Source organism: Capricornis sumatraensis, chromosome 11 (genome assembly GCF_032405125.1).
Source record: "Capricornis sumatraensis isolate serow.1 chromosome 11, serow.2, whole genome shotgun sequence".
NCBI classification, from domain to species: Eukaryota; Metazoa; Chordata; class Mammalia; order Artiodactyla; family Bovidae; genus Capricornis; species Capricornis sumatraensis.
In genome coordinates this window covers 68874592-68946680 of record NC_091079.1, presented here as the reverse complement: position 1 = coordinate 68946680, position 72089 = coordinate 68874592, and positions in this window count along the sequence as shown.

Here is a 72089-nt window from a genome sequence, read left to right as displayed (position 1 = left end):
GGAGATCAGTCCAGGGTGTTTTTGGAAGGAATCATGCTAAAGCTGAAACTCTAGTATTTGGCCACCTCATGCGAAGAGTTGACTCATTGGAAAAAACTCTGATGCTGGGAGGGATTGGGAGCAGAAGGAGAAGGGGATGACAGAGGATGAGATGGCTGGATGGCATCACCGACTCGATGGACATGAGTTAGGGTGAACTCTGGGAGTTGGTGATGGACAGGGAGGCCTGGCATGCTGCGATTCATGGGATTGCAAAGAATCAGACATGATTGAGCGACTGAAATGAACTGAACTGAACTGAACCATGGGGATAATATACCTTTGGCCAAAATGGCCTCCCAGACTGATAAACACCAGATTCCATACCAAGATTTCCTGTTGCCAGAAAGAATGTAATAATCCTCTGTGTAGTCAAGCGCCTTTGTAATCTTCTACACCCATTGGTGTAGGCTACAATGTATAACCAGCTGACCCTTCTAATTATGAATCATGGCTGTAAACTGGTTGTATCTCCCTTTAGCACTTTCCAGGCTATGTTTAAAGAATTTGGGGATGTGGGCTTAAAAGTACACTTAAGGTATATAAGGTTTTCACAAAAGTCAGTCAGGGTACTTGGCTAAGAGGAGACTCTGCCTTGGGGCTGCCAGTGTAATAAACTGCACTCCACCATCTGTGTTGTCCTTCTCTGTAAGTTTGTTTTCCAGTACGTGTGGCTACAACACTAAGAAAGGGACCTTATATTTCAGTTATTGTCCATTCATCGTCATACTCATCCATCCCCTGCAACAATCATTATTGAGTACTTATTATACTGCAGATATTTTAGATGTAACAAAAATGTTCACAGCTTTAAGAAACTGACTATAGTTGCTGATAGAGTTGGTTAACAAATAATAAGAGTATATGAATAAGAGTAATTGTATATATATATATGGAATATTAAAATCAGTAAGAAAAAGGATATTTAATTTTTAAGAAGAATAAAAAGGAAGAGATTGAAGGTAAGAACATCAATTATGAGACAAAATTACAAAAATCTAGTCCTGAACTAAAAAGTACCTGAAAATGATGTTCACAGAAAGAAAATGATTATTTAAGGATTTTTTAAAAAGACTATTTGGAAAAGCTTCTGTGCTTTCTCCACTGAGTGATTGACAGTTGTGGTTGCCTGGAAACGGAGAACATTTAATGAGTATCTATTGTTTGGTAATCAGACCTGATTGTATCCCAGACAGATTAGAGATGATGTTGAGCTTTCAGGAATAGAAACACATAATATGCAGAGGTACCAGAGACCCACAATTCATATTTCCTTCCTAAGGTTTGGAAAGTAAAGTCTCTGAAAGAGAATTATTAATAGAACCATATTGGAGTGATGAGTAATAAGGAAATTTGGCCATTGAATAGTATTAACTTTCTATTCTTATCAAAATCATTTCTGATAATAATTACATCTGAAAGAGATGATTTGAAGAAGCTTAGGGTTTTAATTTTTGCATATGCTTCCTCCAGGGAACATTAAAATAGGAATGCAAGTAATTAATTAATACTGATTCTTTACAAGAATAATAAATAAAAACGTGAAGGACTTGATATACATGTAGTCTGAACATGTTTAGTGTTTATTTACTAAGTTAAATAATATTTTTTGTAGATCGTGCATTCTCTACTAGATTCGGAATCCTCTTATTCCTTTTTCACTTTGTCATTTCAATATAGAAGAAATATCATTACTTATAACCACATAGTATATTTTATATTATAATTTTATTTACATGATTTTTATTAGTAAAATTTAATAACAACAAAAAAATTTTCTTGGAAAAATATACAGGAAATCTAGTTAAGATCTAATTTTTTCCCCTAAGCTTCACCAACTGAGGTAAAAATATAAAGTTAGGCTGAGTCTAGACTGTTAAGACCATGATTTTCTTGTAAAAGAGTTAACACTTTATTCTACATGCCATATGTCCATTTCCCATCTATGCCACCATATTCATGTGAGGAGAATGGTTTCAAAATCTGAATATCCTATAAATGTAATTCACCACAGATATTTTCATAAAATATGTTGAAAGTGTTAGTCACTCAGACATGTCCAACTCTTTGCCACCCCATGGACTGTAGCCCACCAGGCTCTTCTGTCCATGGAATGAATCCTCCAGGCAAGAATAGTGGAGTGGGCAGCCATTCCCTTCTCCAGAGGATCTTCTCCACCCAGGAACTGAACCTGGATCCAGGTATCCTGCATTGCAGGTGGATTCTTTACCATCTGAGCCACCAGGGAAGCCTATATTTTCATATGAGATATTGAGTAACAGTAAAACTTCTCTATCAAAACTGCCCCATCCCCATCCCCTGAATCATGTTTATCAAAGCACTCTCTGTAACAAATTATTCAATATGTATTTGATGAGTACTGATTTTGTGCAGTTCATAGCCAAAGTCTTCTAAAACAATGAAGGTTGATTTATATTTCTTAAAGTTCAGATGTGTACCCTCAGTCAGAGAGAAGATATAATGTTATAAAACCTTAGAGTGGTTACCTCTTTGTCAAATTAGACATTGTAACAACTTTTATGCTGGATAATAAATCATAAGATTGCTTCCAGTCAAATTCAGGATTTTTCAGAAATATTGCTCTAGGAACTTGAATAGAATATAGCAGAAAATTCCAGACATCTGTATTATAAGGCCTGTGAAATTCTGTCCTGAAAATAGAAACACACACAAATATGCTTAAATTGTATCAAATCCATATGAGTTCTAAAGTATGTTTTATTGTCAAAGTTATAGATTTTTCTTATTCACAAAAGATTTTCACGTTCATGGAAGATGAGGAAACAAAAATTGAAATAAATAAAGGACAAAAATGAGTGGAAAGACCACAAGTTGCACTTCAATTCTTATTCTGTACTTCTTCTCTATCACTGGATGCTCTTTAACCTGGTTTTATTCACCACTCCAGTATTCTTGGGCTTCCCTTGTGGCTCAGAATCCACCCGCAACGTGGGAGACCTGGGTTCAATCCCTGGGTTGGGAAGATACCTTGGTGAAGGAAAAGGTTACCCACTTCAGTATTCTGGCCTAGAAAATACCATGGACTGCATTCCATGGGGTTGCAAAGAGTAGGACATGACTGAGCAACTTTCACTTTCACACTTTCAAGTATTGATTTCATAGCTGTATAGTACAGACTATCCTGAGGTATCTTGAAGAAATTTCTATATTTTGGGGTACTTAAACTATTTCTAAGTCTTCACCTCCTAAATAATGTTGGAATGTGTATCTTGGTACATAAAGATGTTGGATATTGGGGCTTATTTCACAAAAGGAGAACTATGATATGTAAAACTGCATACCTATGTTTGGAGTTAATACTTTGATATTTATCATTTTCTGTTTTATTCTTTGTTTGTTTATCATATTGTTAATTTAGTGATTTTCTTATCAATCGACCATATTACAAAATGAAGCATCATAATGTTTAGCTTAGAAAAAACTATACATTTAAAAAGTTATTTTTTTAATTTCATAATCCATATTTTCAATCATCTTTGTGAAATGGTGCTTAGTCTATGTTTCTTCCGCTATTACTGGTGGTAGTATCAGAAAAAAAATAATTTCTATTTTTTCAGTAGTTCTGGTGTGATATTTCTTCAACAGCTTCAATATTAGCTCTATGATAATTAGATAAATTCCTAAACATTTTTGTCTGAGTTTCCTCACTTATAAAATGAAGTGAGATAAGTATCTGTCTAAATTATTGAAGTTAATAAATAAAATAATGCATGTCAATTCATGTAACACTGACACATTACACACTGAATAAATATTTCCTTCACACTCTTCAAAGGAAACCTGTACCAGCATCAAAGACTAGTCCAATTGTGTATTTCTTCTCAGATATTGCTTGACTCTCTTTTGCCCTCTCGTGGTCATCTGTAGAATCAATTCAACCTTATTTCAAGAAGAGCCTCGTAGGCTTGGGGTACATGGAGTCGCAAAGAGTGAAGAGCGATTTCACTTTTTTTTTTTTTTTTAAATTTCAAGATTGAACCATTCTATGTTCAAAACAATGGTCCCAACTCCAATAAAAGAATTATGGACAAAATAATTTCAAGTGCTCTGAAAAGATCATAAAAGATTTAATCAAAGATAGGTTCTTCTAAGTTTATCCTAAGTTGTATGTTGCGTTGACCAGTTACTTGCCATGTTAAACAGAAGGAAAATAGTAATAAAGATAATAACAGACAATCAAACTTTGTTAAACATTTACCATTTATCAAGGTCTGTGCTAAATGTTCCACATACATTCTCACATTTATCCTAGCAAGAAGCTGTGTGGTAAACATGATAAATATATGACAGATAAAGAACTTGAGTTTTAGGGTGGTTAAGTGTCTTATTCAAGATCTGTTCCAGCTGTTTAACTACAAAACACTTACCCTTAACTACTATACAGTCTTCCCTAGCTAAAAAAAAAAAAAAATGTGTAATGAATAAAATTTCTCAGGGATCAGTGAATTACATCAAGAGACCAAATACTATCATTCCTTTGTCCCATGTTTCCCTCTAATTGTTGCTGCAGTTTTTTTTAAAATTATATATTATCTAGCTCTTTAAAAAAGTATCTTAAGAAACATTGCCACTCCTTCACTTCTCATTCATAATTCAGTCTACTTCAGTTTGGTTCCAAACCAGCCCACTGAATAATGCATTTTTTAGGGTTACAACTGACTTATGTCAGGTACCATGAAAAAAAAAAAAAAATCCATGTAGATTTCCAGTGATCCTTACTGAGTTGGTTAAGAACATTAAACCCAAAACCACCCCCTCCTTCACAAGAGTATTCTTCTAACTTCCATTATCTTATTGCATCAAATTTCTTTCCCTTCCTCCTTCCTCTTCTCTCTCTTCCTCATTTTTCTTCTTTTCCTCTTGGTCTCCATCTTTATCTCAGTAAAGATTTAGGGGGTTTCTTTTGTAGATTCAAATCCTCTACTTGAATTGATGAAGGAATTTTTCTGACTCATTTTTGTCTCTCTGTTCATTCCCATAGATTAAAAACTAAAAATACACTTATACATGTTACAAGCAAATTTTGTATCTCATGGGATTTCTAATCTTGTATCCATCTAAGTAATTGGCATTTCCTTTTTAAAGTCTCAGATTCGTCTACAACTAAATGTATCTTAAATATTTATCATGGTTTATCTATATCAGATCACAATATTTCCATCCCTATTATGTCATATTGTGTTTATCTTAAAAATTTCAGATTTGTCTGCCTAGATTTTCAAACTGGAAAACTTGGAGCTGTGCCTTATTTCCACTTCCTTTTCCTTCATCTGCAGCATCCCATCTATAAGAATATTTTTTGTCTCTTATTTCTTCAACTCTTCCTTCAGTAGAACATCCCAGGACACTAACATCAGTTTCCATCGCTGCTGCAATAATCCCTTAATCCTCTTACTTGTTCTATCTTAGCCCAATTCTACACCAGCCATTTAAAAGGATATTTTCAATATCCAAATACTAACATTTTACTTACCTACTCAAAGTGTTTCTGCAGCTTCTGATTTTATGTAGAATAAAATCCAAACCTGGTATGCATGCTTACTAAGTCTCTTCAGACTTGTCCCACTCTTTGGGACCCTATGGACTGTAGCCCACTAAGTTCCTCTGTCCATGGGGTTCTCCAGACAAGAATACTGTAGTGGGTGAAGAATGGGTGGATGGAGAATGTCCTTCTTCAGGGGAATCTTCCAACCCAGATATGCAGTCCATGTCTCTTACATCTCCTGCATTAACAGATGGGTTCTTTACCACTAGCACCACCTGGGAAGCCCTGGTATGGCCCAACAGAATCTGGCTTCTACCCATATGCCCATCTACTCTTGAATAAAACTCTAACCACTCTGGTCTTTCTTTGCTTCTTCACACATCACACTCATATTTCTAACCTTGGTCAGAATCTTGGTTTCCGTATCCTTATATCCTGGCTATGAGAAAAAGACAACACTTTATATCGGTTGCTGTTTTAGAAATTGTACAATAGCTTGTACAATTTTTCCTGTCTCCCAAGACTGTTTGTCCCCCAAAATTGTTTCACGTCCAGTCCTTCCTCTTCTTGCTTTATGTTTTCTCTCCATATTAATTATCACCTTCCAATGTAATCTACAATTTTCTTAGCAATTATGCCTCTTTGGGGGGTCAGTTTCTCTCCACCAGAATGTAAATGCCATGAGGGCGGGGAACTTTGTCTCTTTTGATCATTTGTATGACCACACATCACAGGACCTTGCATGTAGTAGAAACTCCATACATCATTGATGACTGAATGACAAAACAAATGAGCGATTTTAGGAAACCTTTATCATGCCAAGGAAACTAGAGTATAGATTCTTGGCATACTCATTCAAAAGCTGTCTACTTTTACAGAAACTCTTTTATTTTCTCAGTTTGAAAATTCATTTAAATTATCTGGCATCAGTAATAATATGCCTTGTTTTATTTGGCAAGACACCTGTGACAGTTATGTTTATTATTTAATTTTACCATGCTTTCTAGGCATGTTGAAAATAGAAGTTATAAAGAAAGCTCTGCTGTAACTCTAGGTTAAAGAGATCATCTGTACTGTCAACAATTAGTTTTCCTACTTGCCACACCATTATGTAAGCACATTCTAAAGATCAGAATGGAAGACATGCTCTTATAAAATAATATTTGCTAAAGCACAGGTTTCTGTTTACAATTGTGACTCTATCCTCAAATATTCAGGCATTATACTCATCCCATTTTACTCTTTTGGAAATACTAAAAATTAACCTACAAGATTTTAATTTTATCAAAGTGCTTCTTAAAACCCAGGCAGCTGCAGGAAGAGACTCAAGATTCTAATGTCTGCCAATAGGGTGATGTCATCTTCATATCCGAGGTTACTGATATTTCTCCTGGCAATCTAGATTCCAGCTTGTGCCTTATCTAGTCTGACTTTTCGCATGATGTGCTCTGCATACAAGTTAAATAAGTAGAGTGACAATATACAACCTTGATGTACTCCTTTCCCAAGTTTGAACCAGTCTATTGTTCCATGTCTGGTTCCAACTGTTGCTTCTTGACCTGTGGACAGGTTTCTCAGGAAACAGGTAAGGTGGTCTGGTATTCCCATCTCTTTTGTTATGATTTTGTTAAGGTTTCTTTTGTTATGTTAATAAGATGAGGTTTGGATTCCACTTACAAATGAGGATTGGTTGCCTAGCAAACCAACCATGTGATTAGAGGGTTAGAAATTTAAGTCTACCTCAAGGTAGAGGAGAGGGATTGAAAGTTGAATTGATGTTCAATGATTTCATCAATCATGGCTGCATAAAGAAGCCTCCCTAAAAATTAAAAAAAAAAAAATGATGAGCTTCAGAGAGTTGTGTTGGTGAACACAATGAGGTGCTGGGAGAGGGTCATGTTTGTAGAAGGATGGAAGCTCCAGGTCCCTTCTCCATGTCTTGTCCTATGCTTCTCTCTTGTCTGGCTCTTCCTGAGTCACACCCTTATATAATAAATTGGTAATATAGTAAGTAAAGTATTCCTCTGAGTTCTGATACACAAAGAAATTCATTAAGCCTGAGGATGGGATTCCTTGAGAATCTCTGTTCATAGCCTGTCAGTCAGAAACACATAATGACTTAGGCTTGTGACTGGTGTCTGAAGTGTGTATGTCTATGGGGGTCTTTGTGTGTTGCAGCAGGGAGGTCTTACAAGACCAGACCTTAACCTATGAAATCTCGTACTGGCTCAAGTAGATGGAAAGTGTCAGAATTGAGCTGAAGTGCAGGGCATCCTGCTGTCATCCTGAGAACTGCTTGTTTTGGTGTGGATGACCCCTGCACACACACACACATAGTTTGGGGTTGGTAACACCAAGAATGATGAATTTTTAAGTGTTTTATATGCATGAAAAGAGTGTTTACTGCATATGTGGGCAATAAAGTGGTGTGTAAGGGGGATTCTATTGTTAATGTTGTCAAATCTTTCATATATTTACTGATATTTTATCTATATTTTGTGTACACATGTTCTATCATATGTGATAGAGTATGCTTAAATCAATATGAATGAAGGCTTCCTTTCTTTTTTTTTCTCTTTCCTAATTTGTTTCTTTCTTTATATATTTTGAAACCATGCTATAAAGTGCCAAGTGGTTAGATTAGATGGATTGAATATTTCAACTTTATAAACTACCATTTGTTTATAGTTTAAATTTTCCCTGCATATAATGATCATTTCAGTTCAGTTCAGTCACTCAGTCATGTCCAACTCTTTGTGACCCCATGAACTGCAGCACACTAGGCCACCCTGTGCATCACCAACTCCCAGAGTGCACCCAAACCCATGTCCATTGAGTCGGTGATGCCATCCAACCATCTCATCCTCTGTCCTCCCCTTATCCTCCTGCCCTCAATCTTTCCCAGCATCAGTCTTTTCAAATGAGTCAGCTTTTTGCCTCAGGTGGCCAAAGTATTGGAGTTTCAGCTTCAACATCCATCCTTCCAATGAACACTCAGTCCGTCTCCTTTAGAATGGACTGGTTGGATCTCCTTGCAGTCCAAGGGACTCTCAAGAGTCTTCTCCAACACCACACTTCAAAAGCATCAATTCTTCAGTACTCAGCTTTCTTTAGAGTCCAACGCTCACATCCATACATGACCACTGGAAAAACCATAGCCTTGACTAGACGGACCTTTGTTGGCAAAATAATGTCTCTGCTTTTGAATATTCTATCTAGGTGGTCATAACATTCCTTCCAAGGAGTAAGCGTCTTTTAATTTCATGGCTGCAATCACCATCTGCAGTGATTTTGGAGCCCCCAAAAAATAAAGTCAGCCACTGTTTCCACTGTTTCCCCATCTATTTTCCATGAAGTGATGGGACCAGATGCTATGATCTTAGTTTTCTGAATGTTGAGCTTTAAGCCAACCTTTTAACTCTTCTCTTTCACTTTCATCACGAGGTTCTTTAGTTCTTCTTCACTTTCTGCCATAAGGGTGATGTCATCTGCATATCTGAGGTTATTGATATTTCTCCTGGCAATCTTGATTCCAGCTTGTGCTTCTTCCAGCCCAGCGTTTCTCATGATGTACTCTGCATATAAGTTAAATAAGCAGCGTGACAATATACAGCCTTGACATACTCCTTTTCCTATTTGGAACCAGTCTGTTGTGCCATGTCCAATTCTAACTGTTGCTTCCTGACCTGCATATAGGTTTCTAAAGAGGCAGGTCAGGTGGTCTGGTATTCCCTTCTCTTTCAGAATTTTCCACAGTTTATTGTGATCCACACAGTCAAAGGTTTTGGTGTTGTCAATAAAGCATAAAATAGACATATTAGCTTTCTTGTCAATAGAGTGTTTATAAACATCAATTTCAATTTTTTTTTAATTTTATTGGAGTGTAGTTGATTTACAGGCCTTAAATGTCATGTTATTTTTTGCTATACAGAAAATTGAATCAGTTACACATATATACACTCTTTTTTAGATTCTGCTCCCATGTTGGTTATTACAGAATATTGAATAGAGTTCCCTGGACTACACAGTAGGAATAGTTATTAGTGATCCATTTGATATACACGCTTGTGTGTGCATGCTAAATTGCTTCAGTTGTGTCCCACTCTTTATGACCCTATGGACTGTAGCCCCCCAGGGTCCTCTGTCTATGGGATTCTCCAGGCAAGAATACTGAAGTGTGTTGCCATGCTCTCCTTCAGGCAATCTTCCCAACCCAGGGACTGAATCTGCTCTCTTAGGTCTCTTGCATTGGTAGGGAGGTCCTTTACCACGAGCATCATCTGGGAAGCCCATCTTATATACAGTAGTGTGTATATGTCAACCCCATTCTTCTAATTTATCCTTCCCCATCAATTACTTTACATTCAAACTTTCTGCCTAGCAACTCTTTAGATATAAGTATTATTCACAGCATACTTTTATTTAGCGGTGAAATTATATTTGAGGTGACCTCACTAGTGGCTCAGAGGTAAAGAATCTGCCTACAATGCAGGAGACGCATGTTTGATTCCTGAGTCAGCAAAGAAATGGCAGTCCACTCCAATTTTCTTGTCTGAGAAATCCCATGAAGAGAGGAGCCTGGTGGGGTACCATCCATGGGGTTGCACAACTCAGTGACTAACAAATACAATACATCATTATATAGAGAGCATTTAGTGGCCTTCCATTTAATATCATCTCTCATTTATGATCCGATTTTAATTTTTTTTACTTGCTCTACATACCCACTTTCCCATGACATTTTTTTTTTCATTTTCCCTGATATGATAGATGTATTTTTTTTGAAACATTAGTGTTTTTAAATTGAGGTATAGTTGATGAGCAATATATGTTTCAGGTGTACAACATAGTGATTCATAATTTTTGAAGGTTATCCTCAATTTATGATTATGAAGATTGACCATATTCCCTGTGTTGTATAATATATACTGGTAGCTTGTCTATTTTATATATAGCTGCTTGTACTTCTTAATTCCCTACCCCTATCTTGCCTCTCATCTCTTCCCTTTCTCCACTTGTAATCACTAATTTTTCTCTGGATTTGTGATACTATTTCTTTTTTGTAGTTGTTATATTAACTAGTTTATTTTTTAGGTTCAACATATAAGTCATATCATTCAGTATCTGTCTTTCACCTTAGCGTGATACTCTCCAAGTTCATCCATATTGTTGCAAATGACCAAATTTAATTCTTCTTAGGGCTAAGTTGTATTTCATTATGTATATTTCTATGTGTGTGTACGTACATATATATACACATATGTTCTTTATCCATCTATTGATGGACACTTAGGTTGTTTCCATATATGGCAATTGTAAATAATGCAGCTACGAACATTTGTGTGCAAGTATTCCCTGGTGGTTCAGACAGTAAAGAATCTACTTGCAATATGGGAGACTCGGGTTCAATCCTTAAGTTGGGAAGATCCCCTGGAGAAGTGAATGGCAACCTGCTCAAGTATTCTTACCTGGAGAATTTCATGGACAGAGGATCCTGGTGAGCTACAGTCAAAGAGCCTGACATGACTGAGTGACTAATACACTCATCCTTTCAAAGGAGTGTGTTTTTTCAGATATATTCCCAGGAGTGGGATTTGTGAATCATAAGGTGGTTCTATTTTTATTTTTTGAGAAATGTTTCCACCCTGCACCAATTTCCATTCCCTCTAACAGTGTACAAGGGTTCCCTTTTCTCCACGTTTTTGCTAGCATTTGCTATCTTTATTCTTTTTTGATGATAGCTTTTAGCAATTTTATGTTTTCCAGCCTTACATTTGTCATTAACACATTTCGAATTTAATTTTATGTATGGTTTTAAAGAATATTCGTTAGTTTACATGTAGCCTTCAGCAGTTTTCTCAGCACCATTTATTAATTTCTTATTGGAGTATAGCTGATTTACAATGTTGCATTGGTTTCAGGTGTGCAACCAAGTGAACCAGGTATACATATATCCACTCTTTAAGATTCTTTCCCATATAGGCGATTGCAGAGCACTGAGTAGAGTTCCCTGTGCTATACAGTCATTTATTAGTTATCTGTATTTTATATAGTAGTCAGTCTCCCAGTTTATCCCCCCTCCCCCACACTTATCCCCTGGTAACCATAAGTTTGTTTCCTATATCTGTGACTCTTGCTTTGTAATAAGTTGATTTGTACAATATTTTTTTTTAGATTCCAGATGTAAGTTATTTATATGATATTTGCTTTTTTGTGTCTTGCTTCTTTCAGCATGGCAGTCTCTAGCTCCTTTCACATTACTGGAAATATCATTATTTTGTTCTTTTTTATGATGAAGTAATATTCCATTGTATATATGTGAAGTGAGTCATTCAGTTGTGTCCCACTCGTTGTGACCCCCATGGACTATACTTTCAGTGGAATTCTCCAGGCCAGAATACTGGAGTTGGTAGCCTTTCCCTTTTCTAGGGGTCTTCCCAACCCAGGGACTGAACCCAGGTCTCCTTCATTGCAGGTGGATTCTTTACCAGCTCAGCCACCAGGGAAGCCCGTTGTATATACGTACCACATTGTCTTTATCCATTCCTCTGTTGATGGACAGTTAGGTTGCATCTATGTCCTGACTATTGTAAGTAGTGCTGTGGTGAACTTGAGAGGTATGTCAGTTTTTGAATTGGGTTTTCTTTGGGTATATGCCTAGCAGTGGGATTGATGTGTCATATGGAAGTACTATTTTTAATTTTTAAACTAAACTTGTTTTCCATTGTGGCTGTAACAATTTACATTGCCACCAACTGTGTAGGAGGTTTCCCTTTTCTCCATACTTTATCTAGCATTTATCTTTCATAGATTTTTTGATGATTGTCATTCTGATCAAAGTGAAGTGATAACTCATTGTAGTTGTGATTTGCAATTCTGTAATAACTGGTGACATAGAGCATCTTTTTGTGTGCTTTATGGCCATCTGTATGTCTTCTTTCTTCTTTAGAGAAATGACAATTTAAATCTTCTGCCCATATTTTTTTTTTAATATTGATCTGCATGAATTGTTGGTGTATTTTGGAGATTAATCCCTCATCAGTGCTTTATTTGCAAATAGTTTTTCTCCCATTCTGAGGACTGTCTTTTTGTTTTATTTATGGTTTCCTTCCAGCATCGTTTATGGAAGAGATTTTTTTTTTTCACTTTATATTCTTCCTTCATCATACAGTAATTGGCCATAAGTGACTCATTGTATTCCTGAGCTGACTGTTCTGGTCCATTGGTCTATGGGTCAGCATTGTACTATATTGATTACTGTAGCTTTATGGTATAGTCCAAATTCAAGGAACCTGACTCCTCCAGTTATGATCATCTTTTCAAGCTTGCTTTGGCTATTTGGATTTTTTAATGTTTCCATATCAATTTTAAAATCATTTTTTCTAATTCTCTGAAAAATGCCCTTTATATTTTGATATGGATGACAGCGAATTTTTAGAAAACTTTGAGTTGTACAATCATTTTAACAATTTTAAATCTTCCAACCATGTACTTTAATTTTGTATTCTTTACAAATTTATAATTATACTGATTTCAGTGATGAAATCTAATAGCTTTCTGGTGGCCTCTTTAGGATTTTCTATATATAGCATCATGTCATCTGCAAACCATCACATGTCTTAAACTTTTTGATTATTTATAGCTTTCTACTTTTCCTGTTCTACATTTAGTAATTTTCTAGAAATTAAAACTTTCATTCTTCATTTAGTAAAGACTAACATTATTTTACAAGCTTGTATTTTTGTCATTCCCGAAAATACCAGAAACTTAAAACATTTTATTTCCATTCACCTCTTATTTGATTTTGCTCCTTTCCAATATTTCAGATTCTCTAGTCCTTAGCCCGCACCATCTGATTCCTTGAGAATGATTCACTCTTTAAGATATATACTGCTATGTTTACTGTATATAACCATATATGTGCAAACTTCTTTGAATCAATTAATGATTCACTACTCTGGTAATAAAAGACTTTAACATTTATAGCTTATATTATGAAAATAGCAAAGAAAAAATGCATCTCTCACATGTGAATATAGTTTTCAGAATTCTATACTCTGTTAGTATAATATATTGAGTGATACGAGAGATCATTTTTAACACCACACTCTACCATAATTTTATTCTTTCAGGAACATTCAGCTCCTATCTTTTAAAAAATATGTCAGTACTATTCCTTCTAGTACTTCCAGCATTCATACTTGATACCTTTATCTTAACAGATCACATCCATGTCAGTATTGAACTGCCACCAGATTAACTCCCACTTACTTTCCAAACTTATTTTCTTCTTTCATTTTGTTCTATATCTGCTATTACTCAAAATAATTAGTTTTTGCATGGTATGTTGCAAAATCTTCCTTATTTTCTTCTTTTTGTTCTTTTTAATAGTTAAGTATATCTAATGAAAATGTTGACATAAGGTACCCTCACCTGAGTTAAACTGTTCAAATAAAGTGCTCCTCATTGCCATAAAGTAATTTACGATAATCATATGATGCTTGGAGTCTCCTACAAACTATTCATTGCTCATCTTTCTAGACTTATATTTTGCCACTCTCTCTTCTGCATTTTGTGTTACAGAAATATTATACCTAATCTCAGCCTTTGTTCAATCACTGATGGGTTAGGAAATAAGGAAGAAAAGGGAGGGGAAATTGTTTCTTAAATTATGTTTAGTATGGTATATTAAAGCAGGTATTTTAAGAAAAGAAATGTATCATAAGAGTTTTGAAATTGAACACCTAAGAAAATATTCCATGCCAATATTCATGTGAAAAACAAAGTAGGACTATTTGAGACAAATGAATATATTCAAATCTCTAGAAATAGTCTTGTGAACTTCAGTAATCAATTATTAAGATCATTAAATAATGTTATTAGTTATTTTAGTGAATATTCATGCTATTTATTTTTTATATAATTCATTTCTAAAGAGGAGATAGCTTTATGAAAAGTTCATGTAAATATCTCTAATTATCTTATGTGAATGTGATATCTGAACATTATTTGAGACATTTGTTGACTTGTCTTTGTAAATTAACAAGAAATTTTTGTCTATGAGAGAATAAACTTCCTCAAAAACATATTACTTTTGTTGTAATGAGATGGCATGGATTTAATTATAAGGAGATTAATTAAGACAATTTTAGAGAGATCAGAGTAATTTTATTTAGCAATTATTCATTGCATTATAGCCCTGAGACACAAATCTTACAAGTTGATTTCACAGATGTGCTTAAAAAAAAAAAAAAAAACTGATTTTTTTGCCTAAAATGTAAGTGACTTCATATCTATAGTGTTATATTCGGTCATTATAAACAAATAGCACAGAAAGTTTTAAGATAAAAAAAGAGAGAAATTGCTTTTATGTCCATTTCTGGAAATAAATGCTCACAATTTTGTTCCACACAACCATGTGTGCATATTCCTTTGAAACTAGAGGGATTTCCACAACATTGGTAGGCTATTTTAAGGCCTTTCTCTGTCCCCTCTGGTAAGATATTTGCTTTTTTCTTCTTGCAAATAAGCATAGATACCAGTGTTTGGCTGCTAGCTTTGGGTGTGTAGAAGCTGGAAAAGAGAATGACTATTTTGTTGGCACAGATTATAGCTGGACAGGTGTACTCATGGTGCCAGAGAGAGTAGTTATAAATCTTTGATTATGATGGCTTCCTCGGTTTTTAATCATAAGAATCTAAGAATTTAAATCTAAGAATCCTTGTCCACAGAAAGAAGCAGAGAAAGATAAAATCAAAAGCTTAGAGAGAGTAACCTCCAGTAGAGATATATAGCAGAATAATCTAATCAAGATGAGAAAATGAGACTATCAGCAAAGGGAAATTTAAGGACCTGTGGGAAATAGATGGGGAAACAGTGGAAACAGTGTCAGACTATTTTTTTTTTTTGGCTCCAAAATCACTGCAGATGGTGATTGCAGCCATGAGATTAAAAGACGCTTACTCCTTGGAAGAAAAGTTATGACCAACCTAGATAGTATATTCAAAAGCAGAGACATTGCTTTCCCGACTAAGGTCTGTCTACTGAAAGCTATGGTTTTTCCTGTGGTCATGTATGGATGTGAGAGTTGGACTGTGAAGAAGGCTGATCACTGAAGAACTGATGCTTTTGAACTGTGGTATTGGAGAAGACTTTTGAGAGTCCCTTGGACTGCTAGGAGATCCAACCAGTCCATTCTGAAGGAGATTAGCCCTGGGATTTCTTTGGAAGGAATGATACTAAAGCTGAAACTCCAGTACTTTGGCCACCTCATGCGAAGGGTTGACTCATTGGAAAAGACTGATGCTGGGAGGGATTGGGGGCAGGAGGAGAAGGGGATGACCGAGTATGAGATGGCAGGATGGCATCACTGACTCGATGGACGTGAGTCTGAGTGAACTCCGGGAGTTGGTGATGGACAGGGAGGCCTGGCATGCTGTGATTCATGGGGTCGCAAAGAGTCGGACATGACTGAGCGACTGAACTGAACTGAAAATAAGAAAAAGATAAAACAATAAACACGCAAGGATCAAGAAAAGCAGTGTCTGAAATATTTAAGACTATTAAAAACAGGAAATTAAAACTCCTCTGAGAAAAGGATGTGTAGTAATTAGTTAGAGGTCTACTGTATTCTTTGAATAGAAGGTCACATCCTCCAGTCCAATATAAGAATGTAGTTTGTGTCCTCTAACCTTCAGGGACTATCAATGAGAACAAAAAGGAAGGGGAAAATGGATGCCAGGAGGGCAAATAAAGCAAACTACTCAAGAATTCCCTGTTTTTGTAAGAAGACTCAAATATTTAATCTAATGAAGCCCTTTACAATTATTGAAATATCTTTCTAAATCAAGTTCAGTTGGTTTAGCAGCAGGAAGTGTCTGACTATACATTTCCTGATGCTGAATGTGAATCTAATTCAACTATAAGTTCAAATGCCTAACTGAAATTTATTTTAGACATTACATAAGTAATGAAATAGAAATATTCAACTCATTTACTCACTTAATCCTTCCTTTGGAATTGTTTATTGTAAATACCAGATGATGTAGGGCTATACAGATCATTTTAAGGATTTTAACTTTACCACTGTGAATTTTGTCTGCTGAAGAGTTTTGGTTTATCTCTGTCCTTGCTGGGAAACTATGGAAATATATTAGTCCACTCAGTAATATGGTTGCAGTAATCCACTCAGTAATACGTTATAGGAATATAGTTAATCTGCCAGAGAGTGTGTATGTGCTGTTGTCTCCATTTTGTCTGCGACCCCATGGACTGTAGCTTGTTAGGCTCCTCTGTCCATGGGATTTTCCAGGCAAGAATACTGGAGTGGTTTGCCATTTCCTCCTCCAGGGGATCTTCCTGACCCAGGGATTAAACCCTTGTTTCCTGCATTGGAGGGTAGATTCTTTACCACTGCACCACCTGGAAAGCTAGTTAATCTGGTAGATGGCGATAAAGATTCTCTCTTTGACCAACTCGGACTCCTCTGAGTTCTTTTTCAACTAGGCTTTGACTTTTGTGTTTATCTCTGTATTGTTCAATTTAAGCAAGAATCCTATGAACTAATTCTAGCCAGAACCCCCAATCCTTAATACTTGATTTTCTACAGTATGCGGTTCCTCATTCTCCTTCCCCCAGGTGATGTAGGTGATATCTGGCCTACCCTCAGCAAAAGTTCTTTTAGGTCAGTTTAGCCAAAATTATCTCTGCTTTTTGTTTTTCCTGCTAATCCCAAATTCCCAATCTATATCTCTGCCTTCCGCTAGGCAGCTACAAGTCTTTTCTCTGTGAGTCTGTTTCATAGGTGAATTCATTTGTGTCATATTTTAGAACCCACATATTTGTGATATCATATGGCATATTTTTCTGACTTCACTCAGAGTATGATAATCTTTAAATCAATCCATCTTGTTGCAAATGGCATGATTTCATTTTCTTATGGCTGAGAAGTATATGCATGTACCACATCTTCTTTATTCATTCATATGTTAATGGACATTTAGGTTGATTCCATGTCTTGGCTATTGTGAGTAGTCTATTATGAACACAGTGGTGCATGTATCTTTTTGGATTGCAATTTTGACTGGATATATGGCCAGGTATGGGATTTCAGGATCACATGGCAACTCTAGTTTTAGATTTTTGAGGAATTTCCATAAATAGTGGCTGTACCCATTTATATTTCTACCAACAGTTTAGGAAGGTTCCATTTCCTCCACACGGCCTCTGGCATTTGTTCTTTATAGGATTTTAAATGATAGATATTCTGACTGGTGTGAGGTGGTACCTCACTGAAGTTTTGATTGGCGTTTCTCTAACAATTAGTTTTGTTGAGCATTGTTGCGTGTATCTCTCGGCCATCTGTTTGTCTTCCTTGGAGGAATGTCTGTTTAGGTCTTCTGCCCGTTTTTGATGGGGTTTTCTGTTGTTGTTGAGTAGTAGGAGCTGTTTGCTATTTTGGAAATTAAGCAGCTGTCAGTTGCATCATTTACAAATATGTTCATCCAGCCTGTAGGTTGCCATTTTGTTTTGTTTATGATTCCCATTGTGGTACAAAAGCTTGTAAGTTTGATTAAGTCCCTTTTATTTATTTTTGTCTTTATTTCTTTGTTTTGGAAGACTGACCCAAGAAAATATTGGCATGATTTATATCAGAGAATGTTTTGCCCATGTTCTCTTCTAGCAGGTTTATAGTGCCATGTCTTATATTTAAGTATTTGAGTTCATTTTTATGTATGGAAGAGGGTGGCTTCTAACTTCACTAATTCACATGCCAGTATCCAACTTTCCAAACACCATTTGCTGAAGAGACTGTCTTTTCCCCATTGTATAATCTTGCTGCCTTTGTCAAAAATTAATTGATTGTAGGTGTATGAGTTTATTTCTTGGTTCTCTTTCTTTTCTATTGATGCATAAGTCTGTTTTTGTGCCAATATCACACTATTGTGATTTCTGTTGCTTTTGTATGAAGTCTGGGAGAGTTATGTCTCCTGCTTTGTTATTATTATTATTATTATTTTCCCTCAGGATTGCTTGCTTTGACAATTTTCAATCTTTTACAGTTCCATATAAATTTTATGATTATTTATTTAAGTTCTAATTTTTAAAAAGTCATGGTAATTTAATAGGGCTGACATTAAATTTGTCGATTACTTGTGGTGATATGGCCATTTTAAGAATATTAATTCTTCCAATCCAAGAACATGAGCTATCTTTCCATTTCTTTGAATCTTCAACAATTATTCTTTTATTCACATTTTACTTGGTTCACTACTTGTTTTACTAGAATGATGAAGAAAACTAGAGTTGTCAGATGCTTTCCTATGATAGAAATAGCTTTCATAAACAGTCACGCAAAAACTTTGATCACTATTTTCCATTTATGTAACATGATTTCCTTATTTAAATATTTAAAATGTATATAAAATGATGCCAATGCATATGTTTGAGCATAGAAAAACAGTTTAAAAATATTTCTAAGAATTCATTGGATATGAAAAGCATTTGGATTTATTCTTACAAATAAAAATGATAAAAACATTATAATATGTAAAATATGAAAATACACAAAAATGTATAAACTCAAAATACTACAGAATCAAACATTTCTTTTTCCTTATAAAAAATTATAAGACAAAGAAATGACCAACTTACTTTCTTCTTCTCAGGGAGCTAAGCCATAAGCAGGAATGTTATATTTTTTGCTACTTTTTGGTAGAGACCATCTCTTTTTAAAGGGTTTTATATTCCCTTGTATATCTCAGAGTAGTATCATCTTTTTGAGCTAATATTTATAAATTTTATCAGCCTTTTCACAGGTCAAGTTCTTGATTATCTTTTTAACCCAATGCAACTTTCATTAAAAATATGTTCCAATATATTCTTTCCTTTTTCACTGTTTTTAAAATTACAGGTACAGATATTCTGAGAGGTAGTGTAATACCTTTTTATTAAAAAAAAAAATCATAGATGTACAAACAGTTCTCCTAACAAAGTTGTGGACTTGACAGAAGATATCTGGAAATCTGTATTTCCATATATTAGAATATTTCTTAAAATAAATCTGACAATGTAAAGTCACTTATTTCTTAACAAAACTTTGTATGTATAGCTAGATTTTCTCTATGCACATTTATTTTCATTATATGAGAACAAATATATATTGAAATTCCTTATCCCCAGTGACACTCACATTTACATTTCTTATCTAGAAATTTAGCCAAAATTTTTCTCAGACAGCAGTGACATTCATAAACTCTTGGACTACCAGATTACCACCTAATTCTCTAATGGGGTTCCTGAGATCTAAAATGATATGGTTAATGTGTTCAATAATGAGATTTATATGAAAATAAGTCTATAGCAAGTAGAATAATTTAACCTTTCAAGATCATTCTAGGATATTAAGTCATACAAACAAATTTCATTAGATAGGATATTATTAGCAAATAGCTTTTAAACATTTCACAGAAATACAATGCTGTCTTTGCTATGGCTAACTAACTCCTTACAGACCTAACCCACCAACAAATGATAACTGGGCAATCTGAAAATTCTGGGTGATATTTTTAAAACAATAATCTGAAAGCTGTATTTTGTTGTGAACAAAAGGTACATTTGGGAGGTGATTAAATACTGTAAAAAGAGAATTTTATGATATAAAAAACACATTTCATTGTATTAACCCTGAAAGCTGGCCATAATTGGTGCATAGGATATAACATTGAAAAATATGCTAATTGAACAGTTTAAAATGTGTGTGTTGGATAAATTAAATATTAGATTATACAACCATATATACATAATCTAATATTATAGAAGATATTATTTGTAAACTGTTAGCTCTGAAATAACTTAAACTTGGTGGAGATAAAGAAAAAATAAAAATGTGAAAAAGAGATTGAGATTGAAGGTGAGCAGAACTATCACATGTCTTATTCTAACTTCCCCTCTTGTGTATAACCTCTCACTTAAGCAGTGAGAAATCTAGCTGCCACCATCTGCCATTCTTTTGATTATTCGCTCAGTTCTAATATAAACTTGTACTGGTTTCAGAGTGTTACTTATAACCCATTGAAAATAACTTTAACAACTACAGTACTTATAAGTACTATAAGGATACTATAACTTTAGTCTTTATTCTCCACTTGTTAAGCTGATTTTTATAGTACTGGAATGGATTGTCATTTCCTTCTCCAAGGGATCTTCCCAACCCAGGGATTGAACCCAGGTCTCCCACATTGTAGACAGACACTTTACCATCTGAGCCACCAGGGAAGTCCTATAACTATAGTCTTTATTCTCCACTTGTTAAGCTGATTTTAAAATATATATTGAAATTGAAAAACACCCAGAAAAGCCATTGTGATTGTATAAAAGAACAACAACATTAGGAGATTCACTGTCTGATTTTAAAACTTAATATAAAAAAAGCTACAATACAGTCAATGTATAACCATAGAAGGATTGACAGATGGATTACTAGAATAAAATACAGTATTCACAATAGACCTACAGAGATTTGTTACAAAGGTGCCAAGAGAATTAAAGAAGAAAAAGAAAATCTCTGCCACAAATGGTTGAAATAACTGAATATCTATACATTAAGGGAAAAAGCAAAGCAGAAACTCTTACCTCAGATCTTATTTAAAAAATTAACACAAACCAGATAATTGCTCAAATATAAAGTGAAAATGTATAAGAAAACTTTTGTAACCTTGAGATAATATTTTTTTATAGAATGTCAAACATCAAAAAAAAACTTGGTATATTAGAATTCAAAAAATATATAACCCTTATATTTTAAAAGATGTTATTAAGAAAAGTTTGACAAATGGAAAGTAATAAAAGGGCAAAACAATTGAATAGACATTTCAAAAGGATAACAAATGACTGATAAGCACATGAAATATTTAATATTGTTAGTTTTGAGGAAATCTAAACATTTAAACTAATCAAGAAATAAACTAGGTAATTCCCTACATTGTGTATGTTGGTATAAAATGTAAATCTATTTCAGGAAAAAATTGACAGCATATATTAATAACAATTATATACTTTTCCTATGAATCAGCATTTCAATTTTTATGTATGCATGAAAAGAAATGAATGAAGTTTTTCACCAAAAAATAGTTTCTAACTGCTTTTATAGAGTATCCAAATACTGGAAACAACCTAAAAATATATGTCAACAGCTGAATAAACCTATCGCAGTTTATTTATACAATGGGTTATTACACAACAATGATGGTAAATCAACTGCTGCACCATGGGAAATAATGATAAGGAAAATAAATCAGGCACAAAGGAACATATACTTGCCACAGAATTTATGTGATGTTTGTGCACATGTGCTCAGTTGTGTCTGACTCTTTGCAACCCCATGGACTATAGCCCTCCAGGTTCCTCTGTCCATGGGATTCTCCAAGCAAGAATATTAGAGCAGGTTACCATTTCCTCCTCCAGAGGTTCTTTCAGACCTAGGGATGGAACTGCATCTGGGCATTGGAAGGCAGATTCTTTACGACTGAGCCACCTGGGAACCCCTATATTAAGCCCTATATTAAGTTCAAGGACAAGTAAAATCGATTCATGTTTTTAAGCTCTTAAAGCAATTTTCTCTTGGATTACTGTTATGGTTCAAACGTTTATATCCTCTCAAAATTCGTAGGTTGAAATCTTAACCCCCGAAGGTGATATTTAGTAGTGAGGTCGTCAGACATAATTTAGCCAGTGAACAACAACAACTTTGGGAGTTGATTTGGTCATGAGGGTGGAACCCTCATGAATGGGATTAGTGCTCGTATAAACGAGAATTTGTAGAGCTCCCTTCTACCATTTGAAGACACAGGAGAAGCCTTTGAATGGGAAGAAGGTCCTCATAATATGCTGGCACACTGCTCTCAGGCTTTTAGGCTCTAGAACTGTAAGGAATAAATCTCTGTTGTTTTTATAAGCCACCCAGGCTTTAGTATTTTGTTCTAGTGCTCCAATGGATGAAGATAGACATTGTTTGGATAGCAACAGGAGGAATTCTTCTGATATCTTGGCAATTACATAACTGTTTGCACATATAAAATTCAATGAACTACACAAAGGGCCAAAAAATTACATTTATTCAGAGTTCCAAAATGAGTGAATAGAAAAATGAAAGTGGTCCATATTATTTATTAATGCTAATAAGTTAGTATTAAGAAAGATATTAGCTAAGAATACTTCTTAATCAGAAATTTTAAATATGTTTATTACAGAAACAGAAACAAATCCCAAGCAAAATAGATGAAAACAAATTTAGAAGCACCATAGGCAGTCTTTAAACAACAGACGTAAAAACTTAAAGTTCTTAAAAGAAACCATATATTTAAAATGAAAGATTATTTATAATATACAATTATATAATCTATGGACTTTTCAGTAATAGCAATGGAATAAAATGATTTAAAAATCAAATCTTTAACATACTGAGAGAAAATAACTATAAACCTGGAATTTTATATATAGCAAAACTATTAACTTGAATCAAGGGTGAAACCCATAAATAGACAAATAAGGGACAGATAATCACTGAGAACATGTTCCAAAAGAAAGCGTTCACTTAAAGCATATAAATGCTGGATTGCAGAGACAGGAAAAGTCTTGAAGGGAAATCTGAAAATGGTGAGCAAGGAAATCATAAATTGTTTGCTGTGACCACCTGCAGAAGGATAAGCACAGGAGGCAGGATGGAATACCACCTAAAATTTGGTTTAGATGTTAACATTCGTAATATTCATGACGAATATTCATGATGGACGCAGACACACACACAAACACACACACTCCCCAAGGGGGTATGAAAAGACTTAGAGCAATATTCCTAAGTGAAATGAAAGTGCAAGTCACTCAGTCATATCCTACTCTTGGCGAACCCATGGACTATACAGTCCATGGAATTCTCCAGGCCAGACACTGGAGTGGGTAGCCTTTCCTTTCTCTAGGGGATCTTCCCAACCCAGGGATTGAGCCTAGGTCTGCCGCATTGCGGCAGATTTTTTACCAGCTGAGCCACAAGGGAAGCCCAAGAATACTAAGCTGGTCTCAGAATTTCTTGAAAGAGCAAGGAGTGGCGATTAAGTTAGCTTCTTGTTATGTTCAGGGTGAGGGATGCCAGTGAAAAGTCCTGCATGCAAGCAGTGCTTGCTTAGCTTCAATCCTGCTCAGCACCAAAGGAGAAAACACTTGAACATTTTGATCACTTTAACCAGATGTGTGGCATAGAGGAAAAAGAAAGGATGGGTGAGGTATAAAAGCTGTCAGCACTTAAATATTACCATATGGACTCAAACTCTTATTGGAGAAGTGAAAGTATACAATTGATATAAAATATCAATATCAAAATATATAAGGTTAAGAAAGAAATAATCAAGCTCAAATATGAACATTCATCACAAATAATGTTGGACTACAGTAAATAGGATAAAAGCGTGTCAAGTCTATTTACCTCTAAAAGGAATCTTTGTTAAATATGTTTAAAAGATGTCTACCGTAACTTTTTAAGAAACAATGCATAACTTTGAAACTAGTTAAAATAGGAAAAGGCAAGCAGAAAAACTTCTTTGAAGTCAAAGAAAATTATGAATTTATTAAATAGTGAAATATATCAGAACAGAAAAAAATAGTTTAACATAAAAATAAATACATTAAATTCAACAAATTTAAATAGACTATAGTATACACCAAGAGGTATTCAAACGAGATAATCAGAAAACTGGATATATGTTAATAAAAGATGAATGAATATGAATGAATGAAAAACATTCACATGAATGAATAAATGACTAAGGAATTTGAAAAAATTGAATTGAGAAAAATTGTAATAGTCAAGTAGAAATGCAAAAATTTAGATCTAGAGTGAAAAAAAAATAACAAGTGCATCTCATTAAACCCAGTGAGAAAAGTTTTAACACAGTATAAAATAATAACAATAATTATATATAGGTAATAACATAGCTTCAAACTACATAAAGCAAACACTGATAATACTGGAAGAAAAAAATTACAATGCGAGTTTAAAAAAAAAAAAAAAAAAACAACCTGTACCTTGATAGCTCAAGATGACAAAAATTCATTAAGCAAATATGAAACTTTAGACAATACCTGTACATATATTGCTACCAACATTTGGAGAATTCCCATTGATTTCTAGCATATTTAGGATGTTCACAAAATTGACCAGAAGACAGCATGCTAGATTCAGCAAATTTTCAACCATCATTATAAAAGCATATTTTTAATCAGAAAGGCAATGCCAAAGAATGCTCAAACTACTGCACAATCGCACTCATCTCACATGCTAGTAAAGTAATACTCAAAATTCTCCAAGCCAGGCTTCAGCAATACATGAACTGTGACCTTCCAGATGTTCAAGCTGGTTTAGAAAAGGCACAAGAAGCAGAATTCAAATTGCCAACATCCACTGGATCATCAAAAAAGAGAGAGTCCCAGAAAAACATCTATTTCTGCTTTATTTACTATGCCAAAGCCTGACTGTGTAGATCACAATAAACTGTGGAAAATTCTGAAAGAGATGGGAATACCAGACCACCTGACATGCCTCTTGAGAAACCTATATGCAGGTCAGGAAGCAACAGTTAGAACTGGACATGGAACAACAGACTGGTTCCAAATAGGAAAAGGAGTACATCAAGGCTGTATATTGTCACCCTGCATATTTAATTTATATGCAGAGTACATCATGAGAAACGCTGGGCTGGAAGAAACACAAGCTGGAATCAAGATTGCTAGGAGAAATATCAATAACCTCAGATATGCAGATGACACCACCCTTAAGGCAGAGTGTGAAGAGGAACTAAAAAGCCTCTTGATGAAAGGGAAAGAGGAGAGTGAAAAAGTTGGCTTAAAGTTCAACATTCAGAAAATGAAGATCATGGCATCTGGTCCCATCACTTCATGGGAAATAGATGGGGAAACAGTGGAAACAGGGTTAGATTTTATTTTGGGGGGATCCAAAATCACTGCAGATGGTGATTGCAGCCATGAAATTAAAAGACGCTTACTCCTTGGAAGGAAAATTATGACCAACCTAGATAGCATATTCATAAGCAGAGACATTACTTTGCCAACAAAGGACCGTCTATTCAAGGCTATGGTTTTTCCAGTGGTCATGTATGGATGTGAGAGTTGGACTGTGAAGAAGGCTGAGTACCAAAGAATTGATGCTTTTGAACTGTGGTGTTGGAGAAGACTCTTGAGAGTCCCTTGGACTGCAAGGAGATCCAACCAGTCCATTCTAAAGGAGATCCGTCCTGGGGGTTCTTCGGAAGGACTGATGCTAAAGCTGAAACTCCAATACTTTGGCGACCTCATGGGAAGAGTTGACTCATTGGAAAAGACTCTGTTGCTGGGAGGGATTGGGGGCAGGAGGAACAGGGGACGACCGAGGATGAGATGGCTGGATGGCATCACAGACTCAATGGATGTGAGTTTGGCTGAACTCTGAGAGCTGGTGATGGACAGGGAGTCCTGGTGTGCTGCAATTCATGGGGTCGCAAAGAGTCAGACACTACCGAGCAACTGAACTGAACTGAGGTAAGAAATAAGTAACAAAGTTAGCAAAATATTATAAAATCGTTAAATTAATATTTTGCTTCTAAATAACTTTGGATGAAAGATGAAATTGCAATAGAAATTACCAACATTTAGAATTGAAGATAACAAAAATTCACCATAACTCAAAACGGTGAAAGAGTAAAACGATTCTTATAGCAAAATTTATTACCCTTAAGACATGTTAGAGAAGAACAGGGTCTGGAAAACACTGAGTTAAACATCCAGTGTAAGGAGTCACTAAAAGATAAGAATCATAAAAATAAATCTGTCATTCAAAAAATTTTTAAAAAATAAGAGGATGAATACCTAAAAAGTAGTATCACTTAACAGTTTTAAGAACACACATTAATGAAATTTGGGGGAAGATAAATAGAATCAACAATGTCCAATATTCTGTTAGTTTCAAAAAATATTTTTTTAAATAATCCCAAAAAAAATAGAAAAAAAAAAACAATATTAAAATAACTATGAAAATGGGAGGAGTTATAATTGCTGCAAAGGTTAAAAAATACAAAATTTAAAAGTTTAATTCTTTAAATAATTCCTTATCATTAATTACAATAAAGGGACTTAAAGGTAAAAATAATTGCTAACAACAAAACTTTCGAATCTGCTCCTATTCCCCATTCACTGTAAAGCCTACTAGAGATGGATATGTCTTAATAACCAAGAATTTTTTATGATCATCCTTTACTTTATCTGTCTCCCAATTAAATACTCTAAAACTGTCATCCACTGATTAGAACTAAACTTTAATGATGATAATGCTCTTCTTCAAATAGTGTTGAATTTTTTGATGGATTAGTAAGTCTTAGAACCTTGGTATTACACATCAAAAAGGTGACTTCCTATAATTTTGTGAGATGATAAAGTGGCAGGAGGAGGATGCTGTCAGGGGAGGCCAAACAAATATTGTATAACTTTTATTATTACTATTTATAAAAATATACTTTTTTCTGAGTGAAGTTTGATGGGGTGCATAGTCACACTGTCTTGGTAGGAAGAGTTTATGTGGCCAATAAAACCTGTTTTGAGTCAGTCAGTTTGGGGTCCTAGAACTAAATGTCATAGATAGGACATGTCTCAAGCAACATACATTTATTTATCATTTTTCTGGAGGTTGAGAAGTTCAAGATCAAGGTGAGTGCAGATCCTATGTCTAGTAAGAACCCACTTCCAGCTTTGTATCAGATCGCCACCTCACTGTATCCTTAAGGCAGGACAGAGCTAGTAAGCTCCCATGTCTTGTCTTGAAGGTCTCTAACCCCATTTTTGGGGAATTCCCAGTGGCTCAGTGGTAAAGAATTTGCCTGCCAATACAGGAGACACAGGTTTAATCTCTGGGTCAGGAAGATCCCCTGAAGTAAGTAATGGCAAAATGCTCCAGTATTCTTGTCTGGAAACTTCCATGGACAGAAGAGCCTGGAGGGCTACAGTCCATAGGGTCAAAAAGAGTCAGACACCATATACAATCCTATTTATGAGAGCTCCACCTTCATGAGCCTATTCACCTATCCACCTTCCAAACGCCCAACCTCACAATACCATCATATTAGGAGTTGAGATTTTAAGGCCTGAAAATTATAGAGATGCAAACATTCAGTCCAAAACAAAATCTGAGAGTGAAATTGACTCTGCTGCTGCTGCTGCTGCTGCTGCTGGTAAGTCGCTTCAGTCCGACTCTGTGCGACCCCATAGATGGCAGCTCATCAGGCTCCCCCATCCCTGGGATTCTCCAGGCAAGAGCACTGGAGTGGGTTGCCATTTCCTTCTGCAATGCATGAAAGTGAAAAGTGGAAGGGAAGTCGCTCAGTCGTGTCTGACTCTTCGAGACCCCATGGACTGCAGCCTACCAGGCTCCTCCGTCCATGGGATTTTCCAGGCAAGAGTATTGGAGTGGGGTGCCATTGCCTTCTCTGAAATTGACTCTACTATTACCTAACTTTTTGGGGGGAGGGTGTTATTAAGAAGAAGGATTCCCTGAGACGGATTAATCAAATGTTCTAAAAAGTAAGGATGGTTTAATATATAGAAATATAGTCATTATCTAATCGTGTACATAGATTTTAATTATCTGTCATACATGTAGTATTTCGTATAGAAAAGTACATAACATTTTTGACAACTCAATTTAGGTTTTATGAAGACAACTATTTTTTTCTTACTGAAAGTTATATTCCTTATCATAAGAGCATCTTACATTAATTATGAAAGAATAGGAGATAAAAAGGCAAAAAGAAAAAAGCCATGTATGTATATAATCCATATCAAAATTTCTATTAACACTTGGTTGTGTTATCCTTCTCTTTTTCCTGTGGGTTCTTGTGTGTGTATGTGTAGGTTCAAGCAAACATCGAATATATTTATAGCCACTTCTTGATTGTAGAAAATGATTAGCAAAGAATAAAACCAGTTTCTTAAGATTTTTCTAAATTAGGTTTAAATGTATTAAGATCATAGTATGATAATATGGGAAACAATTAACTTTTATGGTATTAGAAATGCCTAAAAGGTACATCCAGCCATTCTGCCATTCAAACTGATAAGTATTCTTGCAACTTTTATCTCTACTTTTTTTAAAATATTTTTTCTGCCTTGCAAAAGCAATAACGGTTATAAATAATGTATATACCTACAGACCTGTAGGCAATGGTTTTTTGAAAATGTGTATCTTCATTTCAGTCATAGCATTTTTAAAGTCTTATAGCTTAAATTGCTGAAGTCTGTAGGCTGTAATTATCTTAAAACATGAGTCATGCTTCTGTCTTTGATTAATCCCTCCCTAAGTTGCAGAAAGGCCGTATGAACACTCTGAAGCTAAATTTATGATTTTCTTTCCTCCAAATATTAAGCAGAGTGTGTTATCCCTCCTCTGTGCTTCCATAACACCTCACACAATTCTTCATGTTAGCACTTACCTCACCGTGCTGTAATTATTTGTTTGTATTTGTCTCTCCTGTTAAATAATGATTCCATTAAAGCAGTGCTTATTTCTTATTCAACCCTAAACTCTTAGCATCTAGAAAAATTCTTGGCATGCAGTAGACATCAGAAAATAATTGTTAAAGGTATGAAATCTTCAAACCTCCTATATCACTGCCACCAGCTTTAATGGCATAATTTGTATAACAATGTTGACAGAATGACCTGTTTTCATCAAGTTATCTTTAGAGATTTCACATTTGCTATACACATTCAGTCATCCTAAAGTTTAGCAATCTCCATGTTTACAAACTGTTAAATAATTTAACATGGCATTTGTGTGGTTCCCAAGTAAATAATAAATGTAAAATTGCTAATTGATTTCTGGTTTGGCCTTTGTCAACACTGAAAGAAATAGGACCAGTAATCATTTTGCATGAGATCATCAGGTTGTACATCTTAAACTTACACAATGTTGCTTGTCAGTTATATTCTGATAAAACTGAAAAAAAAAAGATGTTAATAACAACAACAATTAGGACCAGAACATTTCTGTACCATACTCAGAAAGTCACACTAGACTTTCTCTACTGAGATTCAGTAAATCTCTACATTTAAAGACTGTATTGGAATAGAATTGGCCACTACTATTGGCAGAATCTATTTTGTAGAAAAGACAAATACTTTAAAAAAATTTTTTCATGTATCAATTTAATTAGGTGTTTTAAATAGCATAGTCTGCACAAACCATACTAATTAAGAACTAGAATTGTGGTATGCACAGATTTCTGCTAGAATATATACGTATGTTAGTTGTTGGCCACATTTGAGTCTGCATTTTTAACCTTTCTACCGGAGCTACTATATAAGACTGTGAAACATATTCTTTTTGTTACCTATACTGGTGGTAACTTAATTCTGATTAGTGACTCAGGATTATAATATTGTATATTTTTCATCTTAAGGAAAAGACCCTGATGCTGGGCAAGACTGAGGGCAAAAAGTGATGGGAGAGACAAAGGATGAGATAATTGGATGGTATCACTGACTCAATGGACATAAGTCTGAGAAAACTCTGGGAGATAGTGAAGGACAGGGATGCCTGGTTGTGCTGCAGTTCATTGTATCACAAATGGTCAGACCCAAGTTAGCAACTGAACAACACGCCTTAAGGAACCTAGTTAAAATTAACAACAGTATAAAAGTAGCATGTAGTATTTTAAGACTATGTGTAGCAAAAATGTGATTTTTCAAAATCTGGATGGCTTTGCCTTGAGGTATTTTATGATGATGTTGTGTGAGAGAGTGGCCATAGGTAACTGGGGTGCTTTAAATTAGTGGATCTGATTTTGCTATTGAGTTAATGCTGGAAAATGTAGCTGAGTTAAATGTATAGAATGAAATTCTGTCAATCAAACTCAGGTTTAATTTAGAATTACTAACAGAGAATAAGATCTTGTTGATTTGAAGTAATAAAACCTAGGAGGCAATGATAGTACATAATACTTCAAGTTAGATAGGTTTGGAGATTTGACCACTAAAGCTCTAGGAAATAATTTAGTTTTCTACTACACACTAACTCTGTAACTTGGGACATGTGAAAGAAAAAAATCCAGCCTAACAAAATGTATGGGAAAAAGTACAGAACCTGCCGAAGTGAATTCTTCTAACAGCAAACAGGAGTGTAGAGCATTTCAACCAACATAAAGGCTCCCCACAACAACTGGGGGAGTTAAACTCATGAATTGAGCTGCCAATTTGATATTCAGAATCTATATAAATGTTCTGAACTTTATACATTGCCTTTAAAATTCTGTTTCCCCTGTGTGTGTGTTCAGGCATGTCTGACTCTTGGCTGCCCCATGGACTGACTGTAGCCCACAGGGCTTCTTTGTCCCTTTAATTTCCCAGGCAAGAATACTGGAATAGCCATTTCCTACCCCAGGGGGTCTCACCCACCCACATATCTTGCATCAGCAGGCAGATTGCTTACCACTGGCAGCACCAGAGAAGCCCCTGTTTTCCCTATCCTAATTCAAAGTACCAAAATGCATGACACTTCTCAAGCCAGAGATTTAGGAATCAACTTTGACTCTTCTATCCTCTTCACTTCCACATCCAACTACTGTCACTGCTACCTTCAGAATATGTCACAAATGCATCATCTTCTTTGTTTCATATACCTCCAGTCTAGACACATGTGTCATCTCACCTATACACCTCAGAGACCAAGTGGTCTCTGCTTCCATGTGGCTTCCCTCCCAAATTTTCTCCAAAGAGAAATCAGAATAATTTGTAGAAGCTTAAATCTGCTGCTCTCTATCCTCTGCTTAAATTAGATACCTTCCAAATGAACTTTGAATAATGCCCAAGCTCCATATTAGTTCAAAACACCCTGTAACATTTTTTCCTCATCACCAAATCTCCATTTATATTGTTCTATTTTGAAAATTCTTGAACATGATAATCTTTATTTGCCAGTTTTTTAAAGATATATTATGTATAAAATTCACTATTTTAAAATGTATGCTTCAGTAATTTTTCACATATTCACAAAGTTGTGCAACCAGTATCACTAGTTAATTACAGAATATGTTTCCTTCATCACCTGGTAACAAATCTTATATCCATCAGCAGTCACATTTTTAGTTCTAGTCCCTGGTAGCCACTGATCTATAGAGTTTATTTTTACAGATTTGCCTATCCTGGACATTTAATATAAATGAAATCATATAATATGTAAAGCGTTTGGTTTCTTTTACTTAACCTACTGTTTTCAATGTTCAGCCATATTAAATGTATCCATATATATATATACATATATATATATATAGGTGAAAAAATATTATATTGTATGGATATACCACATTTTGTTTACCCATTCATTAGTTGATACAAATTTGAGTTTTCTCTTGGGAGATATTAATAATGCTGCTATAGATATCATGTACATATTTTTATGAACATATGTTTACAATTCTCTTGGGTACGGGCTGGTTTCCACTTTTAAGCTATTGTGAATAATGCTGCTATGAACATTCATGTACATAGTTTTGTGTAGACATATGTTTTCAAGTGTGTAGCTCACAGACCAAGTGGTCTCTGCTTCCATGTGGCTTCCCTCCCAAATTTTCTCCAAAGGGAAATCAGAATAATTTGTAGAAGCATAAATCTGCTGCTCTCTATCCTCTGCTTAAATTAGATATCTTCCAAATGAACTTTGAATAAGGCCCAAGCTCCATATTAGTTCAAAACACCCTGTGACATTTTTTCCTCATCACCAAATCTCCATTTATATTGCTACACACTTGAAAAGAAGTGCTTGTACCAACTGTACCAAGGTTTGGTACATACCAAACCTTGAAATCGCTGTGGGAAACTTATGACTAGACTTTTGAATTCTACATTAAACATTTCCACAGCAGCAGCACCATTTTGTATTTCACTAGTTATGAATGAAGGTTCCAATTTAATTGCATGTAGTTAGTATCAGAATTGAATTGTAGTATGCCTAGTTAACATCCCCAAGAGTGTTGGGCCATTGGTTGCTGTGAAAAAGATCCCTACACATTTGGTGTCAGAGATGTTCTGTAGGTAGAATAACAGTTTTGTTTTTTTTTTTTTTTTCTCTCTCTCTTGCACATACACACCCCTACTCCCCAAACTGGCTATAAACCAGACTACAAACAAGTTGTAAAATGTGAGTTAAAGATGGTTTTGAGCAGTAGAAAAATCCTTGATTTTTACATATTCTATGGCCAACTTGATAATCTGAATGAATGGTCCAATACTTAATTGAATGGAGTAGTAAAATCATTCATGTATGTTTATCTGAACAACTCACAGACTCCCACTGTTGTACATCAGAATACAGAAAAAGGAAATTTCCCTTGATTTACAAACAATTTATAACAAGGGTCCCCCAACTCTCGGGGTTCCTGTTAGGAACTGGGACCCACAGCAGGAAATTAGTGGCAGGCAGGTGAGGCAGTAAAGCTTCATCTGTATCTACTGCTGCTCCTTGTGGCTTGTATTTGCCACCAGAGCTGCACCTATCAAATCAGTGGTGGCATTAGAGTCTCACAGGAGATGAACTCTAACCCTAAAGTCAAGGCAGAATATCCTGAGGTGCCACAAAATAGAAACAAAGTGCACAATAAACATAAACCTCTTGAATCATCCTGAAATCATCTCCTACTCTGACCCTGTTCCGTGGAAAAATTGTCCTCCATGAAACCAATCCCTGGTACCAAAATGGGTGGAGATCGCTGCTTTGTAAAATTAAAGCACTGTCACAAAAATCAAATGAATTCAAAGAAATTAGCACTATAGATTTGTTATAGTTTCCAGTTATTAGAGAGTCTAGTAAGGCATATTATATTATTTACTATATTCTGTACTTCACTGAAATCTCAGTGGATACATAGTATAGTTTTGGCATAGCAGACAAAATAACAGGTTTCAAATAAATAATACAAATCAAAGATTTAAAATTAGGCTTCTATGGAGAAGGCTATGGCACCCCACTCCAGTACTCTTGCCTGGAAAATCCCATGGATGGAGGAGCATGGCAGGCTGCAGTCCATGGGGTCACTAAGAGTTAGACACGACTGAGCGACTTCACTTTCACTTTTCACTTTCATGCATTGGAGAAGGAAATAGCAACCCACTCCAGTGTTCTTGCCTGGAGAATCCCAGGGACAGGGGAGCCTGATGGGCTGCTGTCTATGGGGTCACACAGAGTCGGACACAACTGAAGTGACTTAGCAGCAGCAGCAGCATGTGGAGTAAATGTCAAGAGGCCATATAGAATATCTCTACCACTATGCCAAAGCCTGTGACTGTGTGGATCACAATAAACTGTGGAAAATTCTGAGAGAGATGGAAATACCAGACCACCGGACCTGCCTCCTGCGAAATCTGTATGCAGGTCAGAAAGCAACAGTTAGAACTGGACATGGAACAACAGACTGGTTCCAAATAGGAAAAGGAGTATCTCAAGGCTGTATATTCTCACCCTGCTTATTTAACTTCTATGCAGAGTACATCATGAGAAACGCTGGGCTGGAAGAAGCACAAGCTGGAATCAAGATTGCTGGGAGAAATATCAATAATCTCAGATATGCAGATGATACCAAGCTTCTGGCAGAAAGTGAAGAGGAACTAAAAAGCCTCTTGATGAAAGTGAAAGAGGAGAGTGAAAAAGTTGGCTTAAAGCTCAACATTCAGAAAATGAGGATCATGGCATCTGGTCCCATCACTTCATGGGAAATAGATGGGGAAACAGTGGAAACAGTGTCAGACTTTATTTTTTGGGGCTCCAAAATCACTGCAGATGGTGACTTGCAGCCATGAAATTAAAAGATGCTTACTCCTTGGAAGAAAAGTTATGAGCAACCTAGATAGCATATTCAAAAGCAGAGACATTACTTTGCCGACTAAGGTCCGTGTAGTCAAGGCTATCGTTTTTCCAGTAATCATGTATGGATGTGAGAGTTGGACTGTGAAGAAGACTGAGCGCCCAAGAATTGATGCTTTTGAACTGTGGTGTTGGAGAAGACTCTTGAGAGTCCCTTGGACTGCAAGGAGATCCAACCAGTCCATTCTAAGGGAGATCAGCCCTGGGATTTCTTTGGAAGGAATGATGCTAAAGCTGAAACTCCAATATTTTGGCCACCTCATGCGAAGAGTTAACTCATTGGAAAAGACTCTGATGCTGGGAGGGATTGGGGGCAGGAGGAGCAGGGGACGACCGAGGATGAGATGGCTGGATGGCATCACTGACTCGATGGACGTGAGTCTGAGTGAACTTCGGGAGTTGGTGATAGACAGGGAGGCCTGGCGTGCTGCGATTCATGGGGTCGCAAAGAGTCAGACACGACTGAGCAGCTGAACTGAACTGAACTGCACTATTATTCCAAGCAATCATCAATCTTTGTTGGATATATTTTAATGATTTTATTAGGCATTTCATTGTTTAAGCTTTCCTTCAGTGAACAGAGGGTCTAACAGGAATTTTCCTTCTATGTTCAACTTAACAGAACAGGAAGAGTAGCTGCTTCCAGAAGGAGGCAATTCTACGGTAAAAGGTGAGGATTTAGGACAAGAAGAGAAGTATGAAGCCAGTGTTTACAAGCAATGTGTGCTTAGTCGCCCAGTGGTGTCCACCTCTTTGTGACCTCATGGACTATATGTAGCCTGCCAGGCTTCTCCACCCATGGGGATTCTCCAGGCAAGAATACTGGAGAAGGTTGCCTGTCCTCCTCCAGGGGATCTTCCCAACCCAGGGATTGAACCCATGTCTTCCTCATTGGAAATGGATTCTTTACCATCTGAGCCAGCAGGGAAGCCCATAAATATTGGAGTGGATAGCCTATCACTTCTCCAGGGGAGCTTCCTGATGGAGGAATCAAACCAGGGTCTCTTCCATTGCAAGTGGATTCCTTACCAGCTGAGCTACCAGGGAAACCCTTATAAGAAATAACAATTACTACAACATAATTGAGAATATACCCAGTGTGTCTTGTAAATATTTCCTAGGAGAATTGTCTCATTAGGAGGTGAATGAATGTTTAGGCTGTCTAAACTCTGACAAAAATATATATCATTATTTCCCCAGAATGTCTACTTCCTCCAAAGACAAGTCTCCACATGGACATATTATTGCCAAGTTGATGAATTGCAAAAGCTTTGTTTTTTGACATGTTAGCTGACACTATGTGAAGAGTGATAGTCTAATACTAAGGAACAAGCTGTAAGTGAACCCATCCAGGGTTTAGCATTTTGGTAGGATAGATAGATAAGGAAGCAAGTAATTTTAATATAGTAGTATAGCAAATATCTCTTAGTAAAGCATTTATCATGTGAACACAGTGGAAATTTGCCTAATTGTGCCCCAAAATCTAACTGATTAATAATTGTCTATTCTGCTGCTGATTCAATCAAGTCATGCTTACAATTTGAGTTTGTAAAAGAAAGTAACTTTTATTTTTCTGACTTTGGTATAATTTCTGTTTTGCACTTTTGCTTTCATGTATACTATAGAGACCACTAAGTAAATTGCCAAGGGATATGCAATGCTGATTTTCATCATTGAGAAGAACTATAGTTTGATAAGTTCTTAATTAATATTAAAGAACAAAATAAATAAGTTTTTAAAATAATTTAGCTTTTATGTTGCAGAAAGTAATTCTAAATTTTGTTACATGTACTCTAATGCCCAGGGCACTTGGCATAGCTAAAAATAAATAATGCATCATTGCTGATCAGACTGATAAACATGCTCTCAGTTTTCAACTGATTGTTAGAAAATGTTAGATAACGTTGCAAAAATAATGAGTTCTTGTGTGAAGTGGAAATCTTAAGTATCTTCTTTTTGTGCCTTGCTACAGACTGACTAGTAGCTCCAGGGTAATTACATTCTAAAGTGCTAAGCCAAGAACATTGGAAAGAGGTACATTGTAGATTATAACTAGTCAGAAATTGTATATAATTAAAATGTACATTTTAGGAATATTACAATTTTGATAAACTATAGAAGACTTGAACTATATTAATTCTAAATACATTTTCTTCTGATTCTGGAAATAATGTATTTAAGTGTACTAGTCTTGGATGTAACTATTAACTTATTTGATGGGGACTGGCCAAAATGTGAGAAGACTCTGAGTTTACCTCCTTCCATGAGCATGTCAAAACAACTATTGACACAGCCACTACCAATGAGAACAACCTGAAAATCAGCAGTGAAGTTCTTCTACAACTAAAGATATAAAGAAAGAAATACAATGAGATGAATAAGAGAGGTGGAGACAGGGTATTGACAAGACTCATATCCCCAAGTAGGTGAACCACATCCCCAAGTAGGTGACCCACAGAAAAAATAATCACAATTGAAGAGATTTTCATCAAGGTTCACCAGCCTGGGTATCCTGCTCTGGATAAATAAGCCCCCAGAATATCCAGTTATGAAAGGCCATCAGGGCTTGCATTTGGGAAATCCAGATGGTTATAGGAAACAAAGACTACTCTTAGAAGGCACACACAGGATCTTAACTTTTTTCTTTTTTTAAGAGAAGATTCAAAAGCTTCTGTGTCAGACCCACTTAATGATATTGGAAAGACTCCTGGAGAGGCAGGAAGCAACGGGGTCTCACCTTGGAAACATAAACACAGATGACAGCAATTTGGGGGAGCTCATTCTACTCTAAGAACACAAGCACTGACAGGTGCAATTACAGAGATGTCTCTCAAGCTTCCTAGCACCAGAACCAGGCCCTAGCCACCAGTCTGTCAGAACCAGTCTTGGGATCTCCCAGGCCAAGCAGCCAGCCATGCAAAGACACAGCCCCTTCTAGCAGCAGGCTGCAGCAGCTGTGGGCCTCCTGAGCCTTTCTGTCCTCTTTGGACACAGTCCCACACACCAAAGTGCCCAGGATTCAGCCCCACTCACCAGCAGGATTGCAGAAGCCCCACTAACCCCAGGGGCCCAGCAGCTAACCATATCATGACCTGGCGCCACCCAATAATGGGCAATAACCCTAGGATCTGGCCCCACTGGACTTCCCTGGTGGCTCAGTGGTAAATACTACACCTGCAAATGCAGGAGATGCAGGCCTGATCCCTGGGTCAGGAAGATTCCCTAGAGGAGGTAATGGCAACCCACTGCTGTATTCTTGCCTGGGAAATCCCATGTACAGAGGAGCCTGGTGGACTACAATGCATAGGGTCACAAAAAAGTTGGACATGACTTAGCGACTAAACAACAAAACAACTGGCCTCACCCGTAAGTGAGCTCATTCAAGCCCCCAGATCCCAATCATACCCGTAGACCTGCACTAGGACTGAGTGAATGAAGTGAGACTCCTTTAACATGCAATCAATCACACTATGACCCAGACCCACCCATTAGGAAACTACAGCCTCCACGGCAGGTAAAGCATGGCAGCAAACCAGGCAAGGACCAGACGCATTTACCGGTTCAGCCACAGTAGCTTATTCCACCACAACAAAAAGGTTCACAGCACTAAACAGAGGATGCCCCTAGATCATACAGGTCTCATGTAGAGAGCTGGGGGCGGGGGGCGGGTTGTTGCTAGGCTTATTGGATGTTTCATATATAAGGTCACTTTTCAAGATAGAGAAATGAAACCTATCTACTTAATACATAAAGAGTCAGGCAAAATGAGGCAATAGAGCAATATTTTCTAAACAAAGACACATGATAAAAATCTCAGGAGAGCTACAGAAGGTAGAGACAAGCAATTTAACCAATAAAAGTTCAAGATAATTGTAATAAAGATGTTTGATGAAACTGGGAGAAGAATGGATGAGCACAGTGAGAGGTTAACAAAGAGAAGCCATGAAGAATCAAAAAGAACTGAAGACCATAATAATTAAAATACTCTAGAAGGAATCAATAGCAGATTAGAGGATAGAGAGGAACAGATCAGTGAACTGGAAGGAAGAGTGGCAAAAATCACTCAAGCTGAATGGAAAAAATATATATATATATTTTAAATGAGAGCATTTTAAGACATTCTTAGAAACATCATCAAGCATACTACTTTTCACATTACAGGGGCCCAGAAGGAGAAAAGAGAGAGAAAGGGGCAGAGAATATATTTGAAGACATATAGCTAAAAACTTACCTAACTTGGGAAAGGAAATACACATTCAGATTCAGGAAGCATGTGCTGGTGTGCTGAGTTGCCTTAGTCATGTCCACCACTTTGTGATCCTATGGATTATAGCCTACCAGGCTCCTCTCTGTCCTTGGGATTCACCAGGTAAGAATACTGGAGTGGGTTGCCATGTCCTTCTCCAGGGGATCTTTCCGACCCAGGGACTGAACCTGCATCTCTACGTCTTGTGCATTGGCAAGCGTGTTCTTTACCACTACCGCCACCTGGGAAGCCCAGAAAGCCTCAAAGAAGTTCAAACCAAAGAAGTCCACAACAAGACGCATTGTAACTGGCATAGCAAAAATTAAAGATGAAGAGAGAATGCTAAAACAAAAAGGGAAAAGAAGTTAGTTATGTATAATTCAAGGGGACTCCAATAAGAAAATCAAATCAGTGGTCTTTAGAGCAGAAACTACAGGCCAGAGGGAGTAGCAGAAAATATTTAAAGCAATTAAAAGAAAAAACCTATAGCCATGAATATTATGTCCAGCAAGACTATCATTCAGATTTGAAGGGGAAATAGAGTTTTATAGGAAAACAAAAGCTAAAAACATTCAGCACCAGATTTAAATCAAATCAAACATCTTTTCAGCATCACCCTACAAATCAAGCAAAAAAAAAAAAAAAAACTAAAAACAAACCCATGAAGAAACAACCAATGTCTCACTGAAGAATTTTTTTTTTTAATGGAAACAACTGATAAGGAAGAACAGTAGTCAAAAATCAATGGGACACAGCAAAAACAGTCCTAAGAGGGAAGTTTACAGCAATACAAGCCTACCTCAGCAAATAAGAAAACTCTAAAAAACAACCTAAACCTACACCTAAGCAAATAGAAAAATAACAACAATCAAAACACCCAAAGTTAGAAGAAGTAAACAAATAAGAAATATCAGCACAGAAATAAATGAAATAGAAACTTAAAAAAAGAAGAAGAACCTAAAAAGATCAGTAAAACTAAGGGCTGGTTTTTTAAGAAATAAAACTGATAAAACTTTAGCCAGACTCATGAAGACAAAAAGAGAAAAATGAAAGTGAAAGTGCTCAATCATATCCAACTCTTTGTGACACCATGGACTGTAGCCTACCAGGGTCCTTTGTCAATGGAATTTGCCAAACCGGATACAGGAGTGGGTTGCCATGCTCTCCTCCAGGAGATCTTCCCACCCCAGAGGTCGAACACAGGTCTCCCACATTGCAGGAGAATTCTTTACCATCTGAGCCATGAGGCAAGCCCAAGTTAAAAAGAGAAAACTGATAAACCTTTAGCCAGACTCATTAAGACAAGAGAGAGAGGTCCTCCCAAAATCAAATTAAATAGATATTACAATCAACACTACAGAAATACAAAGGATCACAAAGGTTAATACAAGTAATAATATACCCATAAAATGGGCAACCAGAAAGAAATAGATACCTGGAAATGAGCAATTTCCTAAGAATGAATCAGGAATAGAAAATAGAGACAGATAACCAGTAATGAAATGGAATCAGTAATAAAAACAGTCTCAAACAGAAGTCCAGAACGAGAGCTTCACAGATGAATTCTACCAAACATTTAAAGAAGTGTTAATATCTATTCTCTCAAACAATTTCCAAAAATTTCAGGAGAGGAACACTTCTGAACTCATTCCGAGGTGGCAGATAGATGGGTCCCAGGCTGAAGAGTTGGAGTTTGTCCCCTGTGTGAGGATAGGAGAGAGAGAGAAGTTGACTTCTGACCAGATAAGAGATAAAGAGACCACATATTCTTCATTCTTAAGGTCAAGAAGACCTTCCCAACTATACAGGAGCAGAAAGGCTCCTTGGAGGCCAAAGGCAGGGGGGTGCCACCCCATAGTAGGATATCAACCTACCCATAGACCTCTCCTGTAGAATCCATATTGGCTAAGAGATATATATGCACACATGAGATAAACTGAGACTCTGAGATGGGGAAACTGTGGCTGACTTTATTTTTTGGGGCTCCCAAATCACTGCAGATGGTGACTGCAGCCATGAAATTAAAAGACGCTTACTCCTTAGAAGGAAAGTTATGACCAACCTAGACAGTGTATTAAAAAGCAGAGACATTACTTTGCCAACAAAGGTCCATCTAGTCAAAGCTGCTTTTTCCAGTGGTCATGAATGGATGTGAGAGTTTGACTATAAATAAAGCTGACCACCAAAGAATTGATGCTTTTGAACTGTGGTGTTGGAGAAGACTCTTGAGAGTCCCTTGGTCTGCAAGGAGATCCAACCACTCCATCCTAAAGGAGATCAGTCCTGAGTGTTCATTGGAAAGACTGATATTGAAGCTGAAACTCCAATACTTTGGATACCTGATGTGAAGAGTTGATTCATTTGAAAAGACCCTGATGCTGGGAAAGATTGAAGGCAGGAAGAGAAGGGGATGATAGAAGTTGAGATGGTTGGATGGTATCACTGACTCAAAGGACGTGAGTTTGGGTAAACTCTGGGAGTTGGTGATGGACAGGGAGGCCTGGCGTGCTACGGTACATGGGGTCACAAAGCATTGGACATGACTATGCGACTGAACTGAACTGAGACTCTGAGAGAAACCAAATATACACTCAGGGTCAGGAAAAGCCAGATGATTGACCAGAGGAAACTCAAAAGAAATGCCCCATATAAGTGATTCTAACTACCACAAGAGCATGACTCTCTGCATTGATCCATGTGTCTATCCACATGTACACTTTTTCCTTTTCTCTGCTAATAAATACTTTACTTGTTTCATTACTTTCCATCGACTTGGGGGAATTCATTTCTGTAAAGTTGATGAGCCAGGGCCTTGTCCCTGGCCACTGATCTAGCAGCTAGAATTCAGTGCCCTCTCTGCCACAGCCTGACTTGAATCTCTGGCCAGGGAACAGAAACTCTACTTCAGGCCACTGAATACAGAGGCCACCTGAGATCAATCCTACCAGGTCAGCACCACCTTGATACCAAAACCACACAGGAACACTGCGAAGAAAGAGTATTACAGGCTAATATTATAGATGGACATAGATGTCAAAATTTCTCAACAAAACTTTAGCAAACTGAATTAAATAATCACTAAAAGGATCATACATTACGATCTAGTGTTTTATCCCAGGGATGCAAGAACAATTCAGAACCTGCAAATGAATCAATGCAATACACCACATTAAGTTCAGTTCAGTTCAGTCGCGCAGTCGTGTCTGATTCTTTGAGACCCCATGAACTGCAGCACACCTGGCCTCCCTGTCCATCACCAACTCCCAGAGTCCACCCAGAGCCATGTCCACTGAGTCGGTGATGCCATCCAACCCTCTCATCCTCTGTTGTCTCCTTCTCCTCCTGCTTCAATGTTTCCCAGAATCAGGGTCTTTTCAAATGAGTCAGCTCTTCGCATCAGGTGGCCAAAGTACTGGAGTATACTGAGTATACACTCAGCTTCAGCATAAGTCCTTCCAATGAACACCCAGGACTGATCTCTTTTAGGATGGACTAGATGGATCTCCTTGCAGTCCAAGGGACTCTCAAGAGTCTTCTTCAACACCACAGTTCAAAAGCATCAATGCTTCGGCTAACAAATTAAAAATTAAATCATATGAACATCTCAATAGACATGGAAAAACCTTTTGACAAGGGAGCATACCTCACTAAATAGCAGCCATATATGTATGACAAGATCACAGCTAACATCATGCTCAATGGTGAAAAGCTAAAAGCAGTCTCTCTAAATTCAGAAACTTGGCCAAGGATGTCTACTCCCACCACTTTTATTCATCATAGTATCGGAAGTCCAAACCACAGCAGTCATACAGGAAAAATAAATAAAATACAAATTTTAAGGGAAGAAGTAAGACTGTTAGTGTTTGTTTATGACATGATACTCCATATAGAAAATCAAAATATATCACCAAAAACAATCGAAAGTCATCAATTAATTCAGTAATGTTGAAGCATACAAAATTAGTGTACAGAAATCTGTTGCATTTCTATACCCTACTAATAAATTATCAGAAAGAGAAATTAAGGAAACAATTCAATTTATAATTGCATCACAAAGCATAAAATACTCAGGAATACATCTAAGGAGGTTAAAGGCATATACTCAGCAAACTATTAGACATCGGTGAAAGAAATTGAAGAAAATAGAAATAAATGATAAAGACATACCATGCTCAAGGATTGGAAGAATTAACATTTTTAAAATGCCATTCTACTCATGGCTGTCTACAGATTTAGAGCAATACCTATAAAAACAATAATAGCATTTTTCACAAAACCTGAACAAATAATTCTTAAATTTGTATGGAAACACAAAATACCTGGAGTAGTCAAAACTATCTTGAGAAAGTAAAATGAAGCTGGAAGTATCATGCTGATTTCAAACTATACTACAACTACATATTATTGCAGCAATTAGAACAGTATGGTACTGTCACAAAAATAGGTATATAGATCAAAGAACAAAATAGAGATACCAGAAATTAACCCAAACTTATATGGTCAATTAATCTGTAACAAAGGAGGCAAGCATACACAAGGGGGAGCACAGCCTCTTCAATAAATATTATTGAGAAACTGGATAGCTATATGCATAAGAATCACACTAGACTAATTTCTCATACATATATAAAAACTCAAAATGGATTAAAGACTTAAAAGCAACCTGAACATTAAACTCCTAGAAGATGACAGCACACTCTTTGACAGAGGTCTTATCAGTAATTTTTTTTTTTTTTTGGCTAAGTCTCCTCACAGAAGGGAAACAAAAACAAAAATAAATAGGACTACTCAAACTTAAAGGGCTTCCCAGGTAGCTCAGCTGGTAAAGAATTTGCCTGCAATATAAGAGACCTGGGTTCAGTCCCTGGGATGGCAAGATCCCCTGGAGAAGGGAAAGGCTACCCACTCCAGTATTCTGGCCTGGAGCATTCCCTGGACTCCATAGTCCATGGGGTCGCCGAGTTGGACACGACTGAATGACTTTCACTCACTCAAACTAAAAAGATTTTGCACAGAGAATGAGACTATTAACAAAATGAAAAGGTCATCTAATGAATGGGAGTAGATATTTGCAATGGAGAAGGCAATGGCACCCCACTCCAGTACTCTTGCCTGGCAAATCCCATGGACAGAGGCTGCAGTCCATGGGGTCACAAAGAGTCAGACATGACTAACCGACTTCATTTTCACTTTTCACTTTCATGCATTGAAGAAGGAAATGGCAACCCACTCCAGTGTTCTTGCCTGGAGAATGCCAGGGACAGGGGAACCTGGTGGGCTGCCATCTCTAGGGTCGCACAGAGTCGGACATGACTGAAGCAACTTAGCAGCAGTAGATATTTGCAAAGAATATATCTTATAATGGGTAAATATCTAAAATATACAAAAACAAAAAACAAAAAATACCTCACACAACTCAACATCAGAAACAAATACCAGATTAAAGCCTGGTCAAAAGACCTGAATAAATTTTTTTCCAAAGGGGACATATTAACAGCCAACAGTCACATGAAAAGGTGCTCATCATTAGTCATCAGGAAAACACTAGTCAAAACCACAGTTAGATATCATCTCACACATGTCAGAATGACTACTGGAAAATAGTCAACAAATAACCAGTGTTGGCAAGGAAGAGAAAAGAAGGGAACCCTCTTGCACTGTTGATGGAAATGTAAATTGATTGGTATGCCACTATGGAAAACAGTAGGGGATTTCCTCAAAAGATTTAAAACAGAACTGCTATATGATCTAGTTAACCCACTTCTAGGTATTTACTTGAAGAAAATGAAAATAGTAATTTGAAAAGATGCATGCACATTGTATATTGCAGCATTATTCACAATAACCAACATATGGAAGAAACCTAAGTGCCCAGAGAGAAACTGATGAAGGTAAAGTATTTATACCACAGGCATAAAAAGAATGAAATCTTGTCTTTCAGGACAACTTGAGTGGATAGATGGTATTATGTTAAGTGAAGTAAATAGGACCAAGACAGTTATCATATGATTTCACATATATGTTGTATCTACAAATGAACATATATAAGAAAACAGAAACAGTCATAAATACAGAGAACAAACAAGTAATTGTCACAAATAATTGGGGTTGGGGTATGATAGAAGCAGGTGAGAAAAATAAGTGTTACAAACTTCCAGGGAGTAATAAATGAATCAGAGCTTTGAAATATATAGCGTGAGTAATATAGTCAATTAAAAAAAGAAACTGGTATGGATCTAACAGAAGCAGAAGATATTAAGAAGAGGTGGCAAGAATACACAGAAGAACTATGCAAAAAGGATGTTCACAACCCAGATAATCATGATGGTGTGATCACTCACCTAGAGCCAGATATCCTAGAATGTGAAGTCAAGTGGGCCTTAGAAAGCATCACTATGAACAAAGCTAGTTCCAGTGGAGCTATTTCAAATCCTGAAAGATGATGCTGTGAAAGTGCTGCACTCAATATGCCAGCAAATTTGGAAAACTCAGCAGTGGCCACAGGCCTGGACAAGGTCAATTTTCATTCCAATCCCAAAGAAAGGCAATGCCAAAGAATGCACAACTACCACACACTTGCACTCATCTCACACACTAGTAAAGTAATGCTCAGAATTCTCCAAGCCCGACTTCAACAGTACATGAACCATGAACTTCCAGATGTTCAAGGTTGTTTTAGAAAAGGCAGAGGAACCAGAGATCAAATTGGTAACATCTGTTAGATCGTCAGAAAAGCAAAAGAATTCCAGCAAAACATCCACTTCTGCTTTATTGACTATGCAAAGCCTTTCACTGTGTGGACCACAACAATCTATGGAAAATTCTGCAAGAGATGGGAATACCAGACCACCTGACATGCCTTTTGAGAAATCTGTATGCAGGTCAGGAAGCAACAGTTAGATCTGGATATGGAACAGCAGAGTGGTTCAAATACGGAAAGGAGTATGTTAAGGCTATATATTGTCACCCTGCTTATTTAACTTCTATGCAGAGTACATCATGAGAAACGCTGGGCTGAAAGAAGCACAAGCTGGAATCAAGATTGCCGGGAGAAAAAAAAAAAAAAAACAGATTGCCGGGGGAAATATAGATAACCTCAGATATGCAGATGACACCATCCTTATGGCAGAAAGTGAAAAGGAACTAAAGAGCCTCTTGATGAAAGTGAAAGAGGAGAGTGAAAAAGTTGGCTTAAAAATCAACATTGAGAAACTAAGATCATGTGGCAACTGGTCCCATCACTTCATGGCAAATAGATGGGGAAACAGTGAAAACAGTGACACTATTTTCTGGGCCTCCAAATCACTGCAGATGGTGACTGCAGCCCTGAAGCTCCTGGAAGAAAAGTTATGACCAACCTAGACAGCATATTAAAAAGCAGAGACACTACTTTACCAACAAATGTCCATCTAGTCAAAGCTATATTTTTTCCAGTAGTCATGTATGGATGTGAGAGTTGGACTATAAAGAAAGCTGAGAACCAAAGAATTGATGCTTTTGAACTGTGGTGTTGGAGAAGACTCTTGAGAGTCCCTTGGATTGCAAAGAGATCCAACCAGTCCTTCCTAAAGGAGATCAGTCCTGAATATTCATTGGAAGGACTGATGCTGAAGCTGAAGCTTCAATACCTTGGCCACCTGAGTCAGTGAAGAACTGACTCATTTGAAAAGACCCTGATGTTGGGAAAGATTGAAGGTGGGAGGAGAATGGACGGCAGAGGATGAGATGGTAGGATGACATCACTGACTCAATGGACATGAGTTTGAGTAAATTCTGGGAGTTGGCGATAAACAGGGAGGCCTGGTGTGCTGTTGCATGGGGTTGCAAACAGTCGGACATGACTGAGCGATTGAACTGAACTGAACTGATAATGTCGTATCATTGTATGGTGACAGATGTTATCTAGACTTACTTGGTAATCATTTTGTATTGTATAGAAATGACAAATCACTATTCTATGCAGTATGAACTAACATAGTGTTTTAGGTAAATTATATTTACAAAAACAGACAAACATAAAAAAGAGATTGGATTTGTGATGGCCAGAGACAAGATCCTGGGGGAAGATAAGTTGGATAAAGGTGGTTAAAAAGTACAAACTTCCATTTTTAGTATAAGTAAGTACTAGAGTTGTAAAATACAACATAATTAATAAAATCACAGCTGTATATTATGTATAAAAGCTCTAAGTGTATAAATCCTAGGAGAACTCTTTGCAAGGAAAAAGTAAATTTTATTTTGTATTCATGTGACATGATGGATGTTCACTAAACTTACTGTAGTAATTTCACAATGTATTTAAGTCAAATCATTATATTGTATACCTTAAACTTATGCAAGGATGTTTGTCAATTATACCTCAATAAAACTGAAAGCAGAAACAGAAATTTTTTGATACAGTTTCTAAATAGATATAAATTTACAATATATATTTACTAACTTAAAGGCACTTGCCCCTTTTATACATGGCAAGAATTACTCTTTAAAATCTAATTCATCAAAGGCCTGCCAATGACAATGAATTCCCACCTCCAATTTTCAGACTTCTCCAACACCCCTAGTTAAGAACATGTACTCCCTAAACTATATTCCAAATATTGGGTATAAGAAATATGCATTTTTTATGCCAGGATGTTATATATACTCCCAAGGTTATATGAAAAAAATTACTAAGTTTAAGAAGATGTATCCTAGATTGTGTTACTTACTCGAGAGGGAAGGGATTTTAGATTTTATCAGTAATCATTAGCTTTAAATATTGCATAGCTATATACATATATAAGTGAAACCCACGTTTTAAAAAATAGCATTAAGATGAACACCATATTCCCAACATCCAGCTGAATAAATAAGCCTTGATAGTATTTTTTTGGAAATTTTTTTAGGTGAAAATTAGATCCTCTCGTATATATTTCTGAATACTCATGCCTTTTAGATTTTCTTTCTTTTTTCCCCCTTATTCTATTTTCCACATTTTTTCACATCTATCACTATTCCTAGCGTCACCTCTGCTTTAAAAACAGTAGTAGCATGATCCCAGTTTGCAGTTTATATTGCCATCAGACACAATTATGTTTTGATCTGATACCACATTTACATATTTTTATAGAAGGACACGAGAGAAGATTCACAGCAGGTAAAGCATCTTCATCTCATTAGGAAATCTCAAATCTAAACAGTACATAGCTTCTTTGACCTCCTTATCCACACAGGCAGTGTATGCAACATGATAATTTTATTTATGGATCTAAATGGGCTGCATGTTGTTCCTGATGTCTTTACTAGGTATATTTTTATTTATTAGAATGATATTTATATGAATTCTTTGAGTCCTGAATTTAAGCTGTTTGTCCACAAAACATTTAAATTAACTTTTTGCATGTTCTCTGTGAGCACTAAAAATTTACCATCACTCAAGAAAAGGCTTAAAAGCTTAGAGATATCCCAAACTGGACAGTGTGTTTCTGTGGAATGGGCTTCTGACACTGAACTCTCAGGGATAAAGTTTGGTCTTTTGTGTTGTTTTACTCTCTTCAGCAGCAAGCATCTCAGGCTAATGAGTAGTTTACAAATTCTAATGAATTTCTCCAAGAAATATAATACTTAAGTGAATTAGATGCTTGAACATAGAAATTTGAAGAGAATCAATTTAGTATATGAACAGAAGCATAAATTCATATGGAGAAAAGTGGACGCAGAGAGAATTAGCTGGATGTCCTAACTAATGAAGTGGTAAAATAGAAATTAGTTTCAGCTTCTAAGAGGAAAATAAAATAGGAAGGTGCCTGAGTGAAGTTCAAGTTTCTCATTGCTTTTCTCGTGTGCTAGCATTCAGTTTACAGAAGTCAAATTTGGCTTGGCTACCATTGTTCCTCTTGTGTTCAATATATAGGAAATAGTCTTATTAAACTTTAATATGTGGGGAAAAAAGTAAAATGTCAGCCATTTGAAAATATAGAAATATAAAATTTAAGAAGTATTTGTTGTGAGTCAACTTGGGTAACTAACATTAGAATTATAATACTAATCCTTTCTTATTGATGTGTTTATCTCCACATGTAAATTATTAAGATAATAAAAATTCTTGAAAGTATAAGCAATAGCTGTAAGCATCAGTAGTACATAATACCACTCAGGGAGTATTTTTATCACATAAAAATTGTAACTTTATGATAGTTCTTTCTTATCTATTATTGCAGAATGTAAATCTTAATATATACTATATTTAACACAACACAAGAGTACAAAACAGGATAATTTTTTTTGAAGCCTGTCAATTACAGGTACTGTAACCATAAAACGAATGTAGTGTTTTTCTTTGCATAGTTTCTATATTCTGTCTTTGTCCTCTTCTATTAATTTCTCTCATTTCCCATAATAAATGCTGCATATATTAAAAAAAAAAAACCACTTGTTCCTCAATTATTTGTATCATCAAGCAATTTTTTGCACCTTGTTAAACAATTAAGTAACCAGAAAGATTACATGGAAAATTATTTGGTTTTCTTTTTATTGTTTTGTTCTTTTTTTTTATATTATAGTACATTTGTCAACAAAAATATTAATAAGATAATTTGACCAGACTCTAATTTATCAACCATCCATTCCCCAAAAGGGCTCCAGAAAAACCTGTTGAACAAAATACAAAGCTGAGTTTATTAAGCTTATGGATGTAACCAAGATTATCACTTTGGGAATGTCTAAGATTACATGATTTTTATGGTGAATTTTGCAAAAGAGAGAGTTTGTTAAGACTGGGCACTGTCTAAGGCATAATAATTTTGGATTGGTGTACAATTGAGGTACAGGTCTTGAGGAAATCTTGGTGAGAAATCTGTTAGTTTAGTTGGTCATTGTTTTATGTTATAGGAGCAACTATCTCCTGATGCAAGAATCTAAGACTATTATTTGCCTGTTCTCTGCACTTTATAAGCATGGGATGAGAAAATTATACCTGGAAGATCCCTGGAGAAGGGAATGACAACCCATTCCAGTATTGTTGCCTGAAGAATTCCATGGACAGAGGAGCCTGGTGGGCCACAGTCCATGGGGTTGCAAAGAGTCAAACAGGACTGTGCCACTAACAGTTTCACTTCACTGTGTGTGTTTGGGCATGTGCTGATTTGCTTCAGTTGAGTCCAGCTCTTTGCAAATTCTTGGACTGTAGCCCGCCAGGCTCCTCTGTCCATGGGATTCTCCTGGAAAGAACTGGAGTGGGTTGCGGTGCCTTCCTCCACTCAGGGATTGAACCTGTCTCTCTTTAAGTCTCCTGTCCTGGCAGGCGGGTTCTTTACCAGTGGTGACACCTGGGAAGCTCTTCACTTCTGGTACTGTTTAATCTGAGGAAGCGACATTATATTTGGTGGACTTCTGCTGCTTTGCTCTTGTTGAAAGAATGGACAGAAATAATCCACTTTAGATTTTAACCCTCTGTTTTTTTTTTTTTTTTTTTTCTCCATTCTACTATAAAATTGTTCTAGGAACTCATCCACCCTTAGAATTCTCACCAAATTAGCCCAGCTAAAAGCATACTTCCCCTGAGTTTCCCCTTAGCATTTACTAATGTAGCTCATACTGCATTATTTTGTTCTTGTTTAGTTCTGCTCAAGTAATTTATTTGAACTTTCTGACACAAAGGCCAGACTTCTCGCTGTGGCAAAATTTCTTTCAGCTACATTGTCCCAATAGTCTCTCATTATCCCCTCATTCAGTTTCCCTTCAGCAACTATTTACATAATTTTTATCACATTTCTGTTGTAATTTTACATATTTTAACTCCCATCGGAGAGAAAAATAATGAATTTATGCACAAATGCCAGAATTATCCACGTTTTATTCTTCCAGACTGAAACAGAGATTCCATTCATGCCCACAGCTGTTGATATAGAAACTGTTTCTAAGAATTTAGTTATAATGCTAAAAAGGAACATGAGAGTTATTCCATTAAACTACTTATTTTTCTAAAAGTAAGGTGGATAGTTTCTAAAATCAAGTATAATTTTTCTAATTTGTTTAAAATCATTAAATATTCAAAACAGAGGAAAACTTATTAAAGTGTATTTATTTTCATAGGAGTCTAATTGCTTTACAATGTTGTATTACTTTCTGTGTAACAGAAATGTTATATAACTTTCTGTGTATTTACTTGCTGTGTAACAATGTGATTCCCTTATAGGTGTACACATATGCCCTCCCTCTTGGGTCTCTCTCTTACCACACCGCCCCCACCCCCCTCCCCCCATCCTACCCATCTAGAGATGGAGATGTGAAAAACAGACTTGCGGACACAGGAAAGGAAGGAGAGGGTGGGAGGAACTGAGAGACTTGGAGCACCAAGTCAGGCTCTCTGTGTTATACAGCAGTTTCCCATTAGCTATCTGTCTTACATGTGGTAGTGTTTATATGCCAATGCTAGTCTCTCAATTCATCCCACCCTCTCTTTCCTTCCCTGTGCCCACGAGTCTGTTCTCTACGTCTGCGTCTCTGTTCCTGCCCTGCAAATAGGTTCATCAGTAACATTTTTATAGATTCCATATAATACATTAATGTATGATATTTATTTTTCTCTTTCTGTCTTATCTCACTATGTATGACAGATTCTAGGCTCATCCACATCACTAAAAATGACCCTATTTCATCCCTTTATATGGTTGAGTATTTTTTAAATTGTAAAAAAAAAACATCCACTAAAGAGAAGTAATATAAATTTAATCATATATTTTACATTTAGAATTTTGAAAAGCAAGTGTAATATTCGCTAGTTTATAATTCTTTTATTTTTTTTACCCTCTTCATACTTGTATAATTATTGTAGAAACCTGATGAAGTTTTTGTGTTTTTCATTTTGAGTAGATCCTCATGCAGATGTTAATTTTAAAAGTAGATGCATGGCTTGTTTATTTTTTCTTAATAAAAAATATAAATTAAATTTATCTGGACTCCTTGAAATTCAGATGACTTTTTGTTTTCCTATGAAATGGTGACCACCAAAGGGAAAAGAAAATCTGCCATTATATGTAATGATTTATTACAAGTGAATTAAAATTACATGATCTTTAGTAGATTTAAGTGTTATTTTGTTAAATTTAATTTGTAATTAAAAGCAATAATATACACGATCAATAGATCATAAATGTAAGAATTTATAAATATTTACTAAAAAGTACAAAATTGTATTGAAAATGTATCTCTTCTAGAAATTGAGGTGATTTTAAAACATGAATTTAAATGTCTGTTTATGAATACATTTTAAGAGTAGAAGTACACAATTTTCATCATCAGTTTATATAGTCTAACGTTTTACTTTTATAAAGGTAATTTTTGAGAAAACTTGGGTAATAATAGAAAACTGTTGAAGATTTTTGCATCGATGTTCATCAGTGATCATTTCTTTTTTGTGATATCTTTATCCAGTTTTGTCTGGAATGTGAAGTCAAATGGGCCTTAGGACGCATCACTATGAACAAAGCTAGTGGAGGTGATGGAATTCCAGTTGAGCTATTTCAAATCCTGGAAGATGATGCTGTGAAAGTGCTGCACTCAATATGCCAGAAAATTTGGAAAACTTGGCAGCAGCTACAGGACTGGAAAAGGTCAGTTTTCATTCCAATCCCAAAGAAAGTCAATGCCAAAGAATGCTCAAACTACTACAAAATTGCACTCATCTCACATGCTAGTAAAGTAATGCTTAAAATTCTCCAAACAGGCTTCAGCAATATGTGAACCATGAACATCCAGATGTTCAAGCTGGTTTTAGAAAAGGCAGAGGAACCAGAGATCAAATTGCCGACATCCACTGGATCATAAAAGCAAGAGAGTTCCAGAAAAACATCTATTTCTGCTCTATTGACTATCCCAAGGCCTTTGACTGTGTGGATCACAATAAACTGTGGAAAATTCTGAAAGAGATGGAAATACCAGAACACCTGCCTCTTGAGAAATCTGTATGCTGGTCAGGAAACAACACTTAGAACTGGACATGGAACAGCAGAGTGGTTCTAAATAGGGAAAGGAGTATGTCAAGGCTGTATATTGTCACCCTGCTGATTTAACTTATATGTAAAGTACATCATGAGAAATGCTGGGCTGAAGGAAGCACAAGCTGGAATCAAGACAGCTGGGAGAAATATCAGTAACCTCAGATGTGCAAATGACACGACCATTATGGAAGAAAGTGAAGAAGAACTAGAGCCTCTTGATGAAAGTGAAAGGAGAGAGTGAAAAAGTTGGCTTAAAGCTCAACATTCAGAAAATGAAGATCATGGCATCTGGTCCCCTCACTTCATGGCAAATAGATGGGGAAACTGTGGAAACAGTGGCTGACTTTTTTTTTTTTTCTGGGCTCCAAAATCACTGCAGATGGTGATTGCAGCCATGAAATTAAAAGACACTTACTCCTTGGAAGGAAAGTTATGACCAACCTACATAGCATATTGAAGAGCAGAGACATTACTTTGTCAACAAAGGTCCATCTAGTCAAAGCTATGGTTTTTCCAGTGGTCATGTATGGATGTGAGAGTTGGACTATAAAGAAAGCTGAGCACAGAAGAATTGATGCTTTTGAATTGCGGTGTTGGAGAAGACTCTTGAGAGTCCCTTGGAGATCCCACCAGTCCATCCTAAAAGAAATCAGTCCTGAGTATTCATTGGAAGGACTGATGCTGAAGCTGAAGCTCCAATACTTTGGCCACCTCATGTGAAGAGCTGACTCATTTGAAGAGACCCTCTTCCTGAGAAAGATTGAGGGCAGGAGGAGAAGGGGATGACAGAGGATGAGATGGATGGATGGCATCACTGACTCAATGGACATGGATTTGGGTGTATTTCTGGAGTTGGTGACGGACAGGGAGGCCTGGCATGCTGTGGTCCATGAGGTCACAAAGAGTTGGACCCGACTGAGTGACTGAACTGAACTGAACTGTCCAGTTTTGGTGTCAGAGTGATGGTGAACACAGAGAATGAGTTTAGAAGTATTCTTCTATCTGCAATTTTTTGGAAGAGTTTAAGAAGGATAAATGTTAACTCTTCTCTTAATTTTTGTAGAAATCACCAATGAAGCCAATTGTTCTTGGACTTTGGTTTGTTGGGAGTTTCTTAATCACAGATTAAATTTAAGTACTTGTAATTGGTCTGTTCATATTTTCTAGTTCTTCTTGGGTCAGTCTTGAGAGATTTTAGCCTTCTAAAATTTGTTCATTTATTCTAGGTTGTCTATTTTATTTGCAAATATTTGCCTATAGTAGTCTCATATGGTCTTTTTATTTCTGTGGTGTCACTAGTAACTTTTATTTTCCATTTCTAATATTGTTAACTTGGGCCCTCTCCCCCCCTTTCCTTTAAGGATATACATAGTTGCAAACATCTTCAACAATATGCTAGCAAACTGAGTCCAACAATTTATTAAAAGATCATGCACCAGGATCAAGTGAGATTTATCCAAGTTATGCAAGGAGTTTTCAATACCTGCAAGTCATTCAGTATGTTACACTGTGTTAACAAATCAAAGAATAAAAACAACGTAATCTCAATAGATGAAGAAAAAGTTATATCTACTATTGTGGGCAACAATCCTTTAGGAGAAATGGAGTACCCCTCATAATAAAAAAAGAGTCCAAATGGAGTACTTGGATGCAATCTCAAAAATGACAGAATGATCTCTGTTTGTCTCCAAGGCAAATTCAATATCATAGTAATCCAAGTCTATGCCCCAACCTAATGCCAAAGAAGCTGAATGGCTCTCTGAAGACCTACAAGACCTTCTAGAACAAACACCAAAAAAAGATGTTATTTTCACCATAGAGGACTGGAATGCAAAAGTAAGAAGGCAAGAGATAACTGGAGTAACAGGCAAGTTTGGCCTTGGAGTACAAAATGAAGCAGGATAAAAGCTAACAGTTTTGCCAAGAAAACACACTGGTCATAGTAGTAAACACCCTCTACCAACAGCATAAGAGATGACTCTACACATAGACATCATCAGATTGTCAATACTGAAATCAGATTGAATACATTTTTTGCAGCCAAAGATAGACAAGATCTATACATCAGCAAAATCATGACTGGGAGCTGACTGTGGCTCAGATCATGAACACTTTATTGTAAAATTCGGACTTAATTTGAAGAAACTATGGTAAACCACTAGACCATTCAGGTATGATCTAAATCAAATCCCTTACAATTATACAGTGGAAGTGATAAATAGATTCAAGGGATTAGATCTGATAGACAAAGTGCCTGAAGAATTATGAACGAGGTTCCTAACATTGTACAGGAGCCTGTGATCAAAACCATCCCCAAGCAGAGAAATGAAAAAAGGCAAAATGGTTGTCTGATGAGGCCTAACAAATAGCTGAGAAAAGAAGTGAAAGGCAAAAGAGAAAAGGAAAGATACATCCATCTGAATACAGAGTTCTGAAGACTAGAAAGGAGAGATAAGAAAGCCTTCCTGAATGATCAGTTAAAAGAAATAGAGGGAAACAATAGAATGGAAAAGACTAGAGATCTCTTCAAAAAAATTAAAGATACCAAAGGAACATTTAATGCAAGGATGGGAACAATAAAGGACAGAAATGTTGTGGACCTAAGAGATGCAGAAGATATTGAGAAGATGTGGCAAGAATACACAGAACTATACAGAAAAAGATCTTAATGATACAGATAACCATGAAGTTGTGATCACTCACCTAGTGCCTGACATCCTAGAGTGTAAAGTCAAGTGGGCCTTAGGAAGTATCACTATGAACAAAACTAGTGGAGGTGATGGAACTCCAGTAGAGTTATTTCAAATCCTAAAAAGATGATGCTGTGAAAGTGTTGCACTCAATATGCCAGCAAATTTGGAAAAATCAGCAGTGTTCGCAAGAATGGAAAAGATCAATTTTCATTCCAATCCCAAAGAAAGCCAATGCCAAAGAATGTCTGGCAAACTACAGCACAATTGTATTCATTTCACACACTAGCAAAGTAATGTTCAGACTCCTCCAAGCTAGGTTTCATAAGTACGTGAACTAAGAACTTCCAGATGTTCAAGCTGGATTTAGAAAGGCAGAGATCAAATTGTCAACATCATTGGATCATAGAAAAATCAAGAGAATTGCAGAAAAACATCTAGTTCTGCTTCAGTGACTGCCAAAGTCTTTGATTCTGTGGATCACAACAAACTGTGGAAACTTCTTAAAGAGATGGAATATGAGAACACCTCACCTGCCTCCTGAGAAACAAGTATTCAGGTCAAGAATCAACATTTAGAACCAAGCATAGAACAACAGACTGGTTCCAAATTGGGAAAGGAGTACATCAAGGTTGTATAGTGTCACCTTGCTTATTTAAATTATATGCAGGGTACATCATGCAAAATTCTGGGCTGGATGAAGCACAAGGTGGAATCAAGATTGCCAGAATAAGCAGATGACACCACTTTTAAGGCAGAACAGGAAGAAGAACTAAAGAGACTCTTGATGAAAGTGAAAGAGTAGAGTGAGAAAGCTGGATTAAAGCTCAACATTTTAAAAAAGAAGATCAAGGCATCTATTCCCATAACTTCATGGAAAATAGATGGGGAAACAAGGAAAACCATGAGAAATTTTATTTTCTTGGGCTCCAAAATCATTGTAGATGGCAACTGCAGCCATGGCATTAGAAGATGTTTGCTCCTTGGAAGAAGAGCTATGACAAACCTAGACAGCATGTTGAAGAGCAGAGAAATTACTTTGTCGACAAAGGGCCACCTAAGTTATGGTATTTTCAGTAGTCATGTATGGATGTGAGGGTTGGACCATAAATAAAGCTAAATGCCAAATAATTGATAATTTTGAACTGCGGTGTTGGAGAAGACTCATGAGATTCCCTTGGACTGCAAGGAGATCAAACCAGTCAATCCTAAAAGAAATTAATCCTGAATATTCATTGGAAGGCCTGATGCTGAAGCTGCAGCTCCAATACTTTGGCCACCTGATGCAAAGAACTGACTCATTGGAAAAGACTCTGATGCTCATAAAGATTGAAGGCAGGAGGAGAAGGGGGAGGACAGAGGATGAGATAGTTGGATGGCTTCACTGACTCAATGGATATGAGTTTGAACAAACTCTGGGAGTTGGTGAAGGACAGGAAAGCCTGGTGTGCTGCAGTCCATGGTGTTGAAAAAGTCAGACATGACTGGGTGACTGAAATGAACTGAACTGAATACCATTTGTGATAAATACTCTCCAGAAAGTGGATATAGAGGGAACATAGCTTAGCATAATAAAAGCCATATATGACATACAACTCACATACTAAATGGTGATAAGCTGAAAGAATTTGCTATAAGGATGGCCATTCTTGCCACTTTTATTCAACATAGTTTTCAATGTCCTAGCCACAGCAATCAGAAAAGAAAAATAAATAAAAGCAATCAAAATTGGAAAGGAAAAGTAAAACTGTTACTGCAAACAGTGTCTTGATATTATACATAGAAAACTTTACCAGAAAATGCTATCAGAAAACTATTAAAACTCATCAATAAATCTGGTAAAGTTTCAAGATGAAAGGCATACTTGCATGAGAAGAATCCACTTGATTTGTGAAAACTTTCTTACTATGTCCACATGATTTTGCATAGATATATTATTTTTGATCACTAGATGCCTTTGATGGGATATAAATGTACACATAGGGTTTCCCTGGTAGCTCAACTGGTAAATAATCCACCTACAATGCAAGAGAGCCCGGTTCAGTTCCTGCGTTGGGAAAGGGATAGGCTACCCACTCCAGTATTCTTTGGGTTCCCTGGTGACTCAGCTGGTAAAGAATCCACCTGCAATGTGAACACGTGGGATCTATCCCTGGGTTGGGAAGATACCCTGGAGAAGGCTACCCACTCCAGTATTCTGATCCAGAAAATTCCATGGACTGTGTAGTCAACAGGGTCATAAAAAGTAGGACAATACTGAGCAACTCTCATTCACTCAACTTACATATTGAGAAAGCAAGGAAATTCCAGAAAAACACCTAATTCTGCTTCATTGACTATGTCAAGCCTTTGACTGTGTGGATCAAAACAAACTGGAAAATTCTTAAAGAAATGGAATACCAGAACACTTTAACTGTTTCCTGAGAAGCCTGTCTGTGGGTCAAGAAGCAACAGTTAGAACATTACATGGAACAACTGACTGGTTCAAAATTAGAAAATAGGTACAACAAGGTTGTATATTGTCACCCTATTTAACTTCAACAGTTAGAACTGGATGTGGAACAGCAGACTGGCTCCAAATAAGGAAAGGAGTACATCAAGGCTGTATATTGTCACCCTGCTTATTTAACTTATATGCAGAGTACATCATGAGAAACTCTGGACTGGATGAAACACAAGCTGGAATCAAGATTGACAGGAGAAATATCAATAACCTCAGATATGCAGATGACACCACCTTTATGGCAGAAAGTAAAGAACTGAAGAGTCTCTTGAAGGAAGTGAAAGAGGAGAGTGAAAAAGCTGGCTTAAACTCATCATTCAGAAAACTAAGATCATGGCATCTGGTCCCATCACTTCATGGCAAATAGATGGGGAAACAATGAAAACAGTGGCTGACTTTATTTTGGGGAGCTCCAAACTATACAAACCACTCACACAGCTCAATATCAAAAAACAAACAACGCATTAAAAAAAAATACATGAGTAGAAACCACATAGAGGTTTCTCCAAAGACCTATAGATGGCCAAATACATGAAAGGATGCTCAACATCACTATTAGAGAAATGCAAATCAAAACTACAATGAGGTATCATCCTTGTGGCTGTTTAGTCACTAAGTTGTATCCTACTCTTTTGTGACCCCATGGACTGTAGCCTGCCAGGCTCCTCTGTCCATGGGATTTCCCCCAAGAATACTGGAGTTGATTGCCATATTCTTCTCCAGGGGATTCTTCCTAATCCAGGGACCAAACCTGCATCTCTTGCATTTGCAGGCAGATTCTTTACCACTGAGCCACCAGGGATGCCCTGAGGTATCACTTTACACCTGTCAGAATGGTCCCCATCAAAAAAATCTGCAAACATTAAGTGTTTGAGAGGGTGTGGAGAAAAAGGAACCCTCTTACACTATTGATGGGAATGTAAATTGATATAGCCACTATGGAGAACTGTTTGAAGTTTCCTTAAAAACTGAAAGTATCAATAGAACTAACATATGACCCAGCAATACCACTACTGGGCATATACCCAGAGAAAACCATAATTCAAAAAGATACATGGCCCCCAAATTCATTGCTGCACTTTTTACAATAGGCAGGATATGAAAGCAATCTCAATGTCCATCAACAGAAAAATGGATAAAGAAGATATGACACATATATAATGGAATATTATTGATTCATAAAAAGAAACAAAACTGTTCAATTATCAGAGACACGGATGGAATCAGAGACTGTCATACATAGTGAAGTAAGTCAGAAAATGCAAAATGAATGTCACATATTACCATGTATATGTGGAATCCAGAAAAATGGTATGGACGATCTTATTTTCAAAGCAGAAATAGAGACACAGAGAGAAAAAAAATGTTTAGATACCAAAATTGAAAGGTCGGTGGGATGAATTGGGAGATTGGGATTGACATATATACACTAATTGATACTATGTTTAAAATAGATAACTAATGAGAACATACTGAATAGCACAGGGAACTCTACCCACTGCTCTGTGGTGGCCTAAATGGAAAGGAAATAAAAAAAGAGGAAATATATGTAAACATATAGCTGATTCACTTTGGTGTACAGCAGAAACTAGCCCAACATTGTAAAGCAACTGTACTCCAATACAAAGTAATAGAAGCAACATAGCATTTACAGAATATTTATAGGTATTGTGCATGTGCTATTACAATCAATTGTGATACATGAACTGTTATTTTTCTCAGACATGATAAAAGAGGCAGAAAGACATTAAGAACCCTGTCTAAAGTCAAACAACTTCATCCAATCTAAAGTTCTGTAGTCTTACTAAATATTTAAAAGAGATAATTACTTACAGAATTTTTTTTTAAGTTTCACATCTGGCAAACTTTATTGTATTGGTTTAATTTTCTGAGGGCTTCTCTGGTGGCACAGCAGTAAAGAATTTGCCTGCAATGAGGGGGCCACAGATAAATAAGTTTCATCCCTGGTTTAGGAAGATCCCTCAGAGGTGGCCATAGCAATCCACTGCAGTATTCTTGCCTGTAAAATCCCATGGTCAGAGAAGCCTGGCTGGCTACAGTCCATAGGGTCGCAAACAGTAGGACACAGCTGAAGCAACTTAGCAGCAGAAGCAATTGTCTGAAGTTCACTCAAAGACCTTAGTCCAGTGAGGGCAAACACCATGTCTCTTTTGGCCATTGTATTGCCAAACACATAGGCAGTTAGAATTAAAAAAAAAAAAAAAACAGTACATCTATGTTTAATTTGCAACCATTAAACAATTTAGAGTTATGCCTATAGTCATGGAAAACTACCCACAATATAGTGTTTACTCAAGGAAAAAAGTCAAGGTATTAACACACATGCACACATTGTAAAAGATTCAGACTATTATATAACTATATATACAGTGATAATATCTGAGTGGTAGAATTTGGAAATATTTTAACTTCTTGATTATGTCTTTATTTTCTGAAGTTTCCAATGAGCAAATGACATAGCTAAAATAATTCACAGCTTTTAGAACTTTAAAATAAAAATTTCCCTATTTTTCTTATCATTACTACATTTAGAAAGATTTGGCTCAAACACCATGTGTTCTACAAAAAGGTAATTTTCCCTGAAGCTGAATGTTTTCAAATTTTAAAAAAAATTGGAATATAGTAGGTTTACAATGTTGGATTAGTTTCAGGTGTTCCATTTTATTCTTTATACTAAAAATAATTTGCACATATAATATGATTTAATTTTGCTAATAAGCTTCCCATTTGGCTCTAATGGCAAAGAATCTGCCTGCCAAGCAAGAGACCTGGTTTTGATTCCTGAGTCAGGAAGATTCCCAGGAGGAGAAAATAGCAACCCATTCCAGTTTTCTTGCCTGGAAAATCCCATAGACAGAAGTACCTGGCAGGCTACAATCCATGGGGTCGCAGAGTCGGACATAGACACAACTGAGCAACTAAACTACAACAGCAACAAACAATTGCTAATGAAACACCTCTTAACACTATTTAATTCATGGACCAATTTTTAATGTATAGAATTTCATTTTGGTCTTTGAGATACATACACATTTGAGTCTAGAGATAATTTCTTTACATGACATATGGAGATTAAATTAGAAAATTATTTGAACAGCAAGAAAACCTAAAAGACACAAAACTATTAAAGGTTATTTGAGAGTCATGAAAAAATAAATTTTTTCCTGGTACTAATGCTGATATGAAATAACCAGTAGTTAAATATAATAATAAAATAAATTGGCCATTGAAATAATACTCCAGTGAGTGATTATGTGACATACTAATATAAATATACTCCAGTGACTCTGATTAACCCACTATGTAGTTCCTATTTATCTTGACTAATTTGTGGATTCAATATAGCTAATTGTTTGACAAGTTTTACTCTTGCTTCTGCCTCACTATCTGGAAAAATTATAATGAGAATATAGCTTTCGCTGCTTCTGTCTTTTATAAACTAGTATTGGAACCCAATCTTCTGGATATATCTATGTGTTCCTAAGTTGGTTGACACCTTCTGTACCTCTTAAGTTAGAAAGTACTCACTAAAACAATCAAAGAGAATTCTGAGCAGGAAGTGTCTTTATAGACTACCTAAGTCTTCTATTTAATAGATGAGAAAACTGAGATTCAGTGACATGTTTAAGGTCTGTCAGGGAATACGTGAAGCACACCAACTTGAAGGGAGTTCAGTCAAGGGTTCATTTTCAAAGATCAAGTTGAAAATTACAAGGGAAAACATAGACACTTAGAGTTCACTATAGGAAGTTTCTATCCTAGACCTAAGAAATCAAAGGAGAATCCAAGATCATCAAAACCTGGAAAAGGTGGCTATGTGGGAGGAGCCACCTGAGAGAAATAGGGGCCACTGACTGCGGTAAGCAGCGAAAAATATGACTGAAAGGAGGGCACAGAATTAGAACACTGACTCCACTTTTTATATAACTTCCAAACGCTTGTGAAGCCTCCCACTGGCTGAACCCATTCAGAATTCAAGACACCAAAGAATCTGTTGATGTATCCATATTGGTAAAATCCTGGAGGATAGAGCATTCTAGACAAGAGTACACAATAGACATAGAATGGCAAAAAGGAAAGCAATGGGAACAAGCGTCTGGGGAAATATCCATAGAAGATATACATTTTGCTGACTTTTAAGATAACATCTGGAGAAGGCAATGGCAACCCACTCCAATACTCTTGCCTGACAAATCCCATGGATGGAGGAGCCTGGTAGGCTGCAGTCCATGGGGTCGCTAGGAGTCAGACACGACTGAGCGACTTCACTTTCACTTTTCACTTTAATGCTTTGGAGAAGGAAATGGCAACCCACTGCAGTGTTCTTGCCTGGAGAATCCCAGGGATGGGGAGCCTGGTGGACTGCCACCTATGGGGTCACGCAGAGTCGGACATGACTGAAGCGACTTAGCAGCAGCAAGATAACATCTGTGAGGGGGAAAAAATACTATTCTCCCATTGAAAAACTACTTCTGAACACTTTTATAGGTGTTTTTTTTTAGGCCGTGGGGTCACAGTAATGAAGAAAACAAATGAAATTCTCTCATGAAACTTAGAAGAGTGAGAAGAATATAAAAAGTGTTAGACTAATATGCAAAGGATTACAGTTTTAATAAATACTCTAAGAATGGAGTGCCTTAGGATAAAAAAAGAGAATAATAAATATATAAGATGGAGAGGGCAAAGAAAGGATTATGTCTATTTCCAGAGATGAAGAAATTTAAAAACTATCATTGCAAAAATTTGCATATTTTAATAATAGATATGGAAAAAATCTACATTTTCTGTATTCACACCCAGTATTTTTTTTTTTTAACTTATCTATTCTCTGTCAGGAAAGATAGTATTTTAAACTATTAAACATAGGTCTTTTTCCAACTCATAAATCTTTGCACAATTGATTATTTCCACTATCCAGTGAACAAAGCTTCCTATACTTGTTGCCTTAGGAAAGGGGTGATAAAGTAGAAGCCAAGAACATTTGAGTCTAACATAGTTTGGTGTTATAAAACTTCAGTCTATGAAACAATCCCTGTGAGCAATAACAAGTCTCTTACTAAGACTAGAAAATATGCTAGTTATGAAGTGATAGAAGACAAAAAACCTGAGCCATAGAATAAAGGGTGAAAGCAAAAACTAATAAGTAAACAGAATTTTCAGATCAAATCAGATAAACGTGGAGGATCCAAGATCATTAGAAACATGTCCCCCGATTCCATGAAGAATCTGCATATTGGTTTAAAGAAAAAAAGCAGGGCAAGGATTACTACATAGCATGTCTGGATAGAATTTTTGGGAATGATCTTAACAAAATTCTGTTGAACCACAGGAGAAAATAGGACAGGATATTTCTACTTACCTAAGAGTAGTGAAAGAACTTACACAGCAACATGGGCTTGTATCATAGAATTTCTGTTGACTCTAGAATAGCTAAGGCTGATTAAGGTAGAGACCAAAAGGAATAATTAAACCCAAGAGACAAGATTCATGAAACTAGATATGTAAATCTCAATCAATACCAGTGTCTTTGAATGATGTTGACAGCATGCAAAACTGTCTCCCACTTGACTCAACATTAATCTTCTGATAATTTTGATGCAATCAAGGGAAAGTTTCTGATGCACAGGCAAAATGGGTTTTTAAAGAGAATTTAAGATTTATGAAAAAATAAAATACTCATTTTGCACACTGATTTCACAGTATACAATTTGAAACTATGTCAAGTACAACTGCCATATTTAGATACGATATTTAGATGTTTGAATCACACATTTTTTTACTTGTATGCATTTATTCATATTAAAGGAATTCATTAGGCTTTAGACTTTATAGTTTTTATTTTATTTTAAAGAAGTGTAAACCATTAATTCTTCTTATCTGAGGGAATCATGATGGAAGTTGTTGCATTTTTGTGTTACACAGACCTGGATTTGAATACAGTCTCTGCCTTGCACTCAGATGAACTAAACTTTAGTTTTCATATCTATATGAGGAAGAGAAAAAACATCTATACTTCAGATATATTTCCTGTTATAGAAATTAGAAAAATATATTAAATAACAAATATTTAATAAAAAGCTGCTTAATCTTTTCAAAGTTTGTGGATGAGTCTATAATCTTTCATGAATTTGATAAATCTAATGTCTGTATGTGACCTGCATATCTGAATTTTTTCAAAATATTTTTCTTCTTTGCTACTTTTGATAGGTAGTAAGCAGCCACTTGGGAATAAAGTATCACTATCTTGAAAATGATCGTATTTTTAGACTCAAGGAACATGCAGTTGCTTTTGGTAACTCAAGTCACATATGTTATGAGTGTGGGAGGAATTTTATAATCAGAATAATTATCCATTACATGAAAGACAAAGCTTATAGCTTTCAAAATGAAAACACACACACATTGAAATCAAAGAAAATAGCTTTCATAACTAGGAAAAAAAGATGAGGGCTGATGTTATTTCTCAGTTTATTCCATGATTTAAATGTTCCCTTAATCATTGATAATGACATTCAAGTGGTTTAATTCTATTCAACAGTTGAAATAATTAGACCCATGATCCACTCTTTACATCCATACATAAAATAGTATGAAAACTGTATAAAATTAAGAGAAAATCATTAGGCTATCTCTTTTTCCCTCCTTGAACTGTTTTGTCATCATTTGGCTATTATGAGGACATATTCATTCACTCGCAGATCATAATTTTTAAGTAACAACAGCTAAACATTCTAGCTAAGAACATATGGAAAGTCAAATTAATACAAAACTGGTTAGAATGGATGGAAACAACTTAATGTTAACTGTCAGTGTAAACTCAGTACCCACAAAATAAAACAAAAAGTCTGTATTCTTAGTAAACCTATTAATTTTAAATTAAAGTTATATGTTTGATATTAAAAGTATCCTAAATATATAATATAATTTATACTATAAATAAGAGCCTTATAAATGATTACATGTTATGGGGGATAAGAAGTGGTAAAATATTAGGAGAGGTAAGTATCAAAAACAAAACACCCTTTAAAATGTAAGAAATAGTTAACAAGGAAAAGGGAAGGACAGAGAAATCACGTTTAACTGTAATTTGGAGATTTGAAGTATGTGGGAACATTTTAGTTAAGGGGGTTAAAGAGATATGTCAAAATAGAGATGTATAAGCCAAAATAGATGGACGTTTAGAGGATAAAATAGTACAGAAAATACACCAGCAACTATCATAGAAACAAAGACTTAGTCTTATGAAAGCAGAATGTATCAAGCAATAGTTTATACAACTTACTGGGTATTATCAGTCCTGCTGCTAAAGATCAGTTACATCTCCATGAAAGAGACTTAACATATTTTGAAATGTCTCTGGGTGAACCAGTCTTCTTAATAAACAGCAAGAAAATAAGTCTATGATGCACAAAATATTTCTATCTTGTCAATATTAAGAATTTGTAACTTCTTGCATCTAAGTCCAAATTCATTCTCTCAAACAGAACCAAACTATATGCAGATACAAGAACATTCATGTTTGGTAAGTGACTGAAAAAGAAACAAGATGTTTTGAGTCAAAAATCCATTGTTAAATATTTTAATTTCTTTTTCTCAGAAATAGTGCCTCTATCATAGGACAGCGGCCATCTCAGGTCCTGCGTGGGGGGAAAAGAGTGAAAGGAGAACTCATGAGATAACATGATAGAAGGCAAGAGGATTTATTGACAAGCCCAACAGTAAACCTGTAGCTGAATTTTAGGAACTCTGAATACATTATCCCTATAGATATTAAGTTATAAATGGTGGTTGGGTATTTTTCATTGATTTCAACAATCAAAGGCTTAATGAATACCTGGGCTGTGGGGAGAGTGCCAGGAATGGAACTTCTCAGAGAATAGAGAAACTAAGTATATTCATTAATCACAAACCAAAATATAAGTTCTGCTGCTAAAAATAATAGTGAAATTAACTGTGTGTGTGTGTGCACTTGCACATGCCATGTTCAGTTCAGTTCAGTCACTCAGTTGTGTTTGACCCTTTGCAACCCGATGAACTGCAGCATGCCAGGCCTCCCTGTCCATCACTAACCCAAACCCATGTCCATCGATTCGATGATGCCATCCAACGCCATGTTCAGTCATGGCCAACTCTTTGCGACCATTATCAGTTTTCTGTTAATTACTGACTATATACATCTTCATCGATTAGTCTTAATACCAAACTACTAGTTACTATTTGCATTTTAAACAATGCCCAAAGAACACCACTTGGAATATCATCTGACTCAAGTAGAGGACCATCCAGTTTCTACGCTTTTTGCTTGGTTGGAATTCTAAACTTTCCTGCTTTAGTTTCTGAAATTTGAAATACAGTTAGCAATACAGTATTGGATCAAATACAGTTAACAATATTCTTGGAGTTTTTCTGTCCCTCACTTCTCAGGGACATGATGAAATACAGTGGAACATGAGTTTAGCTGATTACAAGCTGTGTAATTGGACAGGATATTTAACCTCTGGGAGCCTCAAATCCATTATCCGTTAGTCATGCCTGTCTCAAGAGAGCAGTTTGAGGATTAAATGTAAATGTCACATAGAGTTCCTTGATCCTTTCTTAATGGTAGTTGTAATTATTATCATCACATTTCTTGTTGTTTTTGCTGTTAATAACATGGGGTCTGAACTTGTCTAGTCTAAACTCCCTACTTTATGTCTTGAAGAGCCTGCAGGTCAGGGCTCTGTTCTCCCTGATCCTTTCTGCTTAACTGGTTTCTGATGTTTTGCCTTTCTTCCTCTGGTGTTCTGTCTCCTTCCCCCTCAATGTATAGAGTTACAGATACCAAATGAGCCTTGTCCCCTCACCTATCACCTTCTCATCACATCGAGCTTCTCCAGTGCGCTGTTGTCATGAAGTTTGGGGTTCTGGATCCAACCAGTCATTTCAGTGAATGAGACCCTGACCCAGGCATTAACTGTGATATGCTCCCATGTGAAATGAAGATTTTAATTCTGGCTGTTCTTACACACATGCGTGTGTGTATATAGATATATGCAGAAAAATATAGATATATGCAGATATATTTTTCATCTTACAGAAAAATTCAAACGAACTTTTTGGCCAACTCGGTATTTTAAAATTGTACTTTTATTATTTTAAATCCAATACTTTGGCCACCTGATGTGAAGAGCTGACTCCTTGGAAAAGACCCTGATGCTGGGAAAGATTGAGGGCAGGAGGAGAGTTTGTCATGAAGTTTGGGGTTCTGGATCCAACCAGTCATTTCAGTGAATGAGGCCCTGACCCAGGCATTAACTGTGATATGCTCCCATGTGAAATGAAGATTTTAATTCTGGCTGTTCTTACACACACGCATGTATGTATATAGATACATGCAGAAAAATAAAGATATATGCAGATATATTGTTCATCTTACAGAAAAATTCAAATGAACTTTTTGGCCAACTCGGTATTTTAAAATTGTACTTTTATTATTTTAAATCCAATACTTTGGCCACCTGATGTGAAGAGCTGACTCCTTGGAAAGGACCCTGATGCTGGGAAAGATTGAGGGCAGGAGGAGAAGAGGACGACAGAGGATGAGATGGTTGGATGACATCACTGACTCAGTGGACATGGGTCTGGGTGGACTCCAGGAGCTGGTGATGGACAGGGAGGCCTGGCGTGCTGCAGTTCATGGGGTCTCAAAGAGTCGGACACGACTGAGCAACTGAACTGAAATGAATGTTTTTAAACATAATATTTAACTAAATGATGTGAGAATAATCTGTTCTCACTTCTGTGCATAAAAACTTTAATTCCATAATAACTATTCAGTCATAGATTTCTCTTTTCTGCTAACTTTAAAGGTTAACCATAACCCACCCCCCACCACCACCACTGTGTGCATGTGGCAGCAACATCACCTTGAAAACCAGAGAGAGGGAAAAACAAAGTGAAGTCTTAAAAAAAATTTTTTTTTTCCTAGCATGTTCCAGTAGATTCATTTTTATCAAGTCAAAATCCTAAGGAAACTGACTCTGAACACCTGATTACAATTTTGACTCATTATGGCCCTTTGAAATATTTGATTCCAGAAAGGTAATATGTCATCATACAGCCTGTAAAACCACATTCAAATATTCTTTAGGTTGCCAATATTTCTCTTGCTTTTTAGTGCTTGGGGAAAAAAATAAAGTAAAAGTAGCATTATGAGGATTTTTCTCCCTGTTTTTAAGTTCTATATTTATTTGGTAAGAAACCTCACCAAAGCAAATGATTTCTTTCATCCACATTCAAACCATCCTCCAAAGTTTTCATCAAATGAATGTCTTGAACAGCATCTCACATAGCCTCTCTTTTTTTGCTTAAAGTGGTTCCATGTGGCAGCACAAAATACAGAGTTTAATTTAAAAGGAGGCAATAGGATATTGGCATCAGCCAATTGTTGATGTCAAGAGAGAAAATGCCTATTACTGAAGGACCCTAAAGGTGATTTGTGAATTCCATCTGTGGTCCAAAAAGGGATATATATCCTGATGCCATTATCAACAAGAGTAAACAAGTTTCAAAGATTAGGTAAAATCAGCACTTGAGCCCTCAAGACTTCAAAAGACTTTCTAGGATGAACTGAAAACAAGGACAGAAAGCCTGCTTTTAAAAAAAAAAAAAAAAAAAAAGCAGTATACAGTCATTTAGGTTAACCTTAAAATGAGGTGACACACACATATACTGAATTTAGAAAGATGGCACTGACGATCTGACATACAGAGCAGCAAAGGAGACACAGATGTAAAGAACAGACTTTTGGACTCTGTGGGAGATGGAGAGGGTGGGGTGATTTGAGAGAATAGCCTTGAAACATATACATGACCATAAGTAAAACAGATGACCCTGAAAGTTCCTAGCATAAAGCAGTGCAGCAAAGCCAGTGCTCTGAGACAACCGAGAGGGGTAGGGTGGGGAGGTAGGTTGAAGGGGGTTCAGGATTAGGAGTGGGGGGGGGGAACACATGTATACCTATACGACTGATTCATGTTGCTGGATGGCAAAAACCATCACAATATTGTAAAGTAATTATCCTCCAATTAAAATAAATAAATGAAAAAAATAAAAAGAAAATGAGATTGTAAATACTAAATGCATCTCCAAATATAATTTTCTTCATGAAGAAAATTCAGAATCCATTTGGAAATATTTCACAAGAAAATTACTGTCATTATATGAAAGAGTGAAGAAATTTAGTATATAGTATGTTGGTAGTTCCGGAGAAAGCAATGGCACCCCACTCCAGTACTCTTGCCTGGGAAATCCCATGGACAGAGGAGCCTGGTGGGCTGCAGTCCATGGGGTTGCTAAGAGTCGGACACGACTGAGCGACTTCACTTTCACTTTTCAGTTTCATGCATTGGAGAAGGAAATGGCAACCCACTCCAGTGTTCTTGCCTGGAGAATCCTATGGACGGGGGAGCCTGGTGGGCTGCCATCTATGGGGTTGCATAGGGTCAGACATGACTGAAGCGACTTAGTAGTAGCAGTGTGTTGGTAGTTCACTAAACAAAACATGCATAGTACCATTCTGATACATACTTTCTGTGATGCTTTATGGGGAAAAGCCTGAGATGTTCTTACACATGGGTGGGTAGAACTGTAAAAGCATTGTGACAGTAGGAGACTGGACCTGGTATTGGCTTTTGTTAACCTCATCAATGGCATATGATACAACCTATTGAAATAGTTCTATACAACATGACCAATGCACAGACAATGTTATTGTAAAAGGAGGGGTATGGGCATTAAAAAATTCCCAGATGATTTCAATAAGTATTTGACTTAAGAATTGCTGAAATATTCCTTATTTAGCAAAAGACATTTCAGAGCTAAAATACTGTGCCTTCATTTTAAACTCCTTGCTGACTACTTCTAAATATTTTTGGCAATTGAATTAAGTAAAAGAAAACTAATATAAAGACATCTTCCTCAAGAAATATCCATTCCAGTAGAGAAGGTCTACTTCTGCTTTATGAACTATACCAAAGCCTTTGACTGTGTAGATCACAACAAACTGTGGAAAATTCTTCAAGAGATGGGAATACCAAACCACCTGACCTGCCTCCTGAGAAATCTGTATACGGGTCAGGAAGCAACAGTTAGAACTGGACATGGAACAACAGACTGGTTTCAAATAGGAAAAGGAGTATGTCAATGTTGTATATTGCCACCCTGCTTATTTAACTTATATGCAGAGTACATCATGAGAAAAGCTGGGCTGGAGGAAGCACAAGCTGGAATCAAGATTGCCGGGAGAAATATCAATCACCTCAGATATGCAGATGACACTACCCTCATGACAGAAAGCGAAGAAGAACTAAAGAGCCTCTTGATGAAATTGAAAGAGGAGAGTGAAAAAGCTGGCTTAAAGCTCAACATTCAGAAAACTAAGATCATGGCATCTGGTCCCCTCACTTCACGGCAAATAGATGGGGAAACAATGGAAATACTGACAGATTTTATCTTCTTGGACTCAAAAATTACTGCAAATGTTTACTGTAGCCATGAAATTAAAAGATGCTTGCTCCCTGGAAGAAAAGTTATGACCAACCTAGGCAACATATTAGAAAGCTGAGACATTACTTTGCCAACAAAGGTCCATCTAGTCAAAGCTATGGTTTTTCCAGTAGTCAAGTATGGATGTGAGAGTTGGACTATACAGAAAGCTAAGCACCTAAGAATTGATGTTTTTGAACTGTGGTGTTGGAGAAGACACTTGAGAGTCCTTTGGACTGCAAGGAGATCCAACCAGTCCATCTTGAAGGAAATTAGTCCTAAATATTCTTTGGAAGGACTGATGCTTAAGCTGAAATTCCAATATTTTAATCACCTGATTTGAAGAACTGACTCATTTGAAAAAAACCCTGATTCTGGGAAAGATTGGAGGTGGGAGGAGAAGGGGATGACAGAGGATGAGATGGCTGGATGGCATCACCAACTCAATGGACATGAGTTTGAGTAAACACCAGGAGTTGGTGATGGACAGGGAGGCCTGGTGTGCTACAGTCCATGGGATCGCCAAGAGTCAGATACGACAAAGCAAATGAACTGACTGACTGAGAGAGGATATGTTGCCAACACAAACTTTGTATTAAGCATTTCAAAGTGCTTACTAGAAATGAGTGGAGTTTCTGTGCAAAAGTCGATGAGAGTGAGAAAAAATTACTCTTTCCATGTTAAATGTGGGAAGGTTTCATAAAGATGTAACTATTGAAATAAATTTTGACGAATAAATAGATTTTTACAGATGGAGAAGAGAGAAAATGAGTTTACCGCCAAACTATTTAAATGGAAAATTTTAAACAGGTATGAAACATTTCTCTGATTCAGAAGTTCTGAATTACTGAAACAGAAGGGAAGAGATGAGAAGTAAAAACAAAGTTAGCAAATACTATATATCCTGGTGACGAACTGAAATTAACTTTTCCAATTCTCCTTTAATATGACAGGGAGGCCTGGTGTGCTGCAGTCCATGGAGTCACAAAGAGTTGGACATTACTGAGCCGAATCGAACCAAACTGAACCAAATCGAGCCAAACTGAACCGAACTGAAGGAATAGGTATAATCTCAAGAAGCTCGTGAATATTAACAACAAAAAAACTGCAGATGCCAAGAATTACATTATGTCTGGAAAACAAATGGTCTAAACTTTCTATATATCATATATATACACTATTGATGTTGCAAAATTTAGTCCAAGAAACTGAACAAGCTATACAAGTAATGAGATTAAACAAGATTTTAATCCACTTACAATTGTTTGAAACTAAAGAACTTGAAATATATTTTCTTATTTTCTTGGTAAAGCTTAAACAAAACATGGGGAAGATTCTATAGTATTTTAAGATAGATTTGAGTTATACAAAATTCAATAATACTTTATCATGCATGTAAGTCTAGATTTTTAGTTCAGTGTGTAAAAACAAGAAAATCAAAGACAGAGAAGAGAGGCAGAGATATAAAAGTTCTATGGAACTTTAGAAACTAAGCATGTTTTCCTATACTGTCTTTGATAGAAATTGAATGCATTGAAGAGGAAATGGAATTTAAATTGAATTTTATATGATGAAGGAGAAAAGAAGGGAGAATATTACTGAGACAAAATA